The sequence below is a fragment of the Lissotriton vulgaris genome, chromosome 10 (assembly GCF_964263255.1).
Source record: "Lissotriton vulgaris chromosome 10, aLisVul1.2, whole genome shotgun sequence".
NCBI lineage: Eukaryota > Metazoa > Chordata > Amphibia > Caudata > Salamandridae > Lissotriton > Lissotriton vulgaris.
Window position 1 is genome coordinate 286,296,521 of NC_141698.1, and position 72,089 is coordinate 286,368,609.

General features: G+C 45.8%; 1 non-coding gene across 1 annotated transcript; it reads right to left on the reverse strand.

Moving 5' to 3' along the window:
- Window positions 1-20,420: 20,420 nt before the first annotated feature.
- LOC147685140 (small nucleolar RNA snR46) lies at window positions 20,421-20,611 on the reverse strand. The gene has a single exon (XR_015300826.1). It is a non-coding gene; the product is annotated as a small nucleolar RNA snR46 (small nucleolar RNA).
- Window positions 20,612-72,089: the final 51,478 nt, after the last annotated feature.

Sequence of the window (72,089 nt, forward strand, 5' to 3'; positions counted from 1 at the left end):
CCCTACAAATACCCCTTTACCCACAAATTGAAAACTGACCCTGAACTCTACAAATACCCCTTCAGCCACAAACTGAAAACTGACCCTGAACCCTACAAATACTCCTTTCCCCACAAACTGAAAACTGACCCTGAACCTTACAAATACCCCTTTACCCACAAACTGAAAACTGACCCAGAACCCTACAAATACCCCTTTACCCACAAACTGAAAACTGACCCTGAACCCTACAAATACCCCTTTACCCACAAACTGAAAACTGACCCTGAACCCTACAAATACCCCTACACCCACAAACTGAAAACTGACCCTGAACCCTACAAATACTCCTTTCCCAACAAACTGAAAACTGACCCTGAACCCTACAAATACCCCTTTACCCACAAACTGAAAACTGACCCTGAACCCTACAAATACCCCTTCACCCACAAACTGAAAACTGACCCTGAACCCTACAAATACTCCTTTCCCAACAAACTGAAAACTGACCCTGAACCCTACAAATACCCCTTTACCCACAAACTGAAAACTGACCCTGAACCCAACAAATACCCCTACACCCACAAACTGAAAACTGACCCTGAACCCTACAAATACTCCTTTCCCAACAAACTGAAAACTGACCCTGAACCCTACAAATACCCCTACACCCACAAACTGAAAACTGACCCTGAACCCTACAAATACCCCTTTACCCACAAACTGAAAACCGACCCTGAACCCTACAAATACCCCTTTACCCACGAACTGAAAACTGACCCTGAACCCTACAAATAGCCCTTCACCCACAAACTGAAAACTGACCCTGAACCCTACAAATACTCCTTTTCCCACAAACTGAAAACTGACCCTGAACCCTACAAATACCCCTTTACCCACAAACTGAAAACTGACCCAGAACCCTACAAATACCCCTACACCCACAACCTGAAAACTGACCCTGAACCTCCAAAAAACTCCTTTACCCACAAACTGAAAACTGACCCTGACCCCTACAAATACCCCTTTACCCACAAACTGAAAACTGACCCTGAACTCTACAAATAGCCCTTTACACAAGAACTGAAAACTGACCCTCAACCTCAAAAATACCCATTTACCCACAAACGTAAAAATTTCCCAAATCCCACTAAATACACCTTTACTCACGACTAGAAAAATGACCCAGAACCCTAAAAAATTAACCTATAACAAAAACTATGAAACTGAGCCAGAACACTATAAATAATAATGAACACAACATTAAACATAAATATATAAAAAAAACAATTTTTTTTAAAAAACTATTATAAAATATATTTTCACATTAGCTATAATAATAATTTAGATTAATTAATATTGTTTAATTCCAATTAATTAATTAACATCAACATAAATTAACACATTACATTTAAATGTATACAATTAATGTCATTAAGTCATTATTATAAATTAATTACCAATTAATTTATTTAAATGATATGCTATATATTAATTACATCATTAACTAATTATAATTAATGTGTTAGCAATTAATAAATGTAAATAATATACTAATTCTTAATACAATAAATGACTAATTATTATTAATTAATAACCAATGTATCAATTAAAATCATATACAAATTAATTTTTAAAAATAATAATTATTAATAATCAATTAATCAATTAATCAATTAAATTATATGCTAATTAATCAATTAAACAATTAACTAATTAATATTAATTAATTACCAATTAAAATCTAATTAAAACAATTACCAAACATATATTAACTAATTAATTATTATTAAATTACTTCCCACCCTATTCCCCTATAAACCCACAACCCGCTCCTAAACATTAGGTACTATTTATTTATATATTATATATATATTATTTTATAAAATCAATATTTTCTAACATTTTCTCGATATTTTTTACTATCACTATATTTCGATATTTTGTCTAGTCGATATTTTTGAGTCGATATTTTTGTATTCGATATTTTTGGGTCATTTTTGCAGTCGATATTTTTTTCAACGATATTCCTATAGTCGATATTTTGTTATTGTCGATATTTTTCCGTCGATATTTTGTCCATTCGATATTATGTAGTCGATATTATGTCCAGTTACCAAAAAACTTCTATCACCCCTAGACCTTAGACTATCAAGGATAGAAAATAACCTACTTGAAATGGAGAAGAGCATTATTGCTCTGGCCACTCTTGGGTTGAAAAGTCTTGAAAATCAGGGCATTATAGTAGCTGACTCAACGCCACAAGTCCCCGTATCCCAAACCCACCAAATCCCCCTCCCAGTATTACCCACTATAAAGCCTGTCCCTAAACCAAGGACTGTCACGGTGGAGCAAGCTCACGCTAAACCAAAGGTTCCCCCGCGGGGCACCACGCGTCACCCAGCAAATTCTAAACCTGAAATGCCCTATAGACACATTCCCAGTCAAACCCAGGGCACCCCAGCTAAGGATAACTTTAGAGGGGGCTATATTGACCTCCCCCCAGAGGCCAATGACTATGTGGTTGTGCTGACGGGTGTTCCAACAATTGGCAACGGCCAATTTGAGAATCACTGGTCGTTGAAAAACAAGATAATGCATTGGTTAAACGTAAACAGACCGATCCCTAATGGCAGAAGAAGTCGTGTAATGATGGTTCGCAGAACTCCTTGGGTAGGTCCAACGAAGAAATCCAGTCCCGGGGATTGCATAGTGGTGACTTTCAAGGACCCGCACACGGCGCACCACATTTGTTCTTGGCCCGGTAATGATGACTCTGCAGTTATACCTAGACCGTTGTCCTTCTTCTATCCTCCTCGACCAAGACGCAACCAGGGGGATGATTGGACATTGGTACAACACCATCCATGGTTGAACAACTCCCGGAGCCATAAGGAAACCCTCCTACACTGGAATGGTCTCTCTACCTACAATAGATTTGGTAGCTTAGAGGAGGTGGATTGACTTCCAGTGCAATTGGCCAAACAACATCAGAGGGAAACATTGCCCTGGCATGGGCAAACGCCATAACGCATGTCCTGCTCCTGAGCTCACAGCAAGCCGAGTAGGAAGATTAAACAGCTTATCGCTTGATGGGGAGCCATCTATACCCAACACACCAGAAAATTGCGGCAAGGAAGATTGGACATACTCACCCCGTATGACCCCTCCTTTACCCACCTCTACCGAAATATTAGGGTCTACCGGGTTTGGCCCTTATGTGACCTCCAATCACCAACAAACTGAGCTATCTGCGAGGTCCTCTAATTCGGCGGCCATGACAAACTCTCCCTTGTTTACTGTTTCTTCCAAGGTACCACCTGGTGATCTTGTTTTAAAAATCCTATGTTGGAATACGGCTGGGCTTGGTCGTAACTTTGACATCCCTGAATGGAATGCTTTTCTGGAACCTTACCATATTTGCCTTTTCCAGGAAACCTGGTGTCTAGAACCGAGATACAAAGTGGGTTTCTCAACCTTCTTTATCCCCGCCGTCCAGCAACAAGGATCTAAAGGTCGCCCTTCTGGCGGCCTCATCATTTGGGTCAGTATTGCACTAGGTCTCAGTGTAAAACAAAGGACTACCCAGTCACCAGATCTCCAGTGGATAACAATAAACCACAAAGGGGGAAGAAACATGGAAGTATTCAATATTTATCTAAGGGGTGCTAAAGGCGGTGCATCTCATCTACCCTCTACAGGCTTAAGCCGCAATCTAGCTGCCTGCAGTGCTGACTCGTATGTACTTCTTGCAGGCGACCTTAATTGCTGTTTTGAGCCACTGGCTAGAGAGGACATTCTGGATACCTTCGAGGAGGACACCCGGAGAGGTATCCCGATTCTGAATCTTGACCCGATCCCTAAATGGTCACAAAATGCAATAGAGATCAATGCTCTTTGCATGGAGCACAACTTGAGATCAACAAACGGTCGATCCAAATCTGACTGTACGGGTGCTCACACATATAACAGACCGGGTCATTCCTCTAGAATCGGCTTCATCATGCTTAACTACAACCTCTGGTCACACCACCAAGACATGGAGGTTGTAGCGTCGAGTGACAGTGATCATAATCCCCTCTCGCTAACCATTATCCCTCCTTGGCAGGCTGGAAACCATGGGATATCTGATCACAAGTGGAAATCTTCCCATGAATTAGCTCCCACAAACTGTAGCAGGCGCCTGAAGTGGGCCAAAGTCTCAGCAGACAAAATAAGGATGGCGCAAGCCGGGACTATTCTGGCAGGAGTGGAGCATCGGATGGACACCTTAAGTCCCACCAGTAAAAAGGTCCTACCCCTATTCACTGAGACTATAGAGGCACTGAGTGACTTGTTTATCGTCCCCCAATTCACCCGTAGGGGTCCCCCGAAAACTCTCCCCAAAGCGACAGATAAGTGGTACACCGCTAAATGTCGTATAGCCAAGAGGGAAATTGTTGCCACATTAAAGTCTAAAGACTCAGCTAATATCAGGGCTGCGAGAAAATTTTACAAAAAAACCATAATTGAAGCCAAGCAGGTCCACGATTCCAATTTTTGGGGGGATTTAGTAGAGGCAAGCAATGGGAAGGATGCTAAGAGGTTCTGGGACCTATTAAGAGCTAGGGAAAAGCCTACTGACCAGCAGTTAACTTGCAACATCCCCGGCGATGTATGGCTTGCCCATTTTTCGAAATTGTATTCTGCTCCTTCGGGGGCATCTCATTTAGCTCGCCCACCTCTGGGACCACTGTCCAATCCTATATTGACCCCCCATGTCATGATGGTCTATTTACTAGCCTGGAAGTAGAGAGAGCAATCCGGTGTATTGTCTCAAATAAAGCGGCAGGTCCCGATGGAATTCCAGGAGACCTAATCAAGAATCACCCTCCTTTTTGGAGCAGGCTAATTGCCTCTCTTCTGAACGAGGTATTGTTGGGTGGGGTATTCCCTGACTCATGGAGGGGCGCTGAAGTTGTACCTATTTTTAAAAAAGGCTCCAGGGACGACCCAGCGAATTATCGACCCAGTAGTTTATTGGACTCATCCCAAAAGGTAGCAGGAAAGGTGGTACTGGGCAGGATTATCCAATGGGCCGATGAAAATCGGATTCTGTCGGATCTTCAAGCAGGCTTCAGAACAGGAACAGGTACAATCGAGCAGACGTTCCGTCTTCTAATGATTTATTGGAAAGTGGTGGTGCTGGGAGGGGGCAGTTTATACTTAGTCTTTATTGACTTAAGGACGGCCTTTGACCTGGTACCACAAACACAACTATGGAACGTCCTCGATGGGCTAGGCCTTCCCCCTTATTTGTTGTCCTTGCTTGTAAAATTCCATGACAGCAACTTTGCCCAAATTAAATGGGGTGCACAGGGAGAGAATACACCTCGTATCCCTGTGGATAGGGGCGTCCGCCAAGGGTGTGTGCTTGCCCCCACTCTGTTTTCTCTTTATATTAACGGAGTGGTGGAGCACCTTCTTCAGCAGCCATCAGATGCACCCACCCTGGCTGGAAGGAAAATCCCAACGCTCCTATTCGCGGACGATACCCTCCTAATTTCGAAATCACCAATGGGCATCCAATCATTGCTCACTAGCTTCAAGGCCTTCTGTGATATAAGGGGTTTGGCTATAAACATAGGCAAAACTAAGTTTTTAGTCCTTAACCCGCCCAAAAAATCTGTTATACCACTGGTCCTAGATTCTGTTCCACTAGATCGAGTCAAAGAATTTGACTACCTGGGTATACGTATCAGTGACACCATGAGTTGGAAGGCACACCACCAAAAGGTGTTTCTGACTCATAAGAGGGTGGCAGGTGCGCTGCTCAAGGAACAGCACGCCTCATCCTTAAAACCAATTGGGGCTCCCTTAGATATTTATAGGGCAAGGGTTGTGAGTGCGGCACTATATATGGTGCCGAACTGTGGGGCACTCAGAGAGCTGATACTCTGGCTCATCTTGAGAACAACTTCCTCAAAGACCTTATGGGCCTGCCCCACAGCACACCAACAATTCCATTGCTGCTAGATGCAGGTACCCGGCCAATATGCGATCAAGCCAAATTACGCCCGCTTCTCCTATGGTCCAGAATTTGGAATGTGCTAGAACTTAGCAGTTATGCGGAAGCCTTAAGTGACATTATGTCCCTACCGGGCTCCCATAAGATCATCTGGCTTAGGGAGGTTAAAAGGCTGCTCTATAAACTAGGCCTAGGAGAGGCTTGGGCTAACAAATCTGCACCTTCAAAACAACTACTAAAGAAGGCTTATTGGTTATGGGTAGGCAACGAGAGGGTTTGTAGCATACATCATTGTAAATCCGTAGCCTTGTTTCTGTTAACCAAAGAGACCCCCTATAGGGAACCTTATTTGGACATTACCCAGAGTTCATGGGACAGATCATTGTACATTAAGTTTAGGGTGGGGGTGCTTCCATTGTGTCAGTTTACTTCTACCTGGAAACCGCCCGCCCAAACCGTACCTTACTGCCCGTTTTGTGATCTAAGGGTAGAGTCTGTGTCCCACCTGCTGTTCGAGTGCAGTGTCTACGCAGCCCCTAGACGGAGGTGGTTGAAGCCCCTCTGCAGGAGCTTGGGTACCCGTTCTCATCTGGAAGCCCTACGCATATTACGTACAGATGCAAGACCCCTCTTTGCCTCCTGTATAGCAAAATTCTTGGGCTGGGACTGGCGTTTAAGAACTGCAAAAAAACTATTAATCCAGTGAATGAGTCCCCCTGCATAGTATGCTATCTTAAAGCTGCTATGTTTATAAAAACGTTTTTATGTTGATGATTGCTGAAAAAAATGTTTTTATAATGTAACATGTGCTTTTATGATATGTTTTTATCGAATAAAGCTATTACAACAACTACATGATGATGCTGAGTTGAGCAGTCTGAGCAAGAGAGCTGCTAGACAAGTCCATGAGGCACATAAGAAATTGGAGACTTCGGCTGAGGAGTTTAAAATAATCTGAATGAAAACCTCACCTTGCAGGTGAATTTTAGAATGATGATGGGTTACAAAGAAATGAGACATGAGAGTGCTGGGCATAATAGTGCATGTTGGGGAATTAATACATTTTACTATAGATTGCAGAGGATTGAAGAAATACAAGTATAGGTGGGCAAAAAGAGAAGGGGCTAAGGTGAAAAAAAGGCAGTAAGTGACACTAACAATTGTGAGTGAAGCCAAAAAGGCAACAGGATTAAGTGAGTCTGAGTCTGGAACGATCTCAGAATTACCCATGAAGTAATTGCATGGAGGAGGTTATGTGCCTTGGAGTCAATCTGATTTTTCATTTACGAAGAACTTCTACAAGCTGAGAAAAGAGCTAGGGAAATGGTATGAAGAGGTAGAAAGGGTTGTGATGGTGTCAACGATGCTTAGAGAAGATTTGAATGCAAAGTTTGCGGGTATCATCCCTAGGGATTTTGAATAGAGTGCAAGGGAGTTGTGAATTTGCTTACACAAGAGCCACAACAGCTCAACATGGTCCATCTCCTGAGGTTATGATAAAGTATAGAGAGGTGATTGAGCTCTTGAAACTGAAAGTTCCCCAGAAAGAGGTGAATTGTTCAAAATGATGAGGGCAACCCAAGAACTAAAAGAATCGGTGCATGCTTATTACAAGCAGTTGCGGAATACAAGATCCAGCCCATGATGGTTTTATTGGTTTCGGTTCAAAATTTGTGCTTAGTTTGTACTTGTAACTTAGTTTTCAAATACAGCAGAATGTAGTGTGCCGGCAGACAAAATCTGTAAATGAGATCCTAAAGATTGATTAGAGGAGTTCTTCCATGGTGGAACTTGGGTTCGGATTCCGTTTCGACTATGCACATCGATGTGAGGAAGTTGGTGTTGAAGGTAATGGTCAATACACATATTTAGGTAATATTGTTCCTCAAGGAGGCAGAAGATTTGTTGACAACTTGTATGCAAAGGACAGCAATAGTGCCCAGAATAAGAGCACCCCATGCCATATTTGTAACAAGATTTGGCATTGAAATTGAGAATGTAGACTGAATGTTGACTGAAACCTACCAGAGTTCAGATTGATGCTCAGATGGATTCTCAGAATATGAATGTAATGTCTTAGAGTGAGGGGATGCAGTCAGTTTCCCCAGTCCAACTGACTCTGTGCAGAATATGCAAAATCAGAAACTGAATCATGCAAAATTGCCACAAGCCCTGATGGTGCAGAAGAACATGCCAAGTAAGGGGTTTAATTTCCACCAAAGTCCCAGTTTTCGGCAGAACCCAGTTTTTTTTGTTTTTGCATCCCATTGGATTTGGCTAATTTCAATCATAATGATGGTGCCTAAGGGGGGAGGAGGACTCCATGTTTAGTGCAATCTTAGATGTAGACCATAGTGGACTATATGTGGATGGTGAGGTGCATGGCCAACTAGTATCATTTTTCTTCAATACCATGGCTACCTGCTACACAGTTCATCGACGGAGGATCCAAACCTACCCGTCTTGGGAAGAGAAATAAAGTTGTAGGCATTTCCAACCATCAGATAATAAATCAAGTTTTAGCAAATGTCCCTGTAAAGACTGGCCCAATTGAAGATATTCATGAGTTCATAATATATGAAAAGATTCCTTTTAATTTACTGGAAAGGACGTTTTGTGCAAGATGAACTATAGAGTATTCTGCACACTAGATGGAGTAGCAATTCAGACCAATTATTAGGTCACAGTCTTTAGAATCAGAAGTCTGTTTTTTCCCTGCTTTGACAAAGGAAGACTTATGGGGGGCGGAGCTAGCTCGCAACCACGATGGCTGCTTGAGCCGAGAGCTCAGACAATCCGCCAGATAATCTGCCAATAATCCTACAGCTGCACTGAATATTTCCCCCTGTAGTGTCTGGTGAGCGTGCCTTTGAGACCCTGGGAGATCAGGGACCGGGGAGAGAGTTGCCCGCTTACTCCCTGGACAGTTCAGCGAATCGTTGCAGGCCCGGGACCGGCCGCGCTCCGTGTGGCATGGCGGTGTTGAGTCTGGGCCCAGTGTGGGTGCTTCTTTACCCCTCGCCGATGGTCGGAGCGATGCTGGGTTGCCGCGAGGGAGTCGACTGCGACCGCTGAGGAGTGAAGTCGCCCCCACCCCTGGAGGCCGAGGGGAGTGTAGTGATGGTCACTGGTGGGGATTAATAACGTGCCAGTTTGCTAAGAAGTTGCTTGAAGAAAGTGAAACTTAATAGGTTACCTTGTTTGAAGAAAGTTCATGTTTCAGTTGCTTGTAAATATGAAGAAAAAATCCCAAACGTCGCCAATTGTAGTGATGTTAAATGAAGATCAGGTCACGTAGGTTCTTGTAGAAAGATGTATTTATTAATCAAGTTGACATGAGGTGGAAGTTCATATATAAGATAAAATAGTAAGAATAATCCTGAGGTAAATCCCTAGTAAATCCCCACCAGGAGCTGTCACCAGTCAGCTCAATCCTCAGCTCCTAACTGACACTAGCATCAGAACATAACATTCCAATCTGTGATAACATTCCAAATGATGACATATGTGAAACAACTAGAAAGCCAACACTACAGGGAGTTCTCGCGGGCCGCTGAGGGAGTCCTCGGTGCGGCATCAGAAGTACACGAGGGGTGGGGCCTGCGGATTGGAGAGGGCCGCGCGGGCTGGTGACGTCCTGAGGGCCGAGGAAGTGAGGTCTGGCCAGGCTCGGCGGCTCGTTGGATTACCAGAGGAGTCCCGGAAGGGCCTCCGAGGAGTGGGGAGGCATCTAGGCCCAGTGTATGAGAGCGGATGCCTGCTGGAGTGACGCGGAGGGGTGCCCGCGGTTTCGTGGACTGCTGCACATATTGAAGGTCGGTGGCGGCGTGGGGATCGCTGGCGGAGCGGTGCGGTCCGACCCTGGGGCATGAGGGAGTGAGACACACCAAGAGAGAAGCCACGCACAGTGGTGGTGTGGAACTGGTGGATACGGAGGGCCCATCAAAATGACCCAGAGGGCCTGGGGTCTCTCCCCTGCTTGAGCCTGATCGCTTGATGGTAGCCCTTGAGCGTGGGGGGAGGCTTGCCACGCTGAAATTAGTACCGGGCATTCGATGCTGGCCAGTGCTGTAGTGAATGGAGACTGCTGTGGCTGGCTTGGACAGTGCATGGAAGGAGCCAAGTGTGCTGGAACTGAATGGCGACCCCCCCACATAGTAGCCAGTAATCATATAGTGCAATGTTAGAGGGAGGTGAGACTACTGCTCGCAACTACAGCTAACTTGGTCACCTGTGCCGATCACGGCAGGAGAGTGGACAGATACGGAGGGTGCTGATTGCTGATAGAATTGCTGGTGGAACGCTGATGCTGGCCGGCGGGACTTGGGGAGTAAGGGGCTTCGCTGGAGGACCTTGTGGCGCGCTCCCTGGCTGACCTGGACTTGTGCGACAACGTCCTTTCTGTTAAGACGGCGGCTGGCGGTGAGTGTCTCAGCGGGGATCACTACGTGGGCCTGCGACCCTCGCGCTCAGGGTCATAAGGGGACAATCGGCTGCACATTTGAGGTGGGACTCGGGCGACACGATACCTGGCTCCCTTCCAGCATTGGACGGATCACCTTGCAGTAGTCCCGGCCCAGGGGTCGGCGCCAAGCAGTGAGAGGGTCTGCGTGAGAAGATAGAATGGGGCGAGTGGACAGGATGCAAACCAAGCTGTCGTTTGACCCCAAGAGGTCTAAGTCTGGCGAGTCCTCCACCGAGGACGGAATTGGGGAGCAGGAGAAAACAGTAGGCGACCAACAACAGGATATCCGCAGCTTGTTGTTATCAATGGAGAAGAACCTGCAGGGTGGGATTACCTCCTTGGGCACCAAGATGGATGCGCTCACTTATCGGATGGATCATATGGCCGAAAGACTAGACAAGCATGCAGAGAGGTTGGATATGTCGCAGCGCAGGATAAGTGAGGTGGAGGAGGCACAAACTGGCCTTGACACTGAGCACAAACAGCTGGGCAGGGTGCTTCATATCCTACAGGATAAAACAGAGGACTTGGAGGTGCCCTCTAGGCGCTGTAACCTACGCATCACGGGCCTGCCGGAGTCCACCTCTACAGGAAACAAGGAACTCTTCATCTAGAAACTTCTTAACACACTGCTGGGTGATACCTCCTTCTCGGAAATGTTTGTGGTGGAGAGGGCGCATCGCTCGCTTGCTCCGCGACCAAAGCCGGGCGCACGCTCCTCGACCAATCATAGCGAAGTTACTGAGGTACAGGGATAGGGATGTGGCCCTTAGGTTGGCACGCAAAAAATAGCCGCTGAGATTTGAGGGGTGGACAATCTCATTGTTTCCGGATTTTACTGCCAGAGTACAGGAGGCGAGACTCTTGTTTGCCCCATGAAGAGGCAACCCAGGGACCTTGGAGCAGATTATGCGATGCTGTAGCCAGCAAAACTAAGAGTTAATCGGCATAGGCGATCGTTAATTTTTACTGACCCTAAGGCTCTACAAAAGGCATTGAAAGACTGGATGAAGGAACGGCGAACATCCCCGGAAAAGCACCTCTTGGACGAGGCGGCAGGAGGAACCTTGGAGGAGCAGGACTGAGCGCTGACTGAGGAACATTACTGCTGAGTATATTTGGTCACTATCGGTGGTGGAGGGAAGGTGTATGCGGGGTCTGGGGTTGGGGTATGATCCGCTGACCACTTATGACCAGTAGCTCGGATTCCCTAGGCAAGCAAAGGATTGCTCTATCTATACTTGGCAGAGCAGAGGGGTTACCCCCCGCATATAGAGGTCTGTCCCGACACAACTGTTTCACCTTGGGTCGCCTTACATTAGATTGGGGTGCAGATGAACTTGTGACTGTTTGTTTTGATATATCCTCTCGACATGGGTTGATGTAGGCATTGAGGGGGTGCTGGAACATGTTGGTACACTGAGTTCGCATGCCATGGGGGGTCCTGCTGAGATATATACCTGAATACTCCCTTTTTATTTTTGCAGCTGAGAAAACTCCTACTTGGTGGATTGTGGTGAGTGGTCCTCGTAGATCACAATACCTTTTCGCACTGCGAGCTACATCCACCCCAGAATGAACCACACCTGGGATGTGTTTTGTTGTTTGGGAATGTGGGGGGGGGGGGTTCTATTTGGGGATGGTATCGCAGCCAAGTTGGGGTAGGGCAGGCGTGGGAGGGATCCAGGGGGGGGGGGGGTTGGTTGATGAGGATATGTTATGCTCAATACTACTGGCTATGCTTATTTGCTGCAGTTTCGCAGGAAAGTGCAGCCATAGATTTAATCAACAAGTATCGGGTTGTGAGTGGGTGGGGGGAAGGTTCTATCTGGGACTGTTTTTGGAAGTAATTCTAGCAATGTTGAGTTTTGTTTGTACAGCTTGGGCGAGGCGCAACCCAGATATACATACTCATGTTCTTCTTCACTTACGAACACTATTACTCCTGACACATCAGTGACTACTCATGAGGGTGGCCTGGACTCTTTGTTATTAAATGTAAATGTACGCAGTCTTAATGACCATCGTAAGGTCCGCAAAATTTTAAGCTATCGTAACAGGCACAATGTGGATGTTGCTCTCCTACAGGAGACTCACTTACGCTCAGACAGCCCCATTTTACGCACTAAAGGACTACTGGGCAATATCCACTCTGCGGGCATCACTTCGCACGCTAGGGGGGTCTTGACTTGGGTGAACCCGAGATTGGCGGTGGCGTTGGTGCCCCTGGAGACGGACAGGGAGGGTAGATTTGTTCTATCCAGATGTTACGGGAAGGGTTTGGAACTCCTCCTTCTAAACGTATATGGCCCTAACTATGATAATCCTGATTTTTACGCAAATCTGTTACTGAGGGTCCAGCTATATGCTCTGGGCCAGACCTTGGGGGGGGGGGGGGCGGGGATTTTAACTTCACTAGACACCCAGCCATGGACAGATCGGACGGCCTCGGCCTATGCTAGGGTAGTGGAGACAGAGCTATTGAGATTTGACATGTCAGATGTATGGCGACATATAACGCCACGTCAGGGCGGCTACACGCACTATTCTTCACAATATAATATTCACACGAGGATAAATTATTGGTTTGCTTCCAGGCAATTACTCCAGCAGATTCGAGTATGCGTGATCCTTCTGCGCACATATTTGGACCACTCCCCCTTATTATTAACAGTAGCATCACCTAAGAAACTAATACCTCCGTTCCTATGGCGCTTTCCGCCCTACTCCCTTCTTGACGCAGCTTTTAGGGAGGAATTGGCCGTGGCCATAGAGACGTTCTTTGAGATGAACTTAGGATCGGTTGACTCCTTCCAAACGGTCTGGGAGGCTTTTAAGGCATATATTAGGGAAATCACCATTTCTAAGCATGCAGGAGTTCTTAAATTGATACGTGACATGCTGGTGTCTCTGGAACGCAAATTAAAGGAGCTGGAGGCTTCTTGCGCCACGGCCCAGACGGAGGACAATACCCGCGAGCTAGCGCAGACCCTTCGTGAATACCTGAGGAAGCTGATGCGGAAATTAAACACCTTGGGAAATATGCCACTGCCAGATCCTATGGTGAGGGCGAGCGGCCGGGGATGGTTCTTGCGCAAATCCTCAGACAGTGCAGGGATAGATCTATGATCCTGGATATTGCGTCGGGCCCGAAGGGGCACCGCCACTCACGGAAGTGCAGGTGGCGAAGAAATTCCAGAAATATTATGCAGGCTTTACTTCACCCGGGGAACTGGTTCAGAGGAGCGCATACTTGATTATTTGACCCATATTGAGCTCCCATGTTTGTCTAATGTACACGGGAAATTTCTGATGCGACCGATAGAGCTTGAAGAGATACTTTTAGCTTTTTCCGAGATGAGCAGGGAGCACTCCAGGCAGTGATGGACTCACTGTCTCGTTTTATAAAGCGTTCCGGGATATCTTGCTACCGCATTTACTCACATTGTTTGTGCACCTCCGGGTCGATGCCTCCGACTATGCGACAGGCGATGGTGGTAGCCATACTTAAGCCGGTGAAACCCCTCGACGAATGTGCATCATATAGGCCTCTATCTTTAATAAACGTGGACACAAACATTTTTGCGAAGCTGCTGGCCAACCATCTACACCCCCTAGTCTCCACTCTGGTGGCCCCCGAGCAGGCTGGTTTCGTACCTACACAGAACTTAACATATAATTTGCGGACTGTTTTTGCTGCTATGCAACATATTCGCCCGGAGATCCCTGCGATTGCAGTCTTTCTGGACATGGAAAAAGTCTTTGGCTACGTCGAGTGGCATTTTATGAGACAGGTCTTGAGCAGAATGGGAGTGGGAGAGGTCTTTTTACAGTTACTCGTGACATTGCGCTCTGCCCCCACGACCCGAGTCCAGATCGGAACGCTGGACACTGACCCCATACAAGTCAGCAGGGGTACGAGGCAGGGCTGCCTCTTATCCCCGATACTTTATGCACTGACGGCGGAACCCCTAGCTTGTCCCCTAAGGGAGTATCATGGACACAGGGGAATACAATTTCCAAATTACAGGTTAATTGTGTCTACATACGCAGAGGACACTCTCCTCTATATTAGAGAACCTGAGATCAACTTGTCCCCGGTCTTGCGGGAGGTAGTCCTGTTTGGTTCTCTTTCGGGTAAACACGCGAATTGGGGCACGTCCACCATGTTCCCACTTACCCCAGCTACGATGCACTTTGACCTGGAATATCTCCTTCAGTGGACCACGAATGCTGTGCACTATCTGGGCATCCGGCTCCATTCAGACTCAGAGATTGTTCTGAGAGAGAATTACGGAGTAGCCGTTTCCAAGCTAGAGGATGATATTGAAAGATGGATCAGCCTCCCGTTATCATTGCTGGGTAGGGTATCCCTCATGAAAATGGTTGTTCTGCCCCGGTTTCTATTCCTCTTCACGATCATCCCTATGGTCCTGTCTAAAGCTTTCTTCCAACGCCTACACTCATGGATGGTTTGCCTGGCATGGGCGGGCAAGCAGCCGTGGGTAGCCTTGAAAATACTGACCCTACCATACTCTGTGGGAGGACTGGGCTCCCCTGATTTAGATTTATATTACAGGGCGGCTCAGGGTTCACACGCATACTATTGGATGCATGGTCCTCCTGATATACCCCGCACTCTGATTGAAACCATTGTTGCTGCTCCCAGACCTCTACCGGCCCTGCTGTTTTCGCCTCGCAATAAACGCACTGTTATATTAGACTCTCTAAACTCAGTTGCTCATGCATGGCAATATCTGTTGGAGGCCCCACTGGCTCGTCTGGATTGGTGCCATTGGCTGGCGCCCTGCCAGGACAGAGAAGTCATTGTAGCGTTGAGGACGTTGAACATAAATACAATTGGGGATCTTTTTGACAATGGTATAGCTCGCTCCTGGGAGGATGTTGCTGGGGGGAAAGGGACTCCATCCACGCTTGCACAGTACCAATTCCACAGAGTGAGACATGCCCTCAGGAATCAGCTCGGTGAGGATATGGTGGAGCCCCCAGAGGTCAGGGCCCGGACTGCAATAGTTGGGGCTAAGTCGCCTTCCAGGTTGGTTTCCACGTTATATCGCGCAGCGCTCTCCGAAAGGGACGGTAGATACACCAAGCCATGACTGGCGTGGCAACGAGACCTACGGGTGGAACTATCTGATGACAAATGGCTATATTGCTGCTCAAGTACTAGGCGTATATCACTTAACGGACATCATCGACTAGTCCACTTTAAGTTTTTAAATAGGGTGTATTATACACCGGAACGTTTACACCGATACGGCCTACGCGAGAGCCCACAATGCGAAAGGTGTGGGGCACTGGTCGCCGACTTCATACACGTGGTGTGGGATTGCCCGGGAGTTGCTGCCTTCTGGGGAGAAGTATTTGCTGAAGTTAACCGCATTACAGATATTACGCTTCCACCTGACCCGCTTCCAGCACTACTGGGTTACTCTAAACCACTCCCTAAGGCACATAGACGCCTGGTGGACATGGCTTTCTTCATAGCTAGGAGATGTGTTGCCTTGTGTTGGTTAAGAGGACCGACTCCTACCATTACACAATGGTCGAGAGACATGCTGTTTTACTGCACCCAAACGGAGACGTACAGTGAGCTGCTTCCACCCCGTAACAGGCCTTAAAACTTTTGGTCCCTCTACCTTTCCAGGGGACCCACGCTAGCGACACCGGGACACGTGGATACTTCCCCACTAGTGACACCCACTTCTGACGATCCGGGATCTGACACGTAGATACACCCTCACTCTTTCCTGCCCGTTTAGTAACCCACTTCCACATCCCCTGCAGTGAGAAAAGACGAATATGACGTGAGATTTCACTGTGTTCCATAGTTGGACCGCATAAGTACCTGTATTGCTAGTCACTATCAACCTTTTATTTGCGATGCATAATTGAAATGTGTAATTCTGAACCGAAGGTATATTGATGTAATGTCTGGAAATGTGCCAATGTCTTTATATTGCTGTATTGTTTGGTTTCGTTGGGCTTTTTCCTTTCTTGCTGTACGAAAATACCAATAAAGATATAAAAAAACAAAGAAAGACTTACCTCCTGATTGTAAATGCACAGCAAAGAAGGTAGTTTAGGATTTTAGAGGCTAGGACATTGGGCTAATAAAAGGAGTAGAGCCCCTGAAGATAAAATCAGAAACCGTCTATCCCCAAATGTACCAGTACAAACTCACTCCATAGGTAGTGCAGGAATAAGTCCCATAATTGAGCAGATGGTAGACCAGGGTATTTTAAAAGAAGTACTAAGCAGTGCCTGTAACTCCCTTATCATGAGACTTCTAAAAGTAAATACAAAATGGAGGACAGTGTAGAGCCTGAGAAAAGTTAATCAAATTGTAATCTCATGCTGTCCTGTGGTACCAAATCTTGAAGTCATCATTTTCCAGATTCCTGCGGAAGTGGAATGGTTGACAGTTATAGACTTGTATCACAAAAAGAGGAGGGAAAAGACTGAGAGCCAGGTCGAAGAGGGACCTGATCCTCTCACCCCTCTGTTCTAGTGTGTTCTTTGTTAGTTATAGACTTGTGCCAGCATTCTTTTTAATTTCCCTACAAGAGGACAATCTGTTTTATTTCCGCCTACAAAGTTCTGAATAAAAACATTGCTTGGTGTAGGGTCCCAAAGGAGTATGCAGAATGCCCCTCAACCTCAAATCAAATACTTGGAGAAAAGCTGGAGACCTTACAGTTAGCCTGTATTTCAGTGCTTGTGAAATATATATGGATGACCTACTGGTGGCATCTAAAATAAAAGGAGCTGCAAACTGGACAAAATAGCTGTGTTAAGCTACATAGCAGAAAATGGGCACAAGGTATCTCCAAGTAATCTCCAGTACAGTCAGGAGGAATTCCCATACTTAGGGCACATTCAGAAGGGCGTGAGAAAGATATCCAACACAATTATCTTTGTGAACCTGAGAATGGACCGATGCACTATATACAAAGTTGTCAGGATGTTCCTGAGAATGGTTGGCTACTGTCACCAATGGATTTCAAACTTTTCCCTAGTAGCAAAGCCTCTACAGAGGGTTACTCTGAATGATGTAAGTGATTCAGTGCCCAGGAACGAAGAATGCATGAGTACCTTCCTAGAGGTCAGAAGAAATCTTTGCAGGTTACCAGACCTAAAAATGCCCATCTATTTTTTATTTTTGTAATTTTTTTAATTCAGGTTTCATTTAGCAAAAATACAGATAACATTGCGGCATAGCACATTAGGTACATACATATACATCTTCCATTGTGTGATAGGTGTTAGGGGAGAGCAGAAAGGCCAGACGCGCATCAAGAAACAGATCCCTCAAACACTCATGCTACCATATATGCAGGGTTCTCAGATGTCGCCAACAGTGAGGGCTCTCCGCTTTGTGTACAATGTCAGCACAACAACTACTCAATGGCCTGGTCTCCATATTTGTACATGTTCAATGAGTGTTCACTATCTGACGATTCAGGTGCAGCTAGTGTGGCCCCTGATGTGTGTATCTCAGCTGAAGCTGTGACGTCCCCTCCCTCCCCCTGCCCTGTTCTCATTCATCTCTCTGCCCTTCACCATGCTCTCCCAGAGCTACCACTATGCTAGCCCAGCTTTCAAGATCTTTTTCCGCATTTTCATTGGTGCACACCCTCCTAAGCTTGCATTCCTCTGCCACTGCACACTCCAACAGGTCCAACCTCCACTTGGTGACAGCCAGGGGGGGCGGGACTGGCACAGTGTATTGCTGTAGGGCGTCGCACTAGTAGAAGGCCCAGTTGGGCAAATTTAAATCACATTTCTTTCCCCTTTTTGGGAAGTGGTATCAGCCCCAACACACAATGACGCACTGTGAGCTCCATGTCTACTCTGGTTTCCCTGTGTAGCTCCTCTGGGTTACTGCCTGCAAGAATGGGTGGTCCATGCTATGTGACAAAAATCTCTGGTGCTGTCTGGCATCTAGCGCATCCCGCTGATCTCGCCAGGTTCGCTCTGTGTAAACGAGACGGTGCCAAATAGGCTTGGTAAAGAAAATAGAAATGCCCCAGCTTAAGGCGGACATTGCTAGCTACTTAGAGCACCTGTGTATGTGCACTATGCCATTCACCATCCTAAGTCCCGATCCAATGCCGCCAATTTTAGGGCAACATCTGTGTTCGAAATTGGATTTTAGGGCTGCATTTAGTCACGTATTACCCCAGCATTAAAAATATATGAGGTCAAGGTCAATGCAGTTACCCTCTACGGAGCAGACATATGGGGCTACAAGGATTTGTCAGTTTTGACTACAGCCCAGAATAGGTTCCTGCGGAACTTGGTAGGGCTTCCCCAATCCACACCCATCAAACCATTGTTATTAGATCTAGGTTGCAGACCCTTAGATGAGATGGCACAGTTTCGTTTAGTGGCACTTTGGCGACAGTTATGGACGACTCCAGAGCTTAGCCTCTTTGCTCGTGAGTTGAATGAGGTTAAATCTTTGTGGGGTGCCCATAGAATCCCCTGGCTCAGGGAAGTCAAACATGTTTTGTATGCAATGGGCCTTCCTGAGCTGTGGATAAATCCCGGGTGTTCCAGCTTCCCCCCAAAACAAGATTTTAAAGATCTATTCTGGGCCTCGATAAAATCTATTGTGGTTACCCATTCTTCGGACACAAACCTAACGGGGCTTTTTTTAACACACAAATTGACACCCTCCCTTGAGCCTTATTGGGACCTGATATGCAAAACCCTGGATCGGAAACTGTATCATCAGTTTCGCGTAGGTACACTCCCCATTAATTCCTTTACTACAAAGTGGGCGAAGAATGTAAGCAATAAATGTCCCTGGTGTCCGGATCATGTAGAAAGTATTGGCCATTTGTTTTTTGCCTGCCCAGCTTATCGAGCCCCACGACTCAAATGGCTGAAACCTTTATGCAGAAGTTTGGATTGTGGGGGATATCTTGAAGCCCTGCAGAAGTTTTGTAATATTACATCTGAGCTTTTTGTGATCTGTGTGGCTAAATTCCTGGGTTGGGCGTGGTTGATCCGTATCAAGAAATTGAACTCCTATCTAAATTAATTGTTATGACATGAAGTACATACTGTATGTTCACAACTTTTTTAATATTATGGGACATGTCTGCAGTTTTTTTAACACATTTTTATGTATTGTATGTTGTCTTTTATGAATTTTATTTCGAAATAAAGACATAATGAACTGAACTGATACATTTAAAGGAGATGGAATCCAGGATTACCTGAAGGACCTGCAACAGCTCAGATTCTTCCAGGAAAGTGGGCCAGATCTCACGTACTATGCCTGATATACTCGCATATTGGAGGAACTGTTGGTTGTCGATGCCATGGTGCAACTCCATTTCCTCCCCAGACATGAAGTTACCATTCAAATACAAATCTCCTGCATTCTCACATCCGCCTTCTATCAAGCTTTCAATATCCAAAGAATCCTGGATATGCAGAAATGGTCACAACCAACAAAGGGAAGGGAGTGGGGTATGTGGTGCACTTTTTATGGCTTTCCTGATGGCTATTCCCACACTTGCGTCACCAGAGCAATACTGAATAGGGTTCCCGGCAGGAGACTCTGACCACACATTAGCAAGTACGGGAGTCAAGTGGTCTCAGCGGGTCCCGAAAGCAAGCTCTTTTCCCAGTTAGGTTCAGTGTCACACCACACAGTGGCGTACTGTAATAGTCCAGCTAGGTAGTATAGTTCTAAATCAGGGAGTCCGAGTCCTCCTCTATCGAGGTCCAGCTTCAGGATCTAGATACTCTAGTTTAACCCTACATTGCTTGCCCGCATATATTAAGTCAAACAACAGCTTATCTAGTCACAGGAATGTTCCAGCAGGCAAGACACAAAGGGGTAGATGTATCAAGCCTTTGGCGATTCGCAAAGGCCGAAATTCGGCGAATTTCGGCCTTTGCGACTCGCAAAAGGCTTTTTTGCATTTTTTTAAATGTATCACCAAATCGCAAAATAAGGAATCGCAAAAATTTGCGATTCCTTATTTTGCTTAAGCATTTAAGGAATCGCAAATTTTGCGATTCCTTAAATGCGATGTATGTGGGTTCTAGAAATTGCGAATTTGTGTTAAGAAATCGCAAATTACCACCAACTTGTAGTTGGTGGTAATTTGCGATTTCATTTCATTCAATAATGCCCTATTTTGCATTTGTGAAGGTGGCATGTGACGCACATACATGCCCATAGGGCATGTATGTGCGCCATATGCACACACATGTAAATTTCAGGGGTGCAGCAGGGTGTCTTTGAGACACCCCTGCACCCTTGAAATTATTCTCAATTTGCGAATTCGCAAAATGCAATTCGCAAATTAAGAAATATTTCACAATCATTCCTATGGGCCTCCTGGCCCATAGGAATGCATGGGAATTATTCCTTAATTGTGAATTCGCAAATTGCGAATTCGCAAATAAGGAAGATTAAGAAATCGCTAAAAAATACCAATTTTCTACATACATTCAATTTTGCGATTTCTAAATAGCGATTCCTTAAAAATCGCTATTTAGAAATCGCAAAATGGAATCTTGATACATCTACCCCAAAGTCAATTCTGCATCCTATAAAGGCAACTGGGTAGGAGGACCATTTTACTCAAGGCTACTGCTTCCCATCATTGACAGAAGCAATGTGATCCAGAAGCAGACAGAATTTATGAGACCATCCAGAAATCTGCCCATGTTTAATTGGTGCTGTAGATTCCGATATTGAGTGATCTAGAGACCAAGATATCAGAAATTTTGTATTACCAGGGCATCCTCAGTACCAGAAGATCAGCGTCATCTCTCTTCAACAAGGCGGTCAAGGGATAGAGTACCATCTTGTGATGATTGACCCGGAACCATGACACCCTACCAAAATGTTCCAGTAGCTGCATGAGAAGAGACATTAGGCTTTCAGGGTCTCTTAGATAGATCAACATATCATCTACGTATAATGACACAATGTGGTTGTTATTCCCCACTGGAATACCCAACCTCTCAATTGGTCCCTCAAGTATATTGCCAGTGACTCCATTACCATTGCAAACAGGAGTGGTGACAGTGTGCAGCCCCGTTGTGCACTCCTCTCATTTCTAAAGGACTCGGATACCTCTGTACTCAAACGCACTCTCGCTGTGGGTGAGCTATGCAATAGTTGGACCCAAGATTGGAACCCGGTTCCCATTCTCACACAACCTAAAAGTTCCCAGAGGTATGGCCAGGAGAGGGCATCAAAAGCCTTTCTAGGTCTAACGCCACTACAGCTGCCTCAAAATCATGCACATGAGTTTAATGCATTACGTGTGATAGTTCTCTTAGGTTCACGTGGGAGTCGCTCCCCAGCACGAAACCGCACTTATCCTCGTGTATCAGATGCGACCCAACTGGACCCAACCAGAGAGCCAAGATCTTTGCAAGCAGTTTAACATTTACGTTCAATATAGAGAGCGGCCAGCATGAACTCGGGTACTCCCGGTCCATGTGACTCCAAAAGAGTCTCCATAAGAGCGGGAGCAAAGTAGCAGAATTGGCCTGATGATATGGCACCAGAAGTCTGTGGGGACCTGGACATTTTCCCCTTGCCATGTTGCAGAGCGCTTTCTTCAGTTCCTCCAGAATTATGGCCTCACCAAGTGCCTCCGCCTGGGCCAATGCCAGCCGAGGGACATTTACCCGACCCAGTAACTCTTCTGCAATGGGTTGCTCCCCCAAAAGTGGGGCAGGATATAACCTGGTGAGATGATTACGCAGGAGCTGGGTAATAGTTGTTTGACCCATAACCAGTGCTCCACTGAGTCCCCTCAAGGTAAGATTTGTTGGTTGGGGATGTTCTCTCTTAAGTAGCCAAGCCAACATTTGTGCCGGCCTATCACCGTCTCTATGGAGACATTGCCGGTAGTCCTTCCGGATGTGGCAGTCCATCCTGTCCCAGATATTTGTCACAGCTCTATAAGCCTCTGTCAGCGATATCTCTTCCAGCTCCCGCCCCTGCTTCTGAGGCTGCAGTTCTGACAGCTGTACCTCCTTATCTCTCATATCCCATTCTAACTTCCTTCTAATACCATACGTCTTACCAAGGCTCACCCATCTAATGCCCACTTTTAATGCCTCCCATTCCATGCCTCGAGAACCCGCAGAACTCCAGTTCATGCTAAGGAAGCACTGGAGGGTGCCCTCCAGGGCCTCTGCCCTGAACCTCCATAGGGAGATACTTGGTCGATGACTCCTCACCCCACAGTCCAGAATCAGGGGGGCATGATCTGAAAGGAATCATACTTGATAGGATGCTTTCACAACATCAAGGACCCTGTCATTAGTGAAGAGACAGCGATCCAATATACTATGTGTACCATGTGTGGGAAGCTAACACAAGTATTCCTGTGCTGCAGGGTGAAGTTCCCACCACACATCCGTAAACTGAAGATGAGCCATAACCTCCTGTAACCCCGCCGTCATGCGGGGTTTTGTGCTCAGACTGGGCGGGTGTCTGTCTGGTTGCCCATCCAGATTACAGTTTAAGTCTCCTGCTCAAACAATCGGCAAGCCACTATAAGGGATCAGCTCGGAGTCTAGTTGTCCAAACAATTCTTCATCATCAATATTAGGAGCAAAGGCATTTAGCATGCATAACTCTCGTCCTTCCAATATACAATGCAACAATGTATACCGTCCTTCCACATACGCTAGCTGCCCCTTAACTGGAAAGGAATTCCCGGGCCACCCATATAGATACCCCTAGGGCATAGAAAGAATAAGTAGAAGGGTGCAACTCTTTCTGAGCTTCAGTCATCTGAGGTACATGTGTGTTCTATATCATTTCACAAATGAGGTGAGCTCCTGCATGTTCCATGTTAACATTCGTATTATGTATTATTATGTGTTATGGTGTTCCCGACCAGTCACCATGCCCCCCCCTCCCCCTCCACCTGCACTGTATGATGCACAATGGCTGCAGCACAAAACAAAAGAATTTGAACATCGCAGTCTCGCCTACCCCGGGTAAACACCCCAATTGTCAACTAGTGTCTGCCCATTCATCAAAACTAACCCTCCCAAACAGCACAACTATGCAAAATGAATGGTGGAGTGTGTTGGGTACCCTTAACGGACCTCAATCCTATGTATGTCAACATCGGATGAGTCGGATAAGTGGCTCTCCCTGTGTTTGTGAGCCTTCCACCACCTCTCGCCAATGTGTCCCATGGGCTCCACTTCTTCCACCAACAAGTTCATGTACACTTCTGATGTAGAGCACAATTAAAATGCTCAGAAAAGAGAAGGCAACAAGCAGTTAGAAAAAAAGCAATCTCTAAAGAAAAGCAGAAGAAATCCTAAAAGGATGAAGGTGGGGAGAATTATTTTGTGGCAGACTGTGTCCGTGCCCCATGTAAGTGGCACCCTGTTCTTCTGCCCCATTGCCGCATAGAGTCTGGGTAGCATCCCAATGTCTCCATGGGAGTATAGCTACCATGACCCTGTGAGCACCCCCCACCCAGCCCTCTGACGTACGTCTTTAACAGCCACATCTGGTCGACTACAGTGTTCTTCTCAATCCGAGGGGGCTATATTCTCTTGCCATACACTATTTATGTGAACTCTTGCTCAAATTTCTCAAAAAGCACATCCCAGTCCTCTCATATTTCAGCAGTGTTCGCCCATAAGTCACTTGGCTCATAATGGAGCTGTGAGTCGACACTGGAGGAATGCACAGACGTGACTGTTTCCACCAGTGCCCTGGTCCATGCTGCCTCCTGCTGCTGTGATTCCTGAGGGATGGTGCCATCCATCCTCACCACCACTCTCAAACTCGATCATGCTCTTAGCCTGTACCTACTTCTTTTCCGTGGCTGAGCACTAGTTTTCACCTGCCTCCGGGATACATTGCGTCTCCGTATAGATGATGTATCCTGCATGCGGTCACCGTTCCGGATGTCCAGCCAGTCCCATGTATCTTCCGGTGTATTAAAAGAGTGGGTGCAACCGTCATGGATCACCTTCAGCTTAGGTGGTTACAGCAACATATATTGTAATCCAATAGCAGCCAGTTTTTGCTTAACGCCTCGGAACAACTGCCTCTGCAGTTGCACAGCTCTTGTGTAGTCCGGGATGACAAGAATGAAGGTGTGATCAAATCTTGCTTCTCATTGCTTTTGAACCACCTGAAGGATTTCATCTCAATCCCTGCAATTCAGGAATTTGACAATAACTGTCCTTAGAGGGGCACCAGGCTGCGATGGCGTAGCCTATGCTCTATGCGCTCTCTCCACTGCAAAGAAATTGATAACTGTGCAGTCGGAAGCAGCAACTTAATCCTTTCCTCCAGGAAGGTTTCTGGTATGCGTTTCTCGACACCCTCCGGAGCCCCCACGAACCAGAGGTTGCATCTACGTGAGCGCCCTCCATTTTACTAGAAAGAGATTTGGGAACAGTAACTATCTGAGTAAATTTGACTTCTTCCCTCAATTCAGAGACCAAGCTCTGGGTCTCTAACGAGCTTTCTGCGACCTTATGCAGGTCAGTTCTCAGCAAATTCCCATCAATCGCTATAGCATTGATTTTTGCCTGCACTGTCAGCCCAGAAGCAATGGCCGCCAATATCTGAGTTCCAGTTGGTTCAGTCACATTCAGGGGCGAAGCACTCTCTACTGACTGCAGTCTGTTGTTTATGTTCAGGGCAGTGTACTGATCCATTTTTGTTTGTTGAGTGTTCTGGAACGTCTTATCCTTACCTATGGTGTGAGCGGTGTTGGTACTTTTTAATCAGCACAACAGCTAAATTGTACTTCACATAGACACCACTGTATCATCATTCAACCTCTAAGAATATGCTGGGTTCCACAATTCTGCCCTGCTGTGTGTCCTTTCAGCAATATCAATGTGTCACCTGTGCCATCTCATTCTTGTTGTCTCAGAGGTACTAGTGACTGCAAACCCTCCTCTAAGCGAGCTCGCACCAAAGCACAAGAAAGTAGCAAGCTTTAGGTTGTCTTGTCATAGAGGGAGACTCAGATGCAGAAACAATGGCCGGGCGGTGGAGCAGCCTGCAACCCACAGTTCTAGCAGTGTCACAGGAGGAGGTGTAATGCATATATTGGACAGTGCTGTACAGATCGTATGAGAATTAAATTACCTCTTCCCAGCACAGCAGGCAACACTCTGATGGCGCCAGGTCAAACTACAGGGTTCCATGCACCGGCAGTGGGGTCCATTCTGGAAGACGCAGATAGCCATCTGCTGTCGAGCCGCACTCTATTCCACTCCCACCCCAGTCTCAGGAGGCCGTTGGGGGCCGGGTGGCTTCCAATGCACCATGTCATTGTAGACCAACTGTGCAGTCACTTGGGGCAAGTCAGGCCTCACTGTGGCAGCACAACTCCCCTATCAATACGGGAAGGGGAAAAAAGGCATTCAACGCACACCTAGTGTGGGGGCTCTAAGACGCAGTGGCAGAGGGGTGGGGTTGTCAATCCCGACCCCTAAACAGTACAGGCCTCAGATCTCCAACTCGGGAGGCACTGGCACCAGTAGTTCATGGGGCAAGCTCGCACTGGGTTTTAAAATCACAAAGTCCTTGCCTCGGACCATAGGCCCCCACAGCCTCCCCCTGCAGCAGTCAGCTGACTTCAATACAATGCTGGTGTATGTTGAAAGCCCAGCACACTGCGGGCCAGGCATTCAGAAACCTTCCAGTATGATGCCGCATCAGGCTGAAGGGAAAGCAGACACCACTGTACTGTCTTAAATGGGAGGGGCCGAGGCAAGTGGGCCACCGATTGGCCCCACTCCAGCCTTCCTCCAGTCAAGGCTGCCCCTCCGAAGCAGCTCAGCACAAGGCCACAACGGGTGCCGTCAGCCACATCGTCCTTCCGGCCTCAGCCACCAGAGCCAGCCATCCCTTCAGCAGGACACGCGTGGACCCCCAGCCGGCTAGCGGCATCCCCTCACCTCTTCTCCACCTCAATGGCAGGGTCCGCTTCAGCCACCTCTCCTTCCGGGCCTACAGGTTTGTCATGGCCCGGAACAGCTTCAGCACCCGGGTCGGCTCTCCGCTCCCTTATGAGTCACCAATCGGAGAGGGCCGGTTCTTCCCGCTCTGTCCCAGCAGGTCCCTCATCTCTCCACAGTCACAAAGGACCAGCAATCATATCCCCACTTGTGTGTTCGGTCTGACAGACACGTTCCAGGTGTGACTGAGGGCAGCAGGATGTGGACGGATTTTATTTATCGGCCAGAGTGAGCATTTAGTGCTGCCGCTCGGCCATCTTGTTTGCCATGCCCCTCCCAGAAATGCCCATCTATAACAAAGCTGTCTTCCTCTTCTATCATGAACATGATGGGTGTGAACTGTCTGTGCTGACACAAATTCATGGAGAAGTGAAACAGCCAGTGGCTTACTTTATAGCCACATTGGATCTGGTGGCTGTGACACTTACCGGACGTCTAGGCTATTTCGCTGCTGTTAATGTGGGAATCCAGCATAATGAGGGGATTGTTATGGGTTATAACCTTATTGTGATGGTCCCTCATTTGGTTGAAAGTCTGCTGATTCATACTGGAACACTGCATATGTCAAACAGCTGACCAACCCAATACAAGCAAATAATCCTAGCAGCTTAAAACATTACCATCCAAAGGGGTAAAATTTTGAACTGTGCAACCTCTTACCAATTTCAGATTCTGATGATGAGAATGCTGTTTCCAATTATGACTGTGTAGATATCACAGAATTGTGTGCCAAGCTAAGACTTACTAGATGCACCACTTTAAAACAACTGAAATTACTTTATTTGTGGATGGCTCTTGTTTGAGAGACCCTTATGGAACTTTGAGAGCAGTATATACAGTCTGAACCATGTTTGGTATCATGGCAGCATCTTCCTTGAGCAATGTAACCTCAGCACAAGTAGCTAAGTTAATCATGCTAACAAGATCTTGTTCTGTGGTTGATAAATTGAGAGTAACCATTTACATTGACATCCATTATGGGTTAGGCATGGTCTATGATTTTGGGCAGATATGGACAAAAACGGGTTTTATGACCCACACTGGTTCCCTTGTTAAAAATGAGGTTCACATTTTCAATCTCCTTGAAGCATTGCAGTAACACAAAGAAGTTGGTGTTGTGAAATGTTCTGCCCACAAGAGTGATGATGACATGATCACATTCAGAAATCGATATGCAGACCAGGTGGTCAAAGACTGTGCTCTTGAGTCAGGCTCAGGCAATGGAGATGAACCATGTAGAACTGACAGTGACAGTGTGACAAACATGTTATTGACCGCAGTCAATATACTCAATGAACTCAGTCACGTAGAACATGAGGCACTTGACAGTGAGAAGGAGAGTTGACTTGGTGCAGAATGCAGTAGAAATGAGAGCAATACCTGGGTTTCAGACAATGGGAGGGTGCCACATTCACTGCCCACTATTGTGCGACACTTCCATGGGCCTACCCACTTTGGGAGAGACGGTATGATACATGCATCCAGAAATATTAGTACAACACCCATTGTCTATCCATGACTGAGAGTTTGTGTAAGCGATGTATTGCATGCCAACAGTTAAATGCCCACAAAAAGACAGTTGTGACCATAAGCCACATAGGAAAGTCAGAAGGTCCTTTTCCACGCTTGAAGGACAATTTTATCGAAATGCCTGTTTGTGAGGTACATGCTCGTTGTAGTCTGCCTTTTCTCCAGTTTCACTGTAGCTAAATCACGGTTGAGGGAGTTGACACAAAGTTTTGGCCTGCCTGTGTCTTTTGAATCGATTTGTGGTACCCACTTCAAAAATATTGTCTTGGAGTTGCGCTGCTTACCTCTTGAGATTGACCAGAAAATGCATTGCAGTTATAGCCCGAAGCATCTGGAGTGGTAAAACAGGTAAATGGTATGTTGAAATCGAGATGTGTACCTCCATCTTGCTATTTGTCTTGCTAAGTCTCAGCTACATGCCAAACTAACAAACAGGACTCTCCTCCCACTAAGTATTGATGGGGAGGGCCATGAGAATCTAATCTGTACCTGCAGCTTTGCTTATAAACATCACAGATGATATTTTTCTTGAATATTAGAGGGGTCTGGCTCATATGGTGCATTCTATCTTTCACTTGGTTCGATTTGGCAACCCCATCCATTGAGCAAAGACAGTGGCACAATGTCAATCCGGAGACTGGATCCTAGTGAGGAAATATGTGCAGAAGAATTGTCTGGAGCTTTGTTAGAAGGGCCCTCACCAGATAATCCTGTTGATCAATACTGAATTCATACGTTGCACACAAAGAGGGTGAGACTAGCTGATGAAGAAGTGGTGACAACAGTCAAGAATTCACTGAGTCAAATCCCTATTAAATGTGCACATCCTGAACTAGAAGAATCACAAGTTGAATCTCTGCAAGACGGGTTCGCAGTCCCAGTTTGATCAAGTCATAGAGCTGCAGGGCCATGATCAAGGCAAAGATAGTCAAGAGTCCCACATCTTGGAAAAGAGAGAAAGATCAAAACTCAAGGTCCACATCTCGAGAGTTCCTGGTGAATCCAAGATTGCTTTGAGGAATGAATATAATTGAGGCGAAAACAGTCCTCAAGCTGTGACAAATAAAGGCAGGACTCCAGCGGTGTTCTAAACTGATCTGAAAATGGGAACAAGAACTGTGAATTGGTGCGAGTCATAAGCACAGTAAGTGAAAGAAGGTATTGAGAAGAAAGTTGGCCAAGATAAAAAAAAATCCGAAAGGAGTTGCGGTAATGGAAGAAGAAGAAATGGAGCAAGAACAGCAAGGCGATGGTGATGAATAACTCAAAGTCAAAAGATCAAAGAGATTGAAGGTGCCTTCAGAAAGTATGCAGGTCCTGAATGAGCATATCTATGTTGATGTCTAATAAGCTGAACTGCTTTAATGAAGGATCCACTAATATGGCAGATTGCAAATTAATTTTTGAAGAGCCTGAATTTGAACTGATTAGAGTTGAAATAAATATTCTTGAGTAATTCCTGAGGAAACACTGAACCGATATTAAAACTGAGATTTTGAAAAGTCCATCCGTTTTCTTGTACCTTAGGTAGCCTGTTGAAGATATTTTAGATTTCCTTAGGTGTCCAGCTGAAGATTTGGGGATTTCCCATTTAGCTACCTAGTCAAAGATAGCATGTTTTCTTTTTTGAACTAACATTGAGTATGTGAACTGAAATGGTCATTTGGATTTTGATACTTTCTTGATTTTGTACCATAAAATTTAGTGGCTATATTTTTTATATTTCGTAGTATTGTATTTTTGTAGAAGAAGCACGGCAAATGGCAAAGATTTTGCTGCAACATTTTACAATTCAATTTTGTGATTATGATATTGATATACATACCGTATTTTCCGGCGTATAAGACGACCTGGCGTATAAGACGACCCCCTACTTTTCTTGACAAAATGTAGGTTTCGAGCTATACTCGCCGTATAAGACTACCCCCACTTCCTAACATCCTACAGTCCCCTTTCTATCTCCATGGACTGAGGAGATCATGTGGTACTGACGCTCCTCTCCTTCCAATGAGCGTAAGAATTACGGAAGGAGAGAGAGATCAGCACATGTGGAGGAGCGCCTCGTCTGCCTGGGAATGTGCAGCTGCAGTCTAGGTAGGGCTCACGGCGCCATTTGTTTGCTTTTAAAACTTGCGCAGTGTTTGTCGGTGGATTAGAAGGTTTGCCAGGCGTACTACACTTACCACTTGATAAGTCTGTTGTGGAGGGGAGGGTGATTGCCTAGGACATGCTATGGACACAGCAGCACGTTAGCAGTTTATTTTGTAGTTGTTGCATGTAGCCATTGAATTGTTGCTTGCTAATGATTTGTGAAATGTCACCACAGTCTCAGTTCGTACCCTTGAGTGTGCCCTAGGCCACAGCAATTTTTGATAACATAAGTGGTTACTAGCTTGTCTTATAGGAGAAGCGGTCTGACACCTTCGGGTGAAGTCCGCGCTATGTAAAACATACCGTCAATTTTGGTACCCGGCGTATAAGACGACCCCCGACTTTCCAGAACATTTTAAGGTGTTAAAAAGTCGTCTTATACGCCGGAAAATACGGGTAGTTGATTTACTAGTGGGATGTAGCACTTCAGTTGGACATGTCTCACCCAAAATTAAAACTAACCTGACTATAGCAAATGATAGGATGGAATTAGATATTAAGTGACTGTATGGCCATAATTCTGTTGTTACTTATAGTGAAAATGTTTATTAAAGGTTATTAGATGGATATTCAAAATGTATGGACACTTGAAAAGGCAGCTATCCAACTGTGCACATTGGGTGTCTTAAAGTGAGGAGAGACGTATGAGGATGGTTAATATGCTACATCAGACACCTTCGGAGCACATGTGGGCCCACTCCATTGGACATGTTTCTTTACCACAGGCGGAAGTCCATCAACAAACAAATCATTCCAGACTTTCAACCAATGAGCCAGTAAAGTGTACACCATTGTAGCTGGTTGTAGATGCTCACTCTGCCAAGCAAATCATTACCAAAATATACAGGAAAATGCATTAGGTAAGGCCTGCATGGTCTACCCCTACTAGAGAAGGGTGGGAGAAAGACCTTGGGGTCACCACACTGAACGGGATGTGGGAATACTCCTGTGCCCAAACTGTTTTTTTTTTTACTCAGTAGTCAACATAGACTATCGCTTTACACCCCGGCAAACACTATGCAAATGTGACCTGAGGGAGGTGAGCGACTGTAAGAGATGTGGGACGCCGGAGGCAGACTTCCTTCATTTGGCATGGGAGTGTGGGGGTATTCAGAGGTTTTGGAAAGTGGTGGGGCACACTCTATAGCATATACTGGACCTGCCAGTTGAAGTGATACTGCAAATGGCACTTATGGAATGAGTTAAGGACACAACCAGTGTCCATAGGCAATGGTCTGCACTGCCACCGCTGCTGGCCAAGTGCCTAGTGGTGAGAAACTGGGGCAGAGGACAAACCCCAATGAAAAAACGATGGCTATCTGAACTTCCCTATTCCAATGATTAGCTTGATCTATATGTGGAATAAATGCCAGTAACCTACCACCCACGTGATATACCGGCATCTTTTTGAGAATTCCTGCTCATGGCAGGAAGTGAGGAAACCCGTTCCAGCATACACAGTAACAACACCAGCACTGGACTATGATAAGGGATGAAGAGGGGGACAGAAAATGCTGATGTAACTTGATGATGGTGCTGATATTGGAATATTTAGTTTGATATGGTACTATTACGTCATCTTGTTTTTTTCACATTATTGATATTGAAAAAGTGATTAAATAAACATCTTTAAAAAAAGGCTTCAGTCTCATGTTGTGTTGTGTGTAGCAAAGTGAATGCTTTCTGAAGGTCTCACCTATAGGGACAGCATTATGATTCTCAAGTAAACTTAAACTTGACTTGTAGCAGAAATTGTACTAACCATAGGTGTCACAGGAGCACTGAGGTTGGGAACTGTATTGTAGAAGCTCATATAATAGTGTTGACAAATGTGATTTCAAGCTGCATTGTTCTGTCTGTAATATGATTGGGTGGGATTTATGAGACTTTGTACTTTCATATCACAATGTATAGTCTTATTTTTTTTACCCCACAAAATGAGCATCATCCAGATCCTGTTGGGTTCTCTTTCCCATGATCTTTAGCAGGCGACACTCTGTCAGACTTAGTTGGAGGATCTCCCATTTGCTGAAAGTAACATTGCGACAGGGGACTTGGGGCCCTAGGATACGCCGCGCCAGGAGGCGCCAATGCAAGACCGGGGGGGGGAAGAGGCGGCCACACCCCCTTTTGCACTACAAAGCACGTCGCAGGCTCCTCCTGCTGGGAGAGCTCTGCTTTGCTGAAAGTAACATTGCCACAGGGGACTCAGGGCCCTAGGATACACCGCGGCAGGAGGAGCCAATGCAAGACTGAGGGAAGAGGTGGCTACACACCCTTTCACGCTACAAAGTACGCCACAGGCTCCTGCTGCTCGGGGAGCTCCGCTTTGCAGAAAGCTCTGCTTTGCTGAAAGTAATATTGCCACAGGAGACTCGGTGACCCAGGATACACCGTGCCAGGAGGTGCCAACGTGAGACAGGGGGAAGAGGTGGCTGTGATGTGGCTACACCCCACGGGTGCGGCCTAGCAGCAAGAGTGCAACAGATACACAGCCACTCGGGTATACACTCTGGGCTTGAAGTCCCGAGTGACATCCGCCCATTTATTTAAGATCTCTGGCCACACCTGGCCAGAGAGTGATTAATTGTGTGGAGGGTTTCGGGGTCATGAGTCTTGCGGCATGTAGACCGCTACATGCCATCCCAAGTTAGTGTTCAAACAAATTAAATAAATCAACACATAAAGTCTGTGAGTCTTTGGATTGGTCTAGGATTGGGCCTCAGATTTTACTTGCATTGGCGGTCCCCTTGACTCCTCGTAGGACTGCCAGACAACGAGGCCTTTGTGGTGATACTTGGTTCCGCCTCTTCGGCCTGGGTTGGAGGTGAATTTGCCACAGCTTGCTCTTTGTCCAGGCACAGTGTGAGACCCTCAACCATGGTTTCTCCATTCTCCACTGTTTAAGAATACATCATCGCTGCATCCAATCCTTTTACTCTCTTGAGCCAGGATATGTTCCTTGTAATCGTCTCTTCTCCTCACCGGGCTGTAAGGGCGGTTCCATTGAGCTCCAGCACGGTCCACAGCCTGGGTTCATAAGATGTGCGGAACTTCTCTCTGCTGCGACAGTTCGGTACTAGGACAGTACACCCTGGTGCGATGATGCAAGCCTTTGCTCTCCTTTTCCCACTGGCCTGCTCGTTGTGTGCCGCTCACCGAGTTTGAGTGTTGGCAGGGTCATACGGCTCGGGGACCCAATTGTCCGCCACAAGGATTGTGCCTTGACGTGGTCCAGCTAGCATCAGGGACCAGGGCGACCTCTGTGTCGTGCAGTGCGGGGTGCTACGATACTCCCGTAGGAACCTTTGAAGTGCCACCACCGCTATTCAGAGAATCTTGTTGAAGTTTCGCATGAAGCGTTCGGCTTCGCCGTTGGCCTGCAGCCATTGTGGGGTGATGCAATAGTGGTGGACTCCGAGCAGTGCTGACAGATTTTTTAATTACCCCGCCCTTGAAATGGGGGCTTGTTTCTGTCTCGTGTGAATGTCTTTTCCAGGACCAGTTGTAGGCGGGCGAAAGAGATCACCTCGACTATCGGGTATTTCATGTAGCTGACGATCAGGGCGGCAGTCGCTTGCCCATCCATAAAGCTTCCGCAGTCCAGACTCACCTGTGACCGCTGGGATGGCACAGGGTCTTCCGCTATTATGGGTACAGGGGGTTCCTGGCTGCTGGTGAGTTGGCAGGGTCTGCAGTTTCTCACTAGTGCGTCCACAGCTTCTTCAATCCCAGGGAACCATACCTTTTCCCTCAGCCGTGACTTCATCCTCACGGTCCCCTGGTGTCCTTCATGAGATAGCATCGTGGCTTGCTCCTGGAGACTTGCAGGAATGATGATCCAAGAGCTCCCTAGCACTGCGCCATCTGCAGCCACGCTCAGCTCGTCCCGTACCTTCCAGAACTTTCCTAGCCGGCCTCTGTCCGATTCGTTCCATTCGTTGGCACCGTGAAGGAAGTCTTCCCAGGAACCTCTCCGTGGAGAGTTGATTACTTTCAGGAGCACGGCATCTGTGCTGGTCTCTGTCTTGATCTTGTCCATGGTGAGGTCTCACGGATATGCCCATTGGGACAGCATGTTGATGTACTCTTCTGTTCACAGCTCCTGCTCAGTATTTTCTTATGCCATGTCTGGTGGGTGCCGTGACAGGAAGTCTGCAGGGTTCTTTGCCCAGGACGATATACCAGTTCCATTTGATAGTGCTGTAGTTGTATTGCACAGTGCTCAATCTTTGGTGGAGGGTGTGGTGCGGTGCCTCTAAACAATGGGATCAGCGGCTGGTAGTCAGTCACCACTCTGAAGGGGTGCCCACTGACATACAAGTGGAAGTGGTTGCAGTTCCACTTAATCGCCAGTGCCTCTCTTTCAATTTGGGAATAGCGGGCTTCCGTCGGCGTGAGGGCCTTGCTTGCAAACGAGAGTGGCCCCCATTTTCCTGTCTCTGTCTCTTGGGTTAGGAGCGCTCCTAGCCCGACGGGACTGGCATCCACCAGGAGTTCTGTCATCTGGGTAGTGTCGAAGTACACCATGGTGGTTTTTCCCAGGAGTGCTGCCTTCATCTTCTGGAAGGCTTCTTCTTCTTCTTGCCCCACCTCCAGATAGCATCCTTCTTCTTCAGTGCATGCAGCGGTTCCGCTATCGTAGGCAGATACTCCTCGGACGGCATTCTGGAATATCTCTGTAGCCAAGGAGATTCCAAAGTTCAGCCTCTTGTAGGGGCATAGTCCTATGTGGGTCGAGAAGGTTGCGCGGTACTGGCTCTACTCGACTAGCCTCAATTGGTGGTATCCTGCATTGAGGTCTAGCTTAGAGAACCAACAAGACCCGTTCAGATCAGCCAGGATGTCGGCGACTGCTGGCGTCAGGTGTCCTTCTCACTTGATTGCCTGGTGGATAGGCGCATATTGATGCATAGCCTGATCTTTTCCAGCTGCTTCGGCTTCTCTGCTATCACCATGGGTGAAACCCATGTTGTTAGCCCAGCAACTTTTTCCATGACCCCTTGCTGTTTGAGATTGTAGTGTTCTTGCTCAACAAGTGGTCGGAGATGGAAGGGTATTTGTCAGTGTTGTAAGGTGACTGGTTTCACTGCCTTATCGATGTTTAGCTTTATCAATGGCCTCGTCATACTCCCAAGTCCTTTGAAAAGTTGTTGGAAGAGTTCTAGAACATCTTCGGTCTGCAGGGTTCTGACTGCATTGCCAAACGTGACCAGGCCGAGATCCTCGGCTATATGGCTCCCAACAAGAATGTCAGTTTACCTGTCCACTACATGGAATGTTGTGGTGATTTCGTGGCTTTCTGATTTTACCTGCACTGTCATTGTACTCTTGAGGGGTAGAGGTGTTTGACTGCCATATGTGATAATACTAACATGCATTGTGGTCAATGCTAGTTGTGGATTCAGCCGTTTGTATTGTTGACAATCCATCACAATAACAGATGCTACTGTGTCGAGCAGTGCGATGACCTGCGATACAGCGATTTTGAGGGTGCACGTGGGTTGTGGGCGCCGCCTCCGTTTGAGGTCACTGGCAAAGGAGATGAGGTCGCACTTGCCTTCCTCTTTGGGGGATGAGTCCTCTAGGTACTGCCTTTGCCTCGCCGGTGTTTTGAGCGCTTTTAAGTTTTCAGGATCTTCGAGTGACAAGTGTTGTACTGCCTTTGACTATAGTCTTTTTCCACGAGTTCCTCGATTCCGTAGTTCCCCCCTGCATACAATTGCAAAGTGGTTGGGGGTGCACACTTGGAACACGTCCGTCCTTGGGACATTCATCTTGAGGGTGCTATTCCCTTCCACAGTATCCGCAGCGTGACCCTTGTGTGTTCTTACGTGGCCACCACCCTCGGGGGCTTCTGTTCTGTGTGCGTACTGCATCTGCCCTTTCAGTCTTGATCTTCACCGGCTTCTCCGCTTGTTGTGTTATTGCAATGGCCATCCTGGCATCCGATAGGTCATACGACCGTGCCATGATGAGTATGTCTTCAAGAGTGATCCATGGTTGCCGCAGAAAAAGGGTCTGAAGGTTTTTGTTTCGGCAGCATTTGAAGACTTGGGCTCTTACTTCCTTGTTCTGGTCGTCGGCCGTGCATGTGCTGGCCAGCTCTCCTAGCCGCGCATGGAACGTGTCCATCGACTCCTCTTCTCTCTTGCGTGCTTTTTGGAGCTTGAATCTTTCACAATCGGGATTTAGTTGAGGATCGAAATGCATGTTCTGAGCCCTGACCGACTGCATTGTAATCGTTGGGTGCCCCAGTGTTTGGTAGGCGAGCAAACAACTTGCATATCTCCTCCCCCGCGAAGTGCAGCAGTAGGACCTTTTGACTGCGCTGTCTGTTTCTCGCGCTGCTGTGAAGTAGTCATCTATCCAGCTGATCCAGATGGTCCATCTGGGAGATGCGGTGGCTGGATCTATCAATTGGCTGAACCGGGGCAGCGCATTGATTTGGGAATGTTGTGACGTAGGTTGCACTGCCTGTTTCCTGCTTGTTGTATTGATGGTAAGTTGTGTGGTGCCGCCTATGCTGCTTGATCCGTCATGGTTATGTGCCTGGTGAGCTGGGTGTTGTAACTTCCATGCTATGTTGCTTTCACTTAGCTTGAATTGTGTGCTTGGGTCTTTATTGTATGCTTTCTGCCTTTCTCTTTTTCTTTCTTCTTTTCTCTTTTCTTGGGGCTTGCCTTGAGACGCAGTGAGAAATTTCCAATCCTCTCAGCCCCCCCCCCCCCCCCCCGCCCCCCGTAGCATGGGGCGCCTTTGTGAAGTAGTTTGTCCAGCAATCTAGCGTGTAGATGCAGGGAGGCGGTGCGCACTGCCACGCGCGTGTAGTTCTGGGCTAAGCTGCAGCGGTCGTTAGTTCGGTTGACTGGCTGGGGTCGAAACACTCATGTACGCATTGTGCCGGTATGCTTGTGAAGCCAGCTGCGTGGTGGCTCTCGCTTGGGATCTGTGGCTGGCAGGCCGGCGGCAGCAGTGGTGCGGGTTCCAGCAGGGGTGCGGACTGCCGGTAATGCTGCAATACCTTCCATTTTCCTTTTGTGCAAACACTGCTGCACGGTGAGGCACGTCCTGTTGAGGTGCGACCCGCAGATGCTGCTGCGAGTCAAACGGGACAGCGGCGTGCAGTCAGCGAACTTGCCGGCAGCGTCATTACTGCTTCTCTTCCCAGCCTTCCGTTCCAGGTGTCACTGGAAGAAGGTGAGGAAGCAGTGCCAGGTGGGTTATAGAGTTGAGAGGGAAGCCCACCCTCGTTGTCATTGTGGTGTGTCTACATGCCACGGGTGCGGCCTAGCGGCAAAAGCGCAACTGAGACACAGCCACTCGTGTATACACTCTGGGCCGGAAGTCCTGAGCAGCCTCCGCCCGTTTATTTAAGCTCTCTGGCCACACCTGACCAGAGAGTGATACATTGTGAGGAGGCCCTTCTGGGCCAGGGGTCTGAAGGTCATGAGTCCTGCGGCATCTAGACCGCTACAGAGGCCACACCCCTTTCATGCTAAAAAAGCTCATTGTGGGCTCCTGCTGCTTGGGGAGCTCTGCTTTGCTGAACGCAACATTGCCACGGGGTCTCGGTGCCCTAGGTTACGCCATGCCAGGAGGCCACACCCCCTTTCATGTTACAAAGTGATTTGTAGGATTCTGCTGCACTGAATGCACACATGCCACTCCCGGGCAAAGCCAAGGGCGGGCCTGTCTGCACCCGTCCGCAGATGGACAAGGATGGGCTGGGCCACCCCTCTTTCATCTGACTGATCAAGGTGTGGAAGGTAAAACCTGTACGATGATTTACAGAAGATATTTTTTCAACAGATCTCTCAGCAAACCTGCTGTGTTTGGTTTAATCCTTGCTCTGCTTGTTAAGATAATGGGCCAAAGGTAACTGCAAGGCAGGGAATCTGCAGAAGCATTTAAAGGAACTGCTCTTGTTTCAACTAACACACCTCCAATAATCAATCATTTAGCAACAGTTATGGGTGCTTTTGAATACTGAAATTTGACAGGTTGAAGAAAGAATAAATGTGGTGAGAAGATGCCCACTATCTGCATCAAATACTCAAGATTCCCGGGCTTAATTAACATCCAATGCCGATGTGCCGCTTCGTTCTAATGATTTGCGAAGTACCACGAGGGGCCAGGGAGCAGCAAGTATAAGTCCAGACAGAACTGTTATGTCTAATAATGTCAGCATCTCTGTGGTCAACGAGTCCTTGGGTGACCTTACAGAAACAGCAAATACCACTGACAATCCGCTTGCCACAACGGTTGTTCCCAGCCCCTCTCTGACTAACCCCTAAGCAAGCAGAGTAGACATGATAATCAATCGCTACCAAGAAGGTAACCATCTCAACAGCCTCCTAACTCAGGCACCCGACAAGAGACTTCTGCAAATGATAATTTCTATGGAGACATCCTTACGCACCTGGTCTCCTTAGTGAATTCATGCAAGGATGAGTTATTCAGAAGGATTGAAACACTCGTTTTTGACCTTAAAAAAGATTTGTTCGACAAACTTGACCAGAGGATGGGAAAGATCATTGCCCACTATGCACAGAAGATCCCCACTTTACAGGGAGAGACTTGCTCTGAAAGTAAATATGGTACTCCATGAGTACATCCTTCTACGGTACCGGGGTCATGTCATTCTAACCCCAATGCAATGGGACTGCTGCCACACTATCTGCCTAGGATCATCCTGATCTAAACCATACTCGTTCTCAGACAAGGTCAGCTTCTCCCGTGAGCATAGAACCGCCCTCCTTAAACCCGGGTACCATTTGCCCCGCTCAGGCATATCTACACCTGCTACCCAAGTCAATAACCTATGTTATTATTCTAGATCCTGTTCCTATGTTATCCAGAGGGGGGCCTGAAACCGAAGAAGTCCTGAAAAATACAGTCTTACATTGGTTTAGCTGTAATACAGAGAGAAGCATGGGCCTCTCACATGAGATACCCACCGTCTGGCGAGTCTTTGGCAGTGGTCACCGCCCAGCTCTCCCTGTTAAAGACTGAAGGGTGGATAATTTTAGATCACCAGGGTTGATGAGGAAACTTCTGTCTATTTAAGCCATTCACAAGTTTCCCACTGCCAGGTTGGAGAGTTACCTTTGAGATATTAGTATGTGCCATCTATGGGCTGGCATGGAGGCCCCAGTGGCACAGCAAGGTGGGGCGGAGTGGGCGGTCTGCCCCGGGCGACGTGGGTTTTGTGGGCGGTGGCCTCTCCCAAACCCCCCCGTTCGAAACTGTGTCTGTCGCAGGGTGGCAGACCCATGAGAATCAACAGCCCCCCGTTCTTACATGCAAACGCAGGAGCCGCCACTGGTGGCCAAAGGTCAAGCTACGCCACTTGAAGGCCCTACTGTTATTCCCAAGGTCCCTGCACACTTAGGGGCACATTAGGGCCCGCCATCCTGTCGTAACAAGGGACCGCCCGCCATAAGGGCGCGGTTCCCGTATGTGCCATTAGAATGCGCCCTCCACAGTGGCAGGCGCATCCTGCATCCCTAACATTGTGGCGGGCAGCGCACTCAGCACCGCCCGCCACAATGACAGGGAGGCATGTTGTGCACTTCCATGCACAACATGGCAAGCACCGTGCGGTGCCTGGAGTGTTATTCATGGAACTATGTGTACCCCCCGGAGTCCCTGGGGACCCGCAACCGGCCCCCCCAAGCAGACTCCGCATGCCTTTAACGTGGCGACAATGCCGACCGGGCAGAAAAGCGGCGGACGGTCTTTCCATCCGCGTGGACCCCCCCAGCCATAATAATATGGTGGGGGTCTTTTGTACAGGGATGGCGGGGGCAATCCACCCGCCATCCTAATGGGGCCCTTAGTGACTGTCCCTTCTCCCTTTGATCTTTGTCTCACTAACCACAATCTGGAGGAGAATGATTAACTGCTGCCAATCCATGTGCATCCTGGTCCCGCTGCTTTACAATTACCATCGAACCCAGATTCAGCCATAGGAGGAGTTTTGTCCGCCTCTATTATCACCGCCAATTCAAAGGCCCCAGGAAACAGGGATGGGTCCAGTTGTTTTCAGACCCTAGCCTGATATACAGCGGTCTGCCAGCTGATTCTACACCTAATGCCCTGATCAGAGATTTCGAGACTGTGTGCTGTGTTGCATCATCTAAGTTCACAGCTAAATGTTCCACACATATGGCTCGGCCTGTTCATTGGTTTGATAATGCCTGTAGTAAAGCACACAAAAAATTAAAGAATGCCTTACACATTGCACCAAGAAACAGGGATATGGTGAATGCAGCACAGAAGAATTATAAGGTGACACTTAAAACCAGGAAGGAAGAGCTTAAAAGTAAAGCCTGGACTAATTTATTTTGGGACATTGTCAATTGCCCACTGATCAATGAGGGTTCAGAAACCAAATTCATTGTTTGATGTCAGGGACAGAGTTGGTTGCGTACTTCTTGCGCATCTTTAATCCTCAGAATAATATTACTGACACTAAGAAAAGGGACATGTAATGAATTGGCACAGGCCTGCCGTTTTAGTGAGTCTGTTTTGGTTAAGGAGGTGTAGCTAGCGATAGCCCAGCACATTTACAGGAAAGCCCAAGGCCCAAATGGGGTTCTGCTAGATCTTTTAAAAAATAATCCTCTACTCTGGGCTTCCATCTTGACTAAAATCTTTAGGACTGCAGTTCTTGGTCCACTGCCTGTATTATGGAAAGAAGCTATCTTTGTCCCTTTCTTTTAAATAAGGGATAGAAACGACCCAGCATGCTGCAGGCCAATCTCTCTGATAGATACCAGGGCCAAGGTCCTGGGGAGGGTGTTGTTAGCCTGTCTGGAAACATGGGCTAATGATAATAGCATACTCTCAAGGACCAAATATGGCTTTAGTCATGGCTGAGCAACTGTTGAGCAGTGTCTAAATTTAGCTCTAATTGTTGGCAAGTACACCAAGTCCATGAAGTCCTAATTATATCTGGCCTTTATAAACTTGTCGTCTGCTTTTGAAACTGTAAATCATGATAAGCTCTGGAGCATGATGGGGTGTGCGAGTGGGGATGCCCTTAGTTATCCTCCTTCAGAGGCAACATCAGAATACCATTGTGAAAATAAGCCATAGCCATTAAGGGGATATCATTGACCCCTATAGGCTCGGTTCAGGGAGTGCCCCCTTTTTGTTTCTTGCATACATCAATGAATTGGAAGCTTTTTTATGGCATAAGAAGTTAGATTGTCTTAAGGCTGGTGATTCTTCACTTTTTTATGCAGACGATGCCGTAATCCTACCAAGGACAGCAAATAGCTAACAGAAAGCCCTTGACGCTTTTGCAGATTTTATGGCATCTTTAGACTTGAAAGTATATCTCAAAACATTATTCATATTGGTATGTGGCCCAAAATTAAGCAAACAAAAGCTTTCCATCTGCAAAAAACACTATTGTACAAATTCAAACATTTCCATCATCTGGGGATCCTTTTAAATAATTTACTGAAATGGAATCCCCTCATTTCATTAAGGGTGCAGCAAGTCAATTTGCAGATGGAAGCCCTTTTTGGATTTGCAACTATGCTGGGTCAGAAGCCCGTCGGGTAAATGTTGACGTTAGATAGAGCAAAATGTATGTCAGTAGCTACATATGGGGCAGGAGTATTGGGGTACACAGACTGCCCTAAGCTTCAACTTGTCAAGAATGCCTACCTCAGGAGGCATCTCATGGTCTCACAGGGGTCATCAACATTTTTCTTTCACTCTGTCATTGGGGATGAACTACCTTGAAGATTGTAGAGCTCTTGATCCGTTATTACTATGGGTCAAAGTGTGGTCTACAGATGAATTCTATTTTTCTAGGCAACTTTTATTGGACTGTTTAACTACCTGTAATGTTGAGAAGATCCTGTGGTTAAGATATGTTTGTCAAAATTGTTTATTGAGTTTTATAAATAAACTAGGACAATACAGAAAAAATGTACCATTATAAATACCCTGAAGAATCTTTCCATTCAAGAACAATAAATATGAATATAAGAGGTACAGTATTGTGAGAAGAACAACAAATTAAAAAGGAAGGAAAGAAACAGAAAATAGTATTAATATATGACACAATTTTCTTTTGAACTGAGCTACTTATGGTTACCACATACAAATTATAATTGAGAGAAAAAAAAATTGTAGGTATGAAGTAATATAATCATCAATTGGTTGCCAAAATGAAAGATAAGAGGGACTATTATGAACAATACCAGACAAAGATAAATTAGCACCTCTTCTAGTAAAAATAATACATGACCACCAAACATGAAACGATAATAAGGACACATCTTTCCAACATGCAGTAATAGACCTTAAAGCAGCCGACAATAAGAAATTAAAACGTTTACAGTTCAAGTCAGACAGTTTTGGGTTTGCAAATCAAAAGTTTAAATGAAAGCATTTCAGAAAAATTGAATTATTTTTAGGACATTCCAAACTTCCCTCCAAAATGTGTGAACAAAATTACATTAAAAAAGCATATGTTTTAACGTGCCTGAAAGTAATTTACAATGACAACATTTGGAAGTAGGTAAAAGCTTAGCTTGAAATAACTTTAACAGAGTCCATAAACAGTTAAAAAGAATAAAGGAATTTGTTTGATATAGTGATACAGGTAACTATCCTGAAAAATTATTTAACCATATATTCTTTCATGTATACTGTGAGAGAGATGTTGAGAGTTCATTATTCCAAAATGATGGAATCAACTCAATATGAATATAAGTCGTGGAATCTGAATTAATATTTGATGGGAAATTATTAGGAAAGGGATCTAGAATAGAATTACATAAAAGTTCATATTTAAAAATATCAAAAGGAGATAAGATAAATTTATGACATATCTCATCAAATGATAAAAAAGTATTATCATAGTATATATATCCTTTAAATAAAAAATACCAGCTTTAATCCAGGAATGCCAAAATTTTACTGATTGAGAGTTTTAATTTTGGATTATGCCACAACAACATACCAGAAGTATGTGAAATGGCCGATAGAAAAAGAGAATCTAAATCATGAAAAATTAACTTTGTAGATTTCAAAATTAGAGAGTTCTTAAGTAATATAAATTTTTTAGACATTGTTAACAAAGTAGGTAAAGGGAATGGCTTTATCAAATTATTTTCTATAAGAAGCCATGTAGGGGCATTATAAAGATGTGAATGATTAAACCAACAAAAACTTTGTTTTAATATAAACGCTTTATGATAGTTAAAAATAATCTGGCAAACTAGCTCCATTCGATTTAGCCATTTCTCATTTTTTGTAGGCTATACAGGGTGTTTTATTATTCCCCAAAAAATTAGAAAAATGCAGATCAATAGGCTTATAAAACAGCATAGGAAATTGACTAGGGATCATAGCTAGGGAATAAAAGATTTTGGGGGCTATTTCCATTTTTATTGAGTCCATTTTACCCCATCATGACAGATGTAATGCAGAAAAATGTCTTTAATATAATCGTTTATAATAGATTTGCAATTTAATGTATAATGTCATTGTTTTTTTATAGAAGTTGTAAACTGGATCCCAAGGTATTTCATTTTATACCTTTGCCAAATTATTTCTTGTAAAGGTAACATATCAGGCATACAAAGAGGCTTGAGAGAAAAAAAAACAGTTTTGTTAGTATTTAATTTATAACCTGAAATCTGCGAATATAATGAAATAATATCTAATAATGGAGGGAATGAGAATTCGGTATTGCTAATAAACATAAGTATATCATCTGCGTATGCTAATGTTTTGATGATAACAGCCTTAATATTAATACCAGTGATTGCAATACATATTCTAATAGTAGTAAGAAACGGTTCAATAACAAGGAGAAAAAACAACAGTGACAAGGAACAGCCTTGCCTAGAACCTCGGAAAAGAAAAAAAACTAATGAGAGAGTTGACCATTGATGAATAAGTGAGTAGAAGGGGCTAACATAGAGAGCAGATATCATGCTAATAAATAGATCACCAAATTTAAGTGCAGATAAGGTATGAAATAAAAATTGCCAATGAACTTTATCAAAAGCTTTTTCAGCATCCAATGCAAGCACTCCAGATGGTAAAGATAAGGAGGACTCCTATTCAATTGCATAAAGTAAGACCCTGGTATTATTAACTGAATATCTATTTTTCATGAAACCAGATTGATCAGGATGAATAAGGGAACCCAATACTAAAGTCAATCTGGTTGCAGGAATTTGAGCGTAGAGTTTACAATCTTGATTTATTAAGGAAATAGGGTGATCATTCGATACAATGGCAGGGTCTTTGTTAGGTTTTGGAAGATCTATAATCAGAGCTTCCGTAAAGGAATAAGAGGTTGAGCCTGAAGTTCCAAAAAAGGTAAAAAGTTTAAATAAACGAGGAATACGTTGCGAGGCAAATTCTTTTTAAAATTTTGCAGGAATTCAATCGGGACCTGGAGATTTACCCTGTTTAAGGGATTTAATAGCCAATTCAATTTGTTCCATAGTGATTGGCGAGTCGAATTTATCTTTGTTTGATTGCAAAACTTTACGTAATCACATTTATGTAAAAAAAGGTCAATCAGGGAAGGGTTTTCTAAATTAGGTTTATTGTATAAGGTTGAGTAATAATTTAACAATCCATTAACAATATCCATGTGGGATAATGCAATCTTTCCATTGGAACCATGAAATGAATTGATTTGGGTTTCATCTTTTTTAATAAGTAAATAGTTAGCTAAGAGCCTTCCAGATCAATTAGTATTAAAACAAAACTTGGCTTTAGAATTAGAAAATTGTATACCAGCTTTTCTGCTTAAAATTGAGTTAAACTCATAACGCAGCTTTTGTAATTTTGTTTTAATTTGGGGAGCATTGCATGTTATGAAAAGTCTTTCAAATGTCGCAATTGGTTTATCTAATTTTTTAATTTTAGAATTGAATGATTTGTTTTCATAAGCCATTGGAGAGAGGGATGTCCCTCGAATAATTGGCTTGAAGGCATCCCATCTAGTTACCAAGGATATCAAGCATTCTGGGTTAAAATTAAAATAATCCTGAAGAACTGATAACATTTTTGGTTTATTTTATATTAATTGAGAACAGTATGAATATTCATACACCATCTAGATTGAGGTTGTGAATCTTGCTTAGGTTGTAAACCCATAGAAATAAGAGCATGGTCAGAATATCAATATTATGTATATGTGGTGTAGTAACTCAGTAAATTAATTAATGTGAAACTAATAAATAATCTAATCTTGAGTGAGAGTTATGAGGGTTTGAAAAAAAGGTAAACATTTTCTCAGTAGGATGATGCAACCAGCAAATATCAACCAACTGAGTTGCTTTAAAGATAAAGTTTAGCGTACAAAAAAGCTCTAGGTGGTCAGTATTTAGTTTGGGATATTCTGTCTAAGGTTAAAATACCCTTCAACAATAAGTGGAACATTGCCTAACTTGAGCACTTCTATGGTAAGGAGAGACCAAAAGTCGGAGTCATCAATGGTCAGACCACCACATCGAAGGTGGCTTGCTGAATTTCTGAAATGGGCGTCGAGCGAGAGCACACTTAGGTATCAGTTGGCGCGTAGAAGAGATGACGAGCGGGCCCTGGAGGCGGCCATGGAATGGGAACTCTTGGTTCAGGCGCTGCGTGATAGTACACTGGATGAAGAGGAGGATGAGCGGGAGGCGACGCTTGAGGCCACTAATGACCGGGGGATACCAGTTCCTTCTCCAGGCACACATATACAGTAGATAACTAGGACCCTCTGATCGCAGTCACACTGACCCACTCCCTGACCCAGACGATTGATGACACTTAGGGGGGAGGGCGAAATACGGGGGGAGGGGGGTGGTTTTTCCCTTGCCAGTAGTGGAGTTGGGAAGTTTCAGTTATAGGCACTACAGGGAGGGAAGGGATTAGGCCAAAAAAAAACTGAAAAGCAGACAGTGGAACCCCCCGCATGCGATGTACAGAACCGGCTGATTGTGAGGATTGCAATGCTCTGTGACTACGCCGCCCGACCTCCGGGGTGTGGGCTAAACGGCTGTGTATACCGGTTGGAGAACTTGCACCGAGAGGGGGGGATTTCACGCTGATGGTGTCTATGTGATTGACGTATCATATGCTTGGATCTGCAAAAAAAATTATTTACAAAAAAAAAAAAATCAATGGTCGGACCATATACATTAATTAAAAACATAACTTTGTCTTGAATTTGAGTTTCACTATAATATAACGTCCTTCTGAATCCAAAGTTTACTCGATTAAAATTTTTTGCAAGAAGGACAGCCAGCCCCTTTTTTCTATGAACAGAAGGAGAAGATATAACAGTACCAACCCATTTTTTGCATGTAAGCTAAAACAGTATCATCTATATGAGTCTCTTGCAAGAAACAAATATCAGCCTTATAGCCTCGTAAATAATCTATAATTTCTATACGTTTCACAGGATGTCTTAAACTTTTAACATTTGAGGGTACAATTTTAATAATATTGAAATTAGCCATATTGAAGAAAAGAAAATGTAGAGAAAATAGCAGAGATGCAAAACATTTTTAAAGCATAAAGGAATGAAAAGTAGCTCTATTATTGAACAATAAGGAAAAGGGGAAGTAAAGATATGTACAAACATAGATAAGGAACTTATATGAAATGGGACTACATTTAGCCCCAAAGAACCAGTCGCACAGCTTCATGCCGCCCCTGGCGTGCATGTTTTTACCAAAACTTTTTCTCTTTCCTTTTTAGATTATACCAACTTTTGTCTAACATTTAAACTTGTCTTGAAACATTTTATTCTCTTTGTTGTCCAAATCCACAAACCGGATCAAATGCCAATTTTCAATTTTCATCCATTCAAACTGTGCCAATCCAGGCCTCTTGTAAGAATACGAAAGATGCAAAATTCATCGCAAGCAGTCTTTATTTCATGTAAAAAAAAACAATGCATTTCGGGCATCTTGGTGCCCTTCTTCGGGGGTCACTACAATAAATAATAACAGAATAATTATTAACACCACTCTAATTGAATGCATATCTGATTGCGACAAAATTTCTTAACATTTCATGTTTTTCGACATTGCATGTCTGCACATTGCGCCTCATCTTTCCCCTCTCACTATGTGCTTGATAAAATGCTCGCTTGTCCCTCCTATTTCTTCCTTTTTTACAGCCTTGTCCCTCTGTCCTGATTCAATTATAGACACTTTCCAGATGGTCCCAGTCTCCCTCCCTCCCTTCACCGCCAACGTCCTTAAATACTTCATTAAACATTCAAAGGTCCCAAGGTAAAAAACATCTTAATTCGAAATAAATGGCTATTCCACACAAGTGCTAAAGTTTATACTGACGTGTTTCCTACGTTCTGTTTACACTGCTCTTATGCCACTTAAACCTCGGCATCCCACTGCCTCTCCCCCGTACTTTTCATTTTGAAACAAAACATATTCAGCAACCCACTTCCCTGCGTACCTGCTGTGCTCGTTGTTAAAAACCCTTCTTTCTCGCCATCGTCCTCGACCAGTAATCTTCTACCTGTTCCCTCCTACTCATTTAAAACTCTCTGTCCGTGCGTTCTTACTCCCTATTGGCTTAAACACTATACTGCTTCCCGCCCTTGCGTGCCTTCTTTTTGCGAAACTACATTTCCCAACATGCATGTCTGTAATCCATCAATACATTACTGTGTGTGTTTATTAAAAATGCCGCTATCTTAAATATGTCCATCTGTGAATTGCCCTGTGCAACTTCTCTGCCACTTGCGGTGAACTCCGGTTTTCTGTCGACTTTTGTGGATTCCTAAATCTCCTTTCATTTGCTTTCTGTGTGCTTGTTTATCCAACGGGTGCACTCCCTGGGTAGGGCTGTAGTTATGAATTTCACGTTGATGAAGGGATGCACACCTTCTTTTGCCATTTCTTTTTATATCTCCAATTTTATCTTTCCTTTGTAAACAATTGCGTGCAGATCGGTTTTTAGGCGTACCCCACTGCCATCAGTCAAAAATGAACTTATATGAAATGGGACTACATTTAGCCCCAAAGAACCAGTCGCACAGCTTCATGCCGCCCCTGGCGTGCATGTTTTCACCAAAACGTTTTCTCTTTCCTTTTTAGATTATACCAACTTTTGTCTAACATTTAAACTTGTCTTGAAACATTTTATTCTCTTTGTTGTCCAAATCCACAAACCGGATCAAATGCCAATTTTCAATTTTCATCCATTCAAACTGTGCCAATCCAGGCCTCTTGTAAGAATACGAAGATGCAAAATTCATCGCAAGCAGTCTTTATTTCATGTAAAAAACCCAATGCATTTCGGGCATCTTGGTGCCCTTCTTCGGGGGTCACTACAATAAATAATAACAGAATAATTATTAACACCACTCTAATTGAATGCATATCTGATTGCGACAAAATCCTCCTATTTCTTGGAGGGACAAGCGTGCATTTTATTAAGCACATAGTGAGAGGGGAAAGATGAGGCGCAATGTGCAGACATGCAATGTCGAAAAACATGAAATGTTAAGAAATTTTGTCGCAATCAGATCCTGCGGGCTTTTGCTGGGGGTGTCACAAACGCTTGGTGCATGTGGTACATTCTGCCCTTCATGCCATGTCTCATGTCGTGTGCTGTAGGCGTGTGCTGGGGGCGTGGGCGTGTGCGGGGTGCTGGATTACGGGGAAAAAAGTGAGCGTTGTGCCCAATATTTCATTGTTTTTTCTTCGCAGGTTCTGTACATTCCAGCTCTGGTTGTCCACCCTGCTCCCTTTAAATACCCCTGCACCCCATAATCATAACCCACCCTTACTCCTTAAGATACCCCAACACCCTTAAACACTAACCCATCTTAAACCTATGAATATACCCTCTACCCCAAAATCCAAACCTACCCCTAAACCCTAAAAATACCCCTGTACCCCAAAACCAGCCCTGAACCCTATAAATACCACTGTACCTCAAAATCCAAACCTACGCCTGAACCTTAAAAATACCCCTCTTTCCCAAAACCCAAACCTCCCCCTGAACCTTAAAATACCCCAGTATCCCAAAACCTAATCCTAGCCCTGAACCCTAAAAATACCCCTGTACCCCAAAACTCAAACCTAGGCCTGAACCCTTAAAATACCCCTGTGCCCCAAAACCCAAACCTACCCCTGATCCCTAAAAATACCCCTGTACCCCAAAACCCCAAACTATATCTGAACCCTTAAAATACTCAAACACCCAAAAACATATACCTCAGTACCTCAAAACATATACCCCTATACCCAGACTTACCTTATCCAAACATTAAAAAATATGCTTTTACTATTCATGCATTTACAACGAATTTTGTTGTAAATCTATGCTAAGTAAAAGTATATAAAATATAATGCCATGCGTTATAATGGCATTGCGTCGTCATGGTACTTTCGTAATGAAAGTATGCGGAGTGATGGTATGCGGAAAGAAAGTTGCGTAATAATGGGTGTTTACCCTCCTCTGGTAAGTACATTGGTGGCACGGTGGCCCACATCTCCAGCAACATACTCCTATTTTTTCACCACCGATTTGAAAAATGCACAGGTCGCTCTCATTGATGGCCAGCACCGACATACACTTTTAGACACACCTCCCCCAACAAGTTCTTGAATTGTGATCTTTAGAGCTGGGGAGCTACGTTCTAATCTCTGCATTAGCTCACCATCCTGTGATTCCAGGCAAATCGGTTTGTCTCCCCGTGCCTACCACAAATGAATGTGTTCTTCTTCTGTAATGCAAATTCTGCTGTTGCCATGTTGTGGAGTTCGCGCTAAATACTATTACAAGGAAAAATAAAGTAGGGAAACTCGAGTTCACACACTACTGAACGCGCACACTTAAGTGCATTAGCAGTGGACTGTGAATCGGAGCGTTTCACAGACCTGTCACAGATAAGAAATGCTATCAAAACTAAACCCTACTATACAATATACTACTGGCCGCCAGCAATTCATACCAGGACAACTTCGTGACGGGCTGCTAGTGGTATTTATAAAGAGCATTATCACTACTAGTTTTTTAAGCACTGTAAATGAGAGCCTACCCCGGCACCTGGCACCTGGTGTTATAACATTTAGTGACCCAGGCTTTCCAGAAAAGGACTGTTTTAAAGTTTTTCCTGAATGGAAGAAGAAGGAATGGAAGAAAGGCATCTTACCTTACATAACGTTTCTGGCTGAATATTCCATATTTTGGTGATACAGGTTAAAAAAGCTCTCCCACCTTTGTAGCACAAACTGAAGCGGGTGCAGGCTAGTAGTCTTGCATCTGATGAGCGTAACACCCTGCCAGAAGTGTAGTTGACTGATTGATCTTTGATATATCTTGGGCCCTGCCCATAAATGGCTTTTTGTGTAATATAGAGGCCCTTGAACTTTCTTCTTTGCCTATTTGGGAGCTAGTGTATTTGTTGTTGGAGTGTGTTTGCATGAGCTCGTCTATGTTCTCTAAAGATTAGTCTTGCGGTGTCATTTTTAATGACCTGCAATCTGACCAGTGATTTTTCCCTGAGGATGATATATATAGAGTTTCCATATTCCCTCCTTGACAATATCATACCATATGCCTCTAGTCTTTGAGTGTTTTAGGAAAGGAGAGTTGGAAAGTTGTCGCACCTGTCTCAGTATTCCCCCACATGTTCCCACTACTGCCAACACCTGGTGGACCATGGATAGACTGGCATCTATTTTAATGGCCATGCTTTTTACGTCCAAGGACGGTTCCGGGTTGGTGTCCAGCTCGTGATGCCAAAAGCGATCGCTCCACCGGTTGGAGTCTGTTGTGATGGCCAAGACCTCCGTCTTGTTAGGCAAAGTCAACTTTGGTCCCTCTGTATCCCTCCCGGGCTTGCTTTGAATGGACGGACATCCCAGTTAGGAGGCAATCGTTCAAATACCTAGGCGTGTGGGTTACCCTTCTGCCAGAGCTTGAATGGACTTTGAATGTCACACATTTGGTAGTCAGGATGAAGACGGACCTCAAGAAATGGCAGAACCTCCCCCTCAACCCCTGGGCAGATGTGCGCTCTTTAAAATGATGATCCTCCCCCGTTTTCTTTGCATACTGCAAAACATCACCATTCACCTCCCGGGTAGTTGGTTCTGAGAACTAGACGGTGTTCTTACCCGGTTCCTCTGGGGAGTGGGGAGGTCGCGTTTATCCCTGGTGCACTGTCGTATCCCCCCCCTTTGATGGGGGCATGGGAGTGACTAATCTCCACCTCTACTACTTGGCCACGAGACTCATCGTGATCCACGATTGGTTTGCGGGTGGCTGGTCCGACCCAGCATACCTCGTGGAACTCAGCACAACGGACTTCACGCAGATCCAGGCATTTTTATATGGCAGCTCGGTGCCGCAGGCTCTGCCCCCTGTCATAAGGACGGTGCTTATGGCCTGGCTCACGGCCCTGTGTAACGTGCTGTGGGACCGTAAACTCACTCAACAGACGCCACTTTGGCAAGGGGCCTGGTTGCAGGAGGTCTCGTCCCTGCAAGTGTTCCGCTGCTGGGACCTCATTAGGATTTCGTTGCTCGGAGATGTATGGGTGGGTCACCATATTCGATCCTTCGCTGACCTGCAGCAGTGCCACGCCCTTCCCTATTCCCAATTCTATAAATATCTACCGCTCAGACACGCCCTTCATACACACGTCTCATCCCCTGCTTCCTTTCCGGAGTTCAGCCCACTGGAGGCCCAAGTGATGATGGGGAACCTGGGGAGGGGGGGAGTGTCCCGCATCTACCGGTCACTGGTGAACAATGATCCCGCTTCTCTGGACCGGCTCAGGGCTCGGTGGGAGAGATGACTGGGCCCCCTTGAAGAGGCGGACTGGCGAGATGCCCTTATGGCACCTAAAACCCTGACCACATCCTCCAAGTTGCGCCTGGTCCAACTTTACTACCTTCATGCCGCTTACCTCACATCGACACCTCTATTCCGGGCCCAGATGAGATCCTTCCCAGCATGCGCGCGATGTGCCTCCGCCCCAGACGATTTCTATCACATGGTATGGTGTTGTCCGGCTTTGGCACCGTTCTGGAGAGGGGTGGAACTCGAACTCACGCAGGTCCTAGGATTGGAGGTCCCCCACGACCCGTTACGTTTGCTGCTGGGGTTGTTTGACGGCCTAGATGGCTCTAGGGCGGATAAGCGTTTTCTGGGGACGGGGGTGGCAGTGGCAAAAGGAGATATAGCTGTGCATTGGTCCCAGGCTAAGGCGCCAACTGTTCAGAAATGGAAGAGAGGAGTGGATTGGTGTGGAATGCAGGAGGAATCCCTATTTGAAGCCCGGGGATGCCCTGACTTATTCAGTAAGGCGTGGGGTAAATGGTTTAATCTGCTACCACTGTGATGATCTGTCTTTTATTTTATTTTATTTACCTCTCTATTGACTATCTGGACTGCCATGCCCAGCCCTATTGGGCCGCCCTAGTCTTATCAACCGTATACGATGTCATGTTTCACTCAATGATAAGTAATCTGCTGCCAATGAATTTCTGTGTTATTGAAAATCCAATAAAGTTGATTATAAAAAAAATATATTAATTGGTAATAAATTATTATTAATTGGTATTTATTATTAATTTGTTGGTACTTAATTATTCATTGGTAATTATGTTTTTAATAATTATGTATTGGTATTTGTAAATAGTTTAGATTTATTTAATAATTCTTTTTTTAATATTAAAAAATATTAATTTATTTATAAGTATGTCATTTTTAACTTCTACGCTATCCAACACTTTCCCTACTGTTGCACTCTCTGGAGTGGGAATAGTAATTTTTACCCCTACGCTATCCAACACTTTCCCTACTGTTGCACTCTCTGGAGTTGGAATAGTAATTTTTACCCCTACGCTATCCAACACTTTCCCTATTGTTGCACTCTTTGGAGTGAATAGTAATTTTTACCCCTATGCTATCCAACATTTTCTTACTTTTTAAAATTTGTTTTACATTTGTATTTAATTTTTATTTATATTATTATTTTATGTGTATAGATGTATTTCTAATTTATAATATTTTTTATTATTTATCTTATTAGAATAATTATTAAAAGTTATTATTAAGTGAGTATATATTATGTATTATATGTTGAACTCATTTGTATTGAATTATGTATATTAATTATTAATGTTCAATATTAGAACATAGTTTTAACTTTGTTTATTACATTTATAAGTATTATTTAATTTATTTTACATATTTTTTTCAATAAAAAAACAATATTTTTTAATGACGATATTTTTGTCATTGATATTTTTTTTCTAAATATTTTTGTACTTACCTTGTTGGAGATAGGATGTCGATATTGTTGACATTGATATTTTTGTTGCGATATTTTTGTATGTCGATATTATGTATATCGACATTTTGTCAGACATTCGTTCTCCCCGCTCCCTGGACATAAAAGAGACCAATGGACAGTGGCCACTGATTTTAAGTCATATCATATTGCACCTGCTCTAGGGAGGGCTTCCCCTGGGTTAATTCTGCTGGCACTATGTGTAAAGATAAAACCACCAAACCTGCCCAGTCAGATAAAATTGATCATTATACTCAAGTACTTGCTCTGACTGGAGAGACCACTGAGCAGCTTTTGGACCCCACTATGCCCTCGCAAAATGAAACCTCCCCCAAAGAACCCACACTGTCAGACCTTATGATGGTCATTCAGACCACTTGTACAGAATTAGTCCAAAAAATAGGCCCTGTAGCCCTAGATGTAACACTATTGAGGGCGGATCTACATTGTGTTGCTGACCAAGTGACTACCATTGAGTAGGTCGTGGCGGAGTTACAATCAAATGTAAAGACTCTTAATGAAACAGTATCCTCCCTACAGAAACTGACTATTCATTTAGAAGACCGAGTGGAGGACGTGGAAGGTCTGTTACACAGGAACAACCTCAACTTTTTTGAATTCCCTGAAAAAGCGCAAGGGCAATTCACGGAGCTGTTCTTTGAGGAAAGGATTAGTAAAATCATGCATCCACAGCCACTATCTACGTTTTTTACAGTGGAACATACCCATAGGGCCCTGACGCGACACCCCAGCCCTGGGGTGCTGCCGAGATCCCTCATTGCTCTAATGTTTAATTACAGGGAAGCAATACTACACAACCTATGTTATAGTCTGATGTTCCCTGCCAAGCTCAGGGTGTTGCAGCAGGGAAATACTCTATTCTTCACCTCGACGACAGAGGCCTCGGACTAGGTTGATAAGTTGCAAAGGCCTCCTTTCAGCACATATGGGTCCCTGAATATATCTGCTAACACATTACTCAAACGCAGATTTTCGGGTCAGCAACGTCGGGTTCTGAAACCCTCGGGCTCACATTCCCAGCCGGTTCAGGGTAGCATAGAGGTCTGCTCTGACAGGGCATTACACAAATCCACTATCCAACAAAAAACATTGATCTCTGGTTCATTTAGACACAGTGACCCTGAAGAGTACTTAGATAGCACTGATAGAGGCAAATTGTTAAGGTCCCCTGTCAAGTACTGTAATATTGATTAAGACACAGATATTTTACAATGCTGGTTTAAAACCAGCTGCGGCCCGTGGAGGGAGTTACGGTGGGGCAGAAAGGCGGAGCGGGGGAGAAGTAGGGTGGGGGTGTTAAAAACCGGAATATGGATAATTGGAGGTAAGTAAACAATTTAATTAATAAAACAAATTTCGTAGCGCACGCTGCATTGCCTTTTGCGACGCAGGACGCGCTATGAAATTCGTTTAATTTATTAAACTGTTAACTTACCTCCAATTATCCATATGGGGGAACTTTAGGGTTACGTTGACTATGGGAATGTTGCATGTTACTGGGCGGGAGGGCTACACAGGGTTTTAGGACTTACACTTGACCAAGGCGAGCTGGTTGGAACATGCACTACTCAAAAGGACCCCACATAAAGTATGGATAGGACACTTAAGGCCATAAAATGGAATGTTAGAGGCTAGCGCAATTCCAAAAATGACAAAGAATTTATGCGTACCTTAAAAGATACTGTATTGCTATTGCCTTCCTCCAAGAAACACATGTATTGGGGGATCGAATCCCGGCCTAACGGAAGAGGTGGAGGGGGCAACTATATGCAACATCATAATCCCGTCTGAGCATACCCTGCCAAACTTATGGCGGCCAAAGGCGGTACAAAAGGGGCGCCCCCTGTCAAAGTAGCAACCAAGTCACATTTGCCTTTGGCAAAGTACATGGCTATTGAAAGACCCCCTCCAGGTGCTACCCGGTGATTGTGCCTGGGAGTGAAAAACCACAGGCCGTGATGTAACTGGAAAAGCGCTCAACATTAGTTGCACAGCCGGTGTTGTAAAACACTCACTGATAGATTCATCAATGTCCCGATTTGCGAGCCCTTAATAGCGATTATTAAGGAATCGCTATTAAGGACTTGCAAATCGGGATTCATGTAGAAATCGCTAAATATATTGCGATTCCTACAGCCTCCTTATTTGCGATTAGCAAATTGCTAATCGCAAATAAGGATGCGATTTCAAGGGTGCCAGGGGTTGTCCAAAGGACACCCTGTAGCACCCCTGAAAGGTCAATGTAGACTGATGTTGCGCACACACATGTCCAAAGGACATATGTGTAACATACCAGTTAGAAAAATGCACTAATGTGGATTTTTCTAAGTTTTCGCTATTTACCATTAAGTCAGACTTCGCGGTAAATAGCGGTAAAAAATAGCGAATTCGCAATTTTTCAAAGGTTCATGAATAGCATTTAAGGAATCTCTAATTGAGATTCCTTAAATGCGATCGCAATTTGAGAAATCGCAATTATTTGCGATTTTTCAAATTGCGAGTTCATGACCCATTGATGAATTTCAAATGCCATTTTTGCGGGCGCAAACGGCCGAATTTTGCGATTCGCACCGTTTGCGCTCGCAAAAATGCTTGATTAATCTAGCTGTTAGCTTCTTTGTTTGAACACGTACTGGAGGCCTCGTAAATCTGACAAAGTTGGATTAAAATAAATCCAATGAGGCGACTAGAAGCGGTCTCAAGGATGTGCGCAGGCTAAACAGTAAAACCTCGAACACTCAGACAGACAAATGGAAAGTAGAAAAAAACACACAGAAACAGGCCCTAACACCAAAATACGACGGAAAGAAAATGTACGAGAAAAATCAAAATTTCTTTATCTGTTAATACTGGGTATTTAACAAGGTGCAGGTTCTCAGAATATCTGTTCTTAGCCGGGTACAAAGCCTCATTTTTCACAAAAATTACCCCACACATTGTCTGCACAGGAGTCGCTCACGCCATGGGAAAACTAAAGCAGGCTTTTAGAGACAGAGGGACGGGCCATCTGCGCCTTGAACAACTAGGCTAGGCATCGGGGTTTAATTGCAATGAATAAAACATACCTTTCCCCAGGTCACGTGCCCCGCCGCTTGAGTTCCTGCCGCTCCTGGTCGGTCCCGTTTTCCACAGGCAGCCTCGTGACTGACTCTCCTCGTCGAATCGTGTGACAGCGCAGAGAAATGGCCAATCACCACTGCATGGCTCACATAAGCCACAGTGTGATTGGCCATAAGAAGTGAGCCACTGGGCAGTGCCACCACCCACGAGCTGTGCTGGCGCCATGATCCGCAGTCTGCCTGGCTGCGCGGTGACTGCTCTCAGCCAATTCCTGGCACTGCATTAGCATCACCACTGCACCAGGATTGGCTAAGTGCAGGGTTAGTTCCTGCCCATAATGAGACCCAGGGGGCCCGGGGCCCTCACACGCTGAGTCGCTGTAAGGAAGGGAGGGGAAGGTACTGTACCGTGTGCGCATGCGAGGGCCAGTCCTAAAAATGAGTAGTCAAATATTGACATGCGCACACTGCAGCTGCGCTGTTTCTGCAGACTGCTGTGCTGCGCTGTCAATCACTGCCGCAGCCCCGCCCCCACTCCTTCCGCAATGTCGGGATTGTAAGCTGAGCTAGCGTTGCCTCTGAGAATTATGCGAGTGCGAAGCGCTCATGCTCAGATTTATAATATTTAACATTTTTAATCCTGCCTCAGCGTGACGGTCGTCCATGGCTAGTGGGGCAATGCCCCAACGCCCCCAATGGACGCACCGCCACTGACTAATGGGCTGCATGTGGGAAAGGATGGTCACGACGGTCCTCTGTAGGGCCCGCATGCACGAGATTTGCCCATCTGGATACTTAACCCTTTCAGAGAAATTGAAAACCCCATGTTTATGTCCAAATGGAAATCCCGGGGCTGTGAGGTACCGGGAGACTTCTACCTAGGTGGTCAATATATAACTAAAGACGACGTCATTGATTCATTTGCATTAGGCACAGGGCAATACCTGCAGTACATTAAAATGCTAGCTACCACACACAAGATCTGGCCGACTTTTCCGGATGAACCTATACCATCTCATATGTTTACCAGATTCGTAGACATGACAGAGGGGTCATAAACTCATTACACACTTCTATAGAGCCATCAGAGATGACACCCCTTTGATTATTCCAAAAGCACACTCTAGATGGGAGGAAAGTTTAGGAATAGACATCACCCAACGAGAGTTGCAAAAAAAACACAAGGAGACACCGGAAATCAGCTCAAACTCTCAATTTAAATTAATACAATTTAATTTTGTACACAAACTATACCTTACTCCTGAAAGAATACATAACATCTACACCACCAGGTCGGATGAATGGGTACGATGCTGGAATCCTAAAGCGGACCTTTTACATGTGGTATGTGAGTTTATATGTATTAAGATGTTCTGGCAGGAGATATTAAACAATCTTACACGAGCAACAGGATGGGCCCTGGAAGGTAACCCAAAGGAACTACTATGGGGCTAATACCGGCACCCATTAAAAAGAAATTTAGCCTAAATTCCTGAACCTGGGATTAGTATTAGCGAAATGCCGCAGAGCTATCAGATGGTTGCAGCCAAGCCCGCCGAACCTTAAGGAATGGTTACAGGACACGATGGAATGGGCCACGGCGGAGGAAGTTAGGATGAAGCGGAATAGACGTGATGAGAATCTAGAATACGATTTAAGAGCATGGGGGTAAATGCTAATAGAATCAAAAGCGCGAGGGACACACCTACCCTGCTTATTACTCCTGAATGAATACTTGATGTTCATTGCTCTCTGACATCCATTAGATGATACTCAAACTATGATAAAACATAAATACATAATGGTATGACACGCAACACCAGTTGAACACAAAGGGGACGCACCCCTTACATGTCATGCATTAGCGCATCGTCCTCTTGTTTTTTTTAAAGCTGTTGGAATTAGATTCAGAATATTATGTCTTTCACCGGTAGGGGAAGATGGAGGGATATGTTGGGGAATGTTTTGTTGCTTGTTTAAAAATTTCAAAAAAACAATAGCATGAATTAACACATAAGGTTATAAGATGTGTACTTCATTCATGCGTCTGAGATTGCATATCATTAAAAATATTCACAAAAAAAGTGACTACACTAAATTATATTGTCTTTGTCTGTACTAATTCAGACTGCAACAATGCCATGTTTCACTAATGTTTTTCTTGCTTGTTTGCTTTTAGGTGCACAAGAGAAAAGACATCACCTACAGTGCTGCCAGACAGAAGGCCTGTATATGTGACGTGTGACCACACAACAATATGTGATGTCAGTCCTTCAATCTCTTCAGCTTGTGCAACTAAGTTCCATATCCTCATCAACACTATATCCTCATCCTGTTCCATACACTCCACCATATCCGAACGACATTCAGATGGATCCCCACAGAATTCAGAAAGACGGTCACCCACGCACTCATCACCAGCAAACTAGACTTCGGCAATGCACTCTACACCGGCATCACCCAGAAACAGCTCAGGAAACATCAGAACATCTGAAACGCCACAGCCAGACTGGTCCTCATCATCCCCTGCTTCAGTCACATTACTTAACACCTCTGTGAACTCCACTGGCTCCCAGTCAATAATATAATCCCCTTGAAGATCCTCCCACATGCCTACAACTCTCTCCATGACGCAGGACCTGTATAGCTGACCACCGTCTCTCTTTCCACTGACCTGCGAGACAGCTTCGCTTGCCCAAATTGCCCTGGCCACCATCCCACGAATCCACAAGTCCAGATTTGGAGGAAGATCCTTCTCCTACCTCCCTGCCAAGACCAAATTCAGGAAGGATCTCAAGACTGAACCTCTGTGCCCAGATTGTTCAGCAGCATCCCCTCTCCTCAGTGCCTTGAGGCCATTACAGGTGAGTAGCTGTACTTTACAAATTCCTGATTGATTGATTAAAGTGCCACTGACAACTTCAAGATGGCCCAAAAGAAAAATGCTGCCAAGAAAGTAGTGAGTGAGAAGAAGTTTCCCGTCACTGGTGTGTCAGCCCAAACCTTTTTCGGGCAATGTTGTTTGCCTGCTGCACCAGCCTCTGGGGAGCAAGCTGGGAGCGCATCAAAGGCCCCTACCCAACCTTTACCCAATCCCATGTCTGGCATCGAGGCAGCAACTGCAATCACTGCAACACCGACGAGCAGTGACGTTGAAGTGGGTTTGTCTCTTTCGCAAAGTAGTACCCAATCATTGTGGCAAACTCAGCAAAGTGGACAACAACAGCCACAGCCAACAATAATAGATCTACCCGAGGTAAGAGCAGGACAGGAGATTGAGCTACCTGCAGAACAAGTAGAAGCCCCTTATTCAGAAGATACATTGACTTCCATATCTCCAGCACTAAAAAGTAAGGGTACTCCACCATCTTCTCCAAACACCCCCTTCTGATGATCTGGACGTGAATTGGACCTTGTGTCAGTCTGAGACATGCCTGGAGAGGCAAGGGAAAAATGAAAGTTCCTGAAAGCCTTAGCGGTATGAAAGAAGAAATGGAGGATGATGAAATCAGTCATCATCATGGACCCCAGCACCAGTGAAAATCAACATCATCTATCCTCAACCTGCTCTGAGGGATGTGACACTAATACCACCGCCAGCTCCCATATTTGCAAGGCCCCTGTGCCTTGCATCCACAACTACCTCAGTAGAAGTATGCACCGCAGAGAGGCAATTATCGACATGCCTACCTACCTGCACTTCTTCAGGCACTGACAGTGGCACCAGTGGCCCAATAAGAAAGTTTACCTCACCAATTTGGGATTTCTTTACAGTTATCAAGCAGGGGATAACATGGCCATATGTTTCATTTGCCATGCAAGTGTTCGACAAGATAAGCCTGGTACACACTATGGTACTGGAGGTCAACTGACTCATATGAGAAACATCATGCAATCTGCTGGGCGGCACACCTTAAAAAAATTGCTGCAGGTACAGGTAGTGTTGGTGAAGGTAATGAGAGCAGGGGATCTGCTCTGCTCAAGGTGGAGGGTGAAGGTGATGAGGAAGAGGAGGGTGAAATCTTTACGCAATCTTTACGCAAAGCAGCCCTATCCCTACTACTATCGCCCACATCAGTGACTTCGAAATGGCACGAGACTCAGAGTCAGATGGAGACAGCATACAGTGACTGCCATGAGAAGCACATTGAGACTACCACATTCTTTTTTCCAGAAGTCACCTGCAACAGTGGCACCAGAAAAGAAAAAAGTCAAGGCTACTATTTCTCCCATGTTAAGGCAAGAAGAGCAGTACAAATGCAACCACCCAATGGCACGTTCGTACAATGGAAAGCTGGCTAAAATGTTAGAATGCAAAACAACAGTTGAAGGACAGAATGCAGAACAATGTCATACATTCACCCCATGTGAGAAGTTGGCCTGATATATGATGTCTCCAATTCTGAGGGCACCTTGTATCAGTCCAAACAATCCCTTATGGTGATGGTTGTAAGTCAACCTTATAGACAAGCTATCCTAAGGGTAGCATGGACTAAGCAGCCCTAAAGGCTTAACTCAAGAGGTCATGTTAAGCATGCTGTTTTACCAATCACAATCCTGTAATATGAAATGAAAGGACACCACACAAGTTATATATTATAAAAATATATGTATTTATTACTAGAATAATCCTCTGTACTCTTTATGAGTCCAGAGGCACAAGCGTTTAAACAAAAGCACAGTTAAACATATAAAAGTTGCACAATTATGGATGAGGCCCAGGGGCCACGCAAACCATATATTAAAAAAGTGGTATAAGAGATACCATTCGAACAGTGGTTAGGCCTAGGGCCTAGGGAATCACTGGGAGCAGTCGGGACTAGCAATGCTGAAGTCGGGAAAAGCCCGCGGGATTCGGGTGCAGCGCTTAAAGCACACACATGCACCAATGCAATGTCAATGGTGCGTAAAAGTTATAAAGTTACTGGTAAAGGAGACTTTCGCTTAACCTAGAAGGATGAAACTTTAGACACACACACTTGAGGTGTATACCAGTGTAGGAACACTGGCGTTGCTGAGTTACCTCACCCACAGGAAGCGGGTGCACAGGTGCGAAGTAGTGTCGGGTTTCGTCACGCAGGTTGATGGTGCTTGGAGCTGAAGGTGCTGCAGGCGTCGAGAAGAGAAGTGTCCGGTGTGATCCAAGGGTGGATCGAAGATAAAGATGATCTGAAAGCAGAGGGGACAGATTCTGGGTCACTCAGCAGTGACCAGGGTGGAACCAGGAAGGAACCAGGCAATGTCGGGCGCAATCAGGTCATTGATGGGAAGCTTGTCTCCGCTGCCATGTGGACTCTGGGGCACCGAGGGCGTCCAGGAGTGGATCACGAGCTGCCCCATGCAGGCTCTCGCTGTCAGCGGTGTCGGCTTCCGGATTGGAGCAAACAACTCTTGGCAAGCGCAACCCACGCAGGATTCAAAGATTGTTTAGTACTCGGACCAGGAGGGTCAGAGCGGGTGCTCCTTTTCAGGGGAGCGAGTGCAAGTCTGGAGCAACCAGACTCATGAGTTAGATTTCAAAGTTCGTCGGCACAGGGGCCACAAACCAACGGGCAAGTGACCGGGCCAATGCATTGAACCAAAAGATGCAGAAGAGCCCCACGCAGCACTCGGGGAGTATAGAGGGGTGAGCTTCGGTACAAGAGAGGCTCAGGGCTGGGGCTTTCCAAACCCCAAAGCACATCTTCGAGGGTCACTCGTGGGCTGCACGGTCAGCATCTCGTGGTCATTCTAGGATGGCGGGCCCCACGCTTCAGGTTGCCTCCACGGATCTCAGCTCTGCAGGGACTGTGGATCGGGCTGTTAGAAGGCAGGCACGCTGGGTCTTGTCGAACTCTGTTGCTCGAGTTCCGGCGGGAACTGCAACAAAGCAAACGTCGAGGTGCTGGATGGTGCCTGTTTGCACAGGGTGGTCACTCCTTGACCACAAGGGAGATTCTTCAGTCTTCTACGTCGAGTAGGATGTCGAAGGGTCCAGAGTTTCATTTCATAGGTTTCAGTCAGGATAATCTGAGTGCGTTGGCACTGCTCCCATTCTTATACCAATCTTGGGGGCTGGATTACCTGCTAGGTCCCTCCTATGGGTGGGACCCAGGAAGGGGGTGTTTACACCCCTTTCCCTTTGTCAAGGGTCGCGCGGGGATTAGGGCTAGTGTGCCCCAGAACCGGTTTGACCGGATTATGCAAGGGGAAGCCTTGTGCGCCCCAGGCACTGTCTAGTTTCATTCAGCCCACCCTGCCCCAATACACTATCTCCTGTCTGGGGAGGTGTAGCACCTCCCTGCGACAGGAAACCCTTTGTCCAGGCCTCCTCTGCCAAGTTTTGGTGAGCAGCAGGAGGTCAGACTCGTGTCGGTGGCAGCAGCATCCATTTTGTGATGCTGAGGCTCTTTCAGAAATCTACCGCGTTTCAGTAAAGTAACATGTCTTCTCCCTCTAGAAGGGTGGAATGCTATCCCCTTCGACAGGACTGTCGAGGGAATAGTATTCCAAATCATATGACACCTTACACAACATGTTTTGATAAAGCCAAACCAAAGTTAGCACATAACCGCGATGGATTATAATGCACTTAAGAGTATATGGTATGGCATTATCCCTGAACAGCTTAGTGAGTTGTTCCCGACAGCTGCAGACAGGCTCAGCTCATGCTCAAGCATCATCTCACGTTAAACCACGCACTCTGCCTCCAGGATTGATAAGGCCTGCCATAGGAGTGACTCATAGGTTTATATGTGTCCAGATATAGGTTTAGATATAGGTATACTATATCTAAGCAAGAGGTGATTACACCAACTTGCCCCAGCTGAGTGATCAGCCAATTGTGTCAATTTAAGAACCAGCCCAGGGTGGCAAAAGCTATGCTGCAGCCCCTGGTAGGCCTTGGATGCACCTATGCCCATGGCACCTATGGTGCACTGTATAGGGGCTGACAAGGTGTCCATTACCAATTTGGTTATGTACCTATAGTACATGTCTGTGGATTTAGAGAGAGAACAGCAGGCTGTGGGTCTGATTAGCAGGCCCACAGCCACATTAAGTGGAAAACCAGTGAAGCAAAAAGCAAAAATTGGGGTGACCATAGGATATCAAACCTTACTCTCCTACACCCCCCCCCCCCCCAAACGCAGGGACATTAAACTCAACCTTGACCAGATAAGTCTTCATGTTCTAAGTTGAAGTACCTGGAGAGACCATCTGCATTACCATGGTCAGTCCCTGGGCGGTGGTCCACTGTAAAGTCCATCCCCTGTAGGGAAATAGACCACCTGAGTAGTTTGGGGTTTTCGCCCTTCATCTGATTTAGCCACAAGAGGGGCTTATGGTCTGTCTGAATTAGGAAGTGAGTTCCAAACAAGTATGGCCTCTACTTCTTCAGGGCCCAAACCACAGCAAAGGCCTCCCTCTCAATAGCTGACCAACGTTTCTCCCTGGGGGTCAGCCTTCTGCTAATAAAAGCAATGGGCTGGTCTTGACCATTTACATTAAGTTGTGAAAGCACAGCTCCCACCCCCAACTCAGAAGCATCTGTTTGAACAATGAACTGTTTGGAGTAGTCAGGGCTCTTCAGGATAGGTGCAGAGCACATGGCCTTCTTCAGGTCATCAAATGCCTTTTGACAGCTAACTGTCCACTGAACCTTTTGGGCATCTTCTTGGATGTCAAGTCATTTAATGGTGTTACAATGGACCTATAGTTCTTTACAAACTTCCTGTAATACCCAGTCAGGCCCAAGAAGGCTCTGACTTGTGTCTGGGTAGTTGGAGGAGCCCAGTCCTTTATGGTCTGGATCTTACTCTCCAGTGGTTGAACCTGACCCCCACCTACTAGGAGGCCCAGGTACACAACCTTGCTCTGCCCTATCTGACACTTGGTAGCCTTGATAGTCAGGCCTGCCTTTTGCAGGGCCTCCAGAACCTTCTTCAGGTGGATCAGGTGATCCTCCCAGGTGGAGCTAAAGACAGCAATATCATCTAGATATGCTGCACAAATGTCAACCAACGCAGCAAGGACTTGATTCACCAACCTTTGGAAGGTGGCAGGTGCATTCTTCAAACCAAAGGGCATTACCACAAACTGATAATGTCCACTAGGGGTAGAGAAGGCTGTTTTGGCTTTAGACTCTTCAGCTAACCTGATCTGCCAATAGCCAGCTGTCAAATCAAATGTGCTCAGAAATTTGGCAGAAGCCAATTTATCAATGAGCTCATCTGCCCTTGGAATGGGATGAGCATCTGTCCTAGTGACAGTATTGAGGCCTCTGTAGTCCACACAAAACCTAATTTCTCTCTTTCCATCTTTGGTATGGGGTTTTGGCACAAGGACTACTGGGCTGGCCCATGGGCTCTCTGATGGCTCAATCACTCCAAGTTCAAGCATATTTTTCACCTCAGCCTTTATACAATCCCTGACGTGGTCAGGTTGCCTGTAGATTTTATTCTTCACAGGCAGACTGTCACCAGTGTCTACCTCATGGATGCACCAGTTAGTTTGACTGGGTTTGAGAGAAAACATATGTCTAGGGGCCTGCAACACCTGTCTGCAGTCCATCTGTTGCTGGTCAGTGAGGCTGCCTGCCAAGGCTACTCCATCAACTGAACCATCTTCAGGGTTCTGGGACAACAAGTCTGGGAGAGGGTCGCTCTCTTTCTCCTGAGTAGGCTCATGTCCTCCCTGTCAACAAATGCTTTCAATCTGTTCACATGGAGCACCCTGTGGGGGCTCCTAGGGGTTCCAAGGTCAACCAAATAGGTGACCTCTCCCTTCTTTTCAATTATGGTGTAGGGTCCAGACCATTTATCCTGGAGAGCTGCTGGGGCCACTGGCTCCAACACCCACACCTTCTGCCCTGGCTGGAACTCAACCAGAACAGCCTTTTGGTCATGCCAAGCTTTCTGTAATTCTTGACTGGCCTCCATGTTTTTGGATGCTCTTTCCATGTACTCAGCCATCCTGGAGTGGAGACCAAGTACATAGTCCACAACATCTAGCTTAGGCTTTTTGAAAGGTAACTCCCATCCTTCCTTCACCAGACACAATGGACCCCTCACAGGGTGGCCAAACAAAAGTTCAAAAGGGCTGTAGCCAACCCCCTTCTGTGGGACCTCTCTGTAAGCAAAGAGCACGCTGGGTAAAAGGATGTCCCGTTGTTGCCTAAGCTTCTCAGGTAACCCTTTTATCATTCCCTTTAGGGTCTTGTTGAACCTTTCAACAAGCCCATTGCACTGAGGATGATAAGGTGTGGTAAACTTATAGTTTACTCCACACTCTTTCCACATTGCTTTCAAGTATCCAGACATGAAGTTGGCACCTCTGTCTGAAAGAACCTCCTTTGGAAAGCCCACTCTTGAGAAAACTGCAAGAAGGGCCCTTGCTACAACAGAAGCTGTTGTGGTCCTCAGGGTAATTGCCTCTGGGTACCTGGTGGCATGATCCACTACCACCAGTATAAATATGTGCCCAGATGCTGTTTGAGGATCCATGGGACCCACAATATCTATTCCAACTCTTTCAAAGGGTATCCCCACCACAGGTAGTGGTATCAGGGGGGCCTTTGTTATGCCACCTGGCTTACCACTGGCTTGGCAAGTGACACAGGAGCGACAAAACTCCTTGACATTTTCTGACATATGAGGCCAGTGAAAGTGAGGGAATCAGCCTGTCCCAAGTCTTGTTCTGGCCTAAGTGTCCTGCAAGGGGAATATCATGGGCCACGGTAAGAAGGAAGCCCCTAAATTTCAAAGGTATGACCAACCTCCTGGTGTAAATCGATTTTGGCCACTATAGGTGTGGCAGGGTATACTCAGACATGAGTCCCTTTCTCACTGCTCCATCAGGATTCAAGCAAGCCGGGCCGAAGAGGCTGAAATGCCAGAAACCGGTCCCCGGTAGCTTGTCTCCTTTCTGGTAAAGAATTGGCTTGGTAGTTTAGTCTGCCCTGTTCCCATGATGCACTGGGCCAGGGACAGACTGATTTGCATATAGCCAGGTTCTGAGCTGGGATGGGGCAGTGAGATAAATAACGGTGATGGATCAAGCCCTGATCTTTGGACTGGGTAAGAGTGGTCTGCTCAATTCAGACACTCTGTTCATCACCACCCCCTTTTGTAAATCGATTTTGGCCACTATAGGTGTGGCAGGGTATACTCAGACATGAGTCCCTTTCTCACTGCTCCATCAGGATTCAAGCAAGCCGGGCCGAAGAGGCTGAAATGCCAGAAACCGGTCCCCGGTAGCTTGTCTCCTTTCTGGTAAAGAATTGGCTTGGTAGTTTAGTCTGCCCTGTTCCCATGATGCACTGGGCCAGGGACAGACTGATTTGCATATAGCCAGGTTCTGAGCTGGGATGGGGCAGTGAGATAAATAACGGTGATGGATCAAGCCCTGATCTTTGGACTGGGTAAGAGTGGTCTGCTCAATTCAGACACTCTGTTCATCACCACCCCCTTTTGTAAATCGATTTTGGCCACTATAGGTGTGGCAGGGTATACTCAGACATGAGTCCCTTTCTCACTGCTCCATCAGGATTCAAGCAAGCCGGGCCGAAGAGGCTGAAATGCCAGAAACCGGTCCCCGGTAGCTTGTCTCCTTTCTGGTAAAGAATTGGCTTGGTAGTTTAGTCTGCCCTGTTCCCATGATGCACTGGGCCAGGGACAGACTGATTTGCATATAGCCAGGTTCTGAGCTGGGATGGGGCAGTGAGATAAATAACGGTGATGGATCAAGCCCTGATCTTTGGACTGGGTAAGAGTGGTCTGCTCAATTCAGACACTCTGTTCATCACCACCCCCTTTTGTAAATCGATTTTGGCCACTATAGGTGTGGCAGGGTATACTCAGACATGAGTCCCTTTCTCACTGCTCCATCAGGATTCAAGCAAGCCGGGCCGAAGAGGCTGAAATGCCAGAAACCGGTCCCCGGTAGCTTGTCTCCTTTCTGGTAAAGAATTGGCTTGGTAGTTTAGTCTGCCCTGTTCCCATGATGCACTGGGCCAGGGACAGACTGATTTGCATATAGCCAGGTTCTGAGCTGGGATGGGGCAGTGAGATAAATAACGGTGATGGATCAAGCCCTGATCTTTGGACTGGGTAAGAGTGGTCTGCTCAATTCAGACACTCTGTTCATCACCACCCCCTTTTGTAAATCGATTTTGGCCACTATAGGTGTGGCAGGGTATACTCAGACATGAGTCCCTTTTTCACTGCTCCATCAGGATTCAAGCAAGCCGGGCCGAAGAGGCTGAAATGCCAGAAACCGGTCCCCGGTAGCTTGTCTCCTTTCTGGTAAAGAATTGGCTTGGTAGTTTAGTCTGCCCTGTTCCCATGATGCACTGGGCCAGGGACAGACTGATTTGCATATAGCCAGGTTCTGAGCTGGGATGGGGCAGTGAGATAAATAACGGTGATGGATCAAGCCCTGATCTTTGGACTGGGTAAGAGTGGTCTGCTCAATTCAGACACTCTGTTCATCACCACCCCCTTTTGTAAATCGATCCTGGTGGCACCAGGCTTGGGGTCTCTAGCCTCTGAATAAAGGATCCCATCATCCCAATACACTCTATGGGTACCTTGAGCATTCCCAGCAGCCTCAGCAGCAGCTTGCTGTCTGAGGGGTTCAAGGGAAGAGCAATCTAATTGGGCCTGCCCCAGGTCTTCCCTTGAGGGTCCCCCTGTCCCCAGAAACTCAACCTGATCAGGTTCAAGCTCCTCAGAGACAGTCTCCTTTTGGACTGCAGAATCAGCTTCCTGTGCAGTCTGATCCTCAACCTGGGGCAAGTGGGAAGGCACAGCCTTAACCCTCTTGCTCCTTCTCTTGGATTGTGGTTGGTCTATAGTTTCAAGATCCACCACAGGATCAGGTAGGCACTTCTTTGCCTGCGTTCTGGTTATAGCCAGGACATGTGCTGATATCCCTAGCATTTCTGCATGAGTCCTGTACTCCACCTCTGACCAAACTGAGTTCTCTAGATCATTGCCCAACAGACAGTCTACTGGCAGGTCTGCAATCACAACAACTTTCTTGAGGCCAGTTACCCCTCCCCAGGAGAAGTTAACAACAGCCACACTATGTGTAGTAGTGGCATTGCTTGCATTGGTCACTAGGTAATTCTCACCTAGTACAACTTTTCCAGGGTCCACAAAGTCAGATGTCACCAAAGTGACACTGGCACTTGTGTCCCTGTAGGCCTGAGCCAGTTTCTCATTAATTAAAGGTGTCTGTCTATACTTGCCCAAGTTACTGGGACTCACAGTAGTGGGCATGGCCATGTCCACATCATAGAGCAGAACTGCCTGAGTAGGGATTCTGACTAGGCCAGACTCCATCTCAGTACCCAGGGTTAACCCTACTATACCCTTAGGTGTGTACCACCACTGCTGACTGTACTAGGGGGTGCAGGTGCTTTAGGAGCTGCAGTGGTTGGAACTGGATTTTTCTTGATGCATTCACTCCCCCAGTGGGAAGTGGACTTACAAGTATTACACCAAGGTTTCTTTGGGCCATCATTCTTCTTCTTCTTGTTACCATTTTGGGAACCACCCTCCTTATTCGAATTTTGTGGGCCTGAAGAAGACTTCTGGTCTTTTTCTTTATATTTCTTATCCCCACCCTTCTGGTCTGTTTTCTTCTGGTCACCACCATGGTTCTGGGGTTTCTGCTTAATCCTTGTTCTGACCCATTTGTCCGCCTTCTTTCCCAATTCTTGGGGAGAGGTCAGATCAGAGTCAATAAGGTATTGATGCAACAGCTGATTCTGACAGTTATTAAGGATCTGCTCTCTCATTATAAGATTGTACAATCCTGTATAGTCTGAGACTTTACTTCCCTGCAGCCAACCCTCCAGAGCCTTAGTGGCACAATCAACAAAATCAGTCTAGTCCTGAGTCTGAGCTTTTTGGGTATCTCTGAACAACAACCTGTATTGCTCAGTGGTTAGGCCAAACCCTTCAATAAGAGCACTCTTCAGGACAGAGTAGTTTTTGGCATCCTCAGGTCTAACTGTGAGGAGCCTATCCCTCCCTTTCTCGGAAAAGGAGTACCATAAAATTGCAGCCCAGTGATCTTGAGGAACCTGCGGTACCATGCAGGCTCTCTCCAGATGTATATGGGGGGGATGTAGCCGATGAGGACATCAGCAGGTGTCCACTGCCTAGTGGGCCCGTAAACCCTATTGTTTTTAACCCCCAAGAAGTAGAAAGGGCGCTTACGGAAACCACCAAACACAAGGCACCTGGTCCGGACGGAGTTCCGGCCGACTTCTTTATGTTTTCTCCCAAAATGTGGTCGAGGGTGTTGTCCAACGTGTTCAACGCAGTTAACTATAATTCAGCGCCAGCCTCATGGGCCAAATCCACCATCGTTCCCATCTATAAAAACAAAGGTCAGCGGGACGACCCAGCATTTTACAGGCCTATATCCCTTTTGGACTCAACCGTAAAAATTCTGGGGAGAGTACTTTTATTTAGGTTGAGGGAGAATGTTGAGGGATGTGGTGGGCTGTGCGAACTTCAATATGGCTTTAGAGAGAGTAAAGGTACGATCGAGCAATGTATCAACCTGTACCTACTCATCTCTAAATACACAGTGGCTAAGGATGGTTCAGTGTTTTTGGCCTTTATGGACCTTTCGTCTGCATTCGACCTTGTTCACAGGTCCAAATTATGGTCGATTCTGTTGGATCTGGGAATTGACGAAGCCCTGGTTATGTTCATGGCCTCATTGCACCAGGAGCTTTTTGCAGCTGTACGCGTGTCTAACAATGGTAGGTGTACCCCTTCATTTAGATCTCTGAAAGGGGTTCGGCAAGGCTGCATTCTGGCCCCCACGCTTTTTACCATTTATATTAATGGCCTGGGAGCGCACCTGCGGGGCATGGGCACGGATGTTCCACGTGCAGGGGATACCCATATTCCGGCACTCCTGTACGCGGACGACGCCGTGTTGATCGCCCGCACGGGAGTTGGCCTGCAGGTCCTTCTTAATTCTTTTGGTTCCTTTATGGAAAATTTGGACCTAAAGGTCAACGCGTCCAAATCCCACACAATGGTAATGGGTCAAGAGTGCGTGAAGAGAAGACATAAATCATTCTTTTGTAGAGGGATCCCTGTGTCCGAGGTAACCACATTTCCCTACCTGGGAGTGTTGTTTGATCAGAAAGGTACCTGGGGCCCACAGTTAAGCGCAAAGAGGCTGGCAGTCACTAGATCTGCCTCCGCACTCTTGGGTTTTGCAGGCAAGCTTGGCGCCAGGCCCATGGAAGCGATGTTGAAGATCTATAAGAGCAAACCTGTTGCCATCGCCTCATATGGATCTCCTCTGTGGGGTTACGTTAACCTTGACCCCATTCAGAGAGTAGAAAATAGATTTATAAGATCTCTCCTCTCTGTCCCTCAATCAACCCCAACCTATTCCATCCACAAGGAGGTGGGGTTGCCATATCTGTCGGATCTATTAAGTGCCGCACCACTGATCCTGTGGCTGAAAATGTGGCTAAATGCTGATCTACCATTAAACCACAAAATTTTGAGGGATGTCCTATCCTTGGATCACTACAGTAAAATCCCTTGGCTGGCCTATTTAAGTAAATCCTTTATAGAACTGGGGCGACCAGAACTTTTCTGCTGCCCAGAGAAAATCATGGCTCAGGATATAGCTTACACAAAAAAAGCCTTTAAAGAAAGGAAGGAAGCATGCCGCGAGATAGTTGAGTTGCAGAAACCTGCAGTAAGGGCTCACTATCTACTTGTTAGTGATCCTTATTTGGCCCCCTACCTCCGTTTTGTAACAATCCCTTACCATAGGTTTTTATTAACTAAACTCAGGTTTAATCTTATTCACTTTCACCTAGGCTCTTTTAAGGGTTGGCAGAAGCCAGAATTAGCCGCTCCTTGCAGTTGCGATCATTTCTCAGTGCAGGACACAATGCATTTCGTCATGTTCTGTAGTTTATATCATGAGCAGAGGAAAAAATATTTGCTCCCCATACTTAAAGACGCAGGGTTCACACAGGTGCGCCCGCGCTGCTCTTCCTACAGCTCATGACAAACCCACGTACAGCATTTAGTCTTGCAAATTTTTTAGTCGCCGCAGCAAGGGTGAAAGCTGGTGGCCATCCTCCCCCTTAAGAGATTACTAACCGTAATGATTTTATATGTATTGTCCTATACTCAAATGTATCTTTTTAAATTGTGTAAATAGTATTTATAATGTACACTGAGCTTGAAGCTTTTTTAGACGCTAGGAATTCCAAGTATACTCTGTATGTCATGTTTTATTGTTTTTTGTTTCTTTGTATGACTTTGATTAAGTCGAATAAAGATACTCTGACTGACTGACTCTCTCCAGAGCAGTCATCCATTTGTGGATGTCATCCCCTTCCTTGTAGGGGGGCACAATTTTTGTCAGGTTTCTATTGTCATAGGACCTGTCTTTCTCTCTAGGAATTATGCTGCCAACAGTGGAATCTAATCCACTCAACTTTTGTTCTCTTGCTAAAGCAAGTTTAGCTTGAGCCAGGGCTACCTCTTCCCTCTCTAT